The sequence below is a fragment of the Saccostrea cucullata genome, unplaced genomic scaffold (assembly GCF_032062105.1).
Source record: "Saccostrea cucullata isolate Sc308-1 unplaced genomic scaffold, CSIRO_AGI_Scuc_v1 ctg1987, whole genome shotgun sequence".
Taxonomy (NCBI): domain Eukaryota; kingdom Metazoa; phylum Mollusca; class Bivalvia; order Ostreida; family Ostreidae; genus Saccostrea; species Saccostrea cuccullata.
This window is the reverse complement of record NW_026921544.1, coordinates 33,961-102,101: the sequence shown is the minus strand read 5'-3', so window position 1 is coordinate 102,101 and position 68,141 is coordinate 33,961. Positions and strand designations below refer to the sequence as shown.

Sequence of the window (68,141 nt, the reverse complement as noted above, 5' to 3'; positions counted from 1 at the left end):
TGCATTGGCAGCATATGATTTCGACATATATTATCGACCCGGAAGGACTAATAGGGATGCGGATATATTATCTCGTCTACCCAGCAATGACAATTTAGAGGAACACATGGTTAGAATTTCAAAGGACTCGCTACAGGCCATATGTCAAAGTTCAGCCCTTATACAGTCACATGTGGAATCAGTGTGCATGACAGCTGATGTGATCTGTGAAGTTGATGAGGGTACCAAAGTTTCTAATTTCACAATGGAGGATTGGAGAAAGGCACAAGAAGAGGATGAAATCATATCCTTTTGGAAACCACATGTGCAAAAAGGAATCAGGCCTAGGAGGAGGGATGTACCAGATATAAACCACCATTCTGGAATGTTTAGACTGTTCAACCATTTGAAGCTTGATGAAAATGGAATTTTATGTAGAGAAACAACAATAGATGGATACACAACATCACAGATTCTATTACCTTCCAGTCTAAAGAAAAGAGTTCTACAAGGTCTGCATGATGATATCGGACATCCTGGGCGAGACAGAGTTATTTCACTGATCAGAGACAGGTTTTATTGGCCCGGATTTACAAAGGATGTTGAGGACTGGATAAACAACTGCAGAAGATGCATTCTGAGAAAGTCAAGTATGAATATACATGCACCGCTGTGCAATATTACCACATCTCAGGCCATGGAGCTAGTGTGCATGGATTTTCTTAGCGTCGAGACATGCAAAGGAGGATACGAGTACATACTTGTTATAACAGATCACTATACAAGATATGCTCAAGCTTACCCAGCTAAGAATCAGACAGCTCACACCACCGCCGAGATACTTTACAACAAGTTCATAGCAAACTACGGCTTTCCTTCAAGACTACATTCTGATCAAGGTGCCAATTTTACCAGTAAAATCATCAGTGAACTTTGTAGACTCTTCAACATGGACAAGTCCAGAACCACCCCGTACCACCCGATGGGTAACGGGATGAGTGAGCGCTTCAATAGAACATTATTAGATATGCTTGGGACACTAAAGCCAGATGAAAAGAAGGACTGGAAATCTTACATTACTCCTCTGACTTATGCATACAACTGTATTAGACATGAAGCTACAGGCCAAGCCCCATTTCTTTTAATGTTTGGGAGGGAGCCTCATCTACCATTGGATGCAGAGTTACAGCTTCCAAAACACAGTACAAAGTATGTTGAGAATTTGAAGAGGAGAATACAAGAGGCACATGAAATTGCAAATCGTGAAGTAATAAGATCCCAGGAGAAGCAGAAAAGTTACTATGATAGGAGAGCTCACGCCAATAGACTAAAGATTGGAGATAGAGTCTTAGTAAAAATCTTAGCTCATGATGGGAGACACAAAATCAGTGATAACTGGGAGCCTTATGTTTACCTTATTGTATCACAGCCAAATATAGACATTCCAGTATTTGTACTTCAAAGAGAAGATGGTGAGGGAAGAAAAAGAACTCTTCACAGAAACAACTTACTTCCACTAGGAAATAGGATGAAAGAAAAACCACCTCTCCCTCCGAAGCCGAAGATTCAACTTACACCTCCATTTAAGCCACCACCAACTGAATCACCTGAAAGTACTAGACAAGTTGATGAGCACAAGGATGATCAGTCCGAGGATGACTTAATCATCACCGTGGAGCCATACATCAACACTGATGATGGTCAAGATACAGAGGAAGCAGGAAGTGTTTCACAGGTGGAGGGTGACGACTCTAGCCATCCTGATGAAGCACTGGAAGTACAGTCCAGTGGGGACGCCCACCCTCCAGAGGAGAGGAGCGAAGGATTGTCTTCAGAACTACCGGTAGAAGTACAGAATGATACGGACAGTATCTCTGTAAGAAGATCAACCAGAAACAAGAAACCACCCTCATGGTTGAATTCAGGTGAGTTCATTACAAATATGTTAGTAAGTAGCAATAAAGATCAAGACTGGTTATGTAAAGTAAATTATTTGAAACTTCTTGCTGAGTCACCAGTGTTCCACAACCAGAGAGAAGACATTCTTAAGGTAATGTTGGGAATAATCACCAATTCTTGATTCAGCTGTTCCTTATGTTCGCGTTTTATTTTTTTTTTTATTGCTGTGCTTGCGATTTTACATGTAAATGACAGGGACGTCATTTCTCCGCGAGGGGAAATATGTAGTAAGGTCACATTTAATAAAATTTATCAAAATATTAAATGTGTATAGTTATATGATTTAATGTGATTTCAATGTCTACCTAGCCATGTGTTTGTGTTGTGATTTGAGTTGTGTGTAGTGTTTTGTCCAGTTTGTTAGTGTCATGTGATGCATTATTATGGTAATTGAGGCCTTGCCCTTTCCTGCTATTGGTTAGCTCAGTTAGGTCATTGAGTATAGCTCTACAGGTTTGTCAGGTGGTCGATTTCATGCAGTTCATGCTTCTCACTTTCAACTGAGACCTTGGTCCTGATAGCAGCAGGTTAGATTTCTCCTACTAATTTTACTAATTTTGTTAATTAATTCTCTATACTTTTGACTATGACATTTAAAGTAAATATAAAGTTTATCTAAAGTTAAAGATTTGAATGAGTTACTAATTTTGTGTAATTAAAGGTTTTATTGGTTTTAAGTAATCTGACTGTTGAAAACTACATTTAAGTGTGTATGCAGCACCTTGAACTGTTTTATATTATTTTCATAGCAGCAGGTGCTGGTTTCCCATTTTTTTGCATTGTTCAGTCATTTACAAGCCTCCAGACACATTGTCTTTGGTAAGAATATGTACTTGTTATTTTAGATATTTTTATTACTTTGAATTGGTTAATGAAGCTATTGGCTGTAAAGTATGTTTGACAAATATTTTTGATCTACCAAGCTTAATCATCAAAATCTATTTTTTACTTCTATTTTTATGTTTTATCTGTAAAGCCCTATGAATCTGTTCAGTTGGAATTAAGAGTTATTGCCCTTTATTCAGAGTGCAGTATTGTATATATTTATCATGAGGGAAAGCATAATATTGAACATTTTGTCATACCATTATATTTCATGTGATGTATGTTTGTTTATGCTTGTAATTATTTGCTTTGCAGATTTACATGTATTTATATTTATGTTTACAATTTTAGGGCTCGATCATTGATCATCTAAATAAACAGCGAACCCTGACAGCGTCTTGATTCTTAATTAGACCTGTAACAACAATACTACTACTAATCCGGCAATCTAGGCGTACATTATCATGAAGAAAATGGATACCTTGTATAATGAGTTAGAGAAGATAAACAAATAAAAATAAAGCAGATTAACGTGTAGACTTAATTAAACAAACGAAACAAATTTCATAAAAGTGAACAAAAAGAAATTAAACTGCAGGGCACAGACACAACGGTGGTAGATGATCCGTTTTTGTATTGTATTAACAATTCGGCAATAGAATGACCTTTTAGAAATGTACGTACACACAACATGCAGATATCAGCGTCAAAAACTATAAAATGTAAAAGACAAATTTCATCAAAACATCATTTATTCTCAATTACATATATAAAGAAAATTAAATACACCAAACAACCTTTAATATGTATTTCACCTTTTACTGCATACAGTACTGTTGAAGATATTTTTTGCTTGCTAATTTGAACGCGGTAAGCTTTTTACGTCAAATCCTATTGTGACGTCAGCAAACCCGCGATCTACCTTAATTAATCCATTTCGTATATAACATGAATTGCATACGTCACAATGAGTTACGTCAAAAAGGTATTACTCCGGATCCGCTTGACGTTACTTTTAAAATACTGTAATGCTGAATTTGGAGCCTTTTTCTGGAGTAAATATTGTATCATTATCTACACTGAACTTAAAAGTTAAGGAATGAACCTTATTTCAACTTATGTAATCCGATATAACAAAATTTGGGGCAGTTTACACTTTCTTCGCGGTTTATAAAGTGTAAACTGCCCACAGTTATGTTATATCGGATAACATAAGTTGAAATAATCTTCATTCCTTAAATAATATAAGGTTACATATATTTTTTTTTTCAATAATAAGTCACCTGATGCACGAGCAGAAGTCTACACTGATATTTTGTTAAAGAACACGATTCCCTACATTACAAAACAGGTATTTAAGACATAAACAATGTTATGCAGTGACCATGGCATTAAGAATAGCAATTGATCTCCTGGCATATCCCATAATGCGTGCTAGAGGCAAATAATTGTTGTTTATTACTTATATTTGTATTATTTGCCAATCGATTGATCATCGTCATGAATAAAAAAATCAGACAGTTATTCTTTACATTTAGATGCTCTTGATTTTGTAAATTCACAAGCTCTGAATTTGTTTCTATTTATGCCGCCCTGCATGTGATTTTTTAAAACCACAAACTGGTAGGTTTATGTAAAAATAAAGTATTTTTATACGTTCGTCTTAAGACGGGACGTATTATGTTATAGGCTTCGTGTCCGTCCGTCTGTCCAGCTGTTCGTCTGTCTGTTAGCTTTTTCGTTTCCGGCTCATAACTTTAATACTACTAGGCGTAGGATTATCAAACTTTGTCATCTGATGCATTTTGGGTAGAAGATGTGTCGCGCACAAAAAGTAGGACGCTCTGAACTTTAATTAAGAAGTTATAGCCAAATATGGGAAAATCATTTCCGGTGTAACGTTGATTTTTGACCCGGGTGGAAAATTGACCCTGGGTCATTTTTCAACAATGAATAGTGAGACCAAAGGTGTTGAATTTAGACCCTAGTCCGTTGAAAACTGAGCCGGGTCGTGGAATTTTGATCGTGAAAACGGTTCAAAATTCAACAACATAACAACACATATTTATGACTTGGTTTTTACAACTGTGATTTAATCCATAGGCGTCGGGATCAGGGAGGGGGGGGGGGGGGCTAGGGAAGCTTTCCCCCCATTTTTGCAAAGATGGACATAATATAGGCATTGAACAATGTGATATTGGTTTAGCACCCTCCCCTACCCCCCGCTTTCAACAGGCCCGTTACAGTGTAGTCAAAGAAAGAAAAGTAAGTGGTAGTGCTTTTAAAAAAAGGAAATTGAATCCTCAACCCCCCCCCCCCCCGAATAGGATAGTATGGACAATGGACAAATTTTCTCCCTTTTTTGTCAATTTTTTTCAGATTTGATTTTTTTCTCTTTTCATATTATCAACCCCCTCCTGCACTTTCAATTTGCTTCCGACACCAATGTAATCAATGCACACTTAATTCAGTATTTCAGTTATATTCTTAGAATAAAATATTTTTAAAAAATATCTTATATTTCAAAGTTTCATGTAGCTTTAAATCGCAATATTTCGTGTAAATATTTATTTAAAAAGAAGTACATTTGTATATGTAAATCCTGAATATTGTTTAACATAGATACACAATATACAATTTAGTTCAGAAATTTGACTATTTATAATTTTTATGCTAACAAAACTTCATTTATTTTAATTTTAAAATTCATAATATTAGTATTTGGGACAAGGTGAGAGTTTAACGCATGATGCACACATATGCGTTTTGATGTTTACATGTATTTAGTTAGGCACACAATTAATAACTTATAATGTTCAAAATAAAAGGTATATTTAGTTATCTTTTTCGCATAGTTAATCAAACAGTTCAAGAACAGACCTAAAAAAATCAAAATGCTAACGAGATAAATATTTTGTTAAGTACAAGATGTAAAGGGAGGGGGGGGGGTTGATCTCCCCTTTTAGGGATGAGTACATGTACCATATACATTTGAAGAATGTGTGGTATTTTTGTATTTGTGACTGGGCTGTTTCCTTCATTTTTGTATTTTTTTCAATCAAAAAATGTTTGCCTTAGATACACAACCCTGACTTTCAGCGTTTATAACTTTTGTAATAAAGAAGCCAAAATATATCATTGACCCCACAAACCCACACCCTCCCCCCCCTCTCCCCCCCCCCCCCCCAAAAAAAAAATAAAAAAATCGGGAAACACAGGATAGTTTGTGATGAATTTTTGAAGCAGCCCTTCCATCCAATTTGAGAAACATGGTTTTGTTTTCAACATTGGTTATTTTCCTTTTCCCCTTTTTGTTTGCTTGCTTGCTTGTTTCGTTTCGTTTATATATTTTGTTTATTGTTTTTTGTCCATTTTTCAGAGGGTTTTGATACCATACCCCCGCCTCCGAGAAAAAAACTTTAGATCCCCTCTCTCTCTATCTCTGTTAAGAGGAATGTACTTTTTAGTTGTTTAGATCAAAAAAAGTTGCAGGAATGGCGTTTTTTTAAATTGTTGATATCAAAGATGGTGGGAAGTGTAGCTTCTAGTCCATCCCAGACTCTAATTCTATATCTCATTCTTAAGGTTATTTCCCGCAAACAATCAATTTTTAGGCCGAAGCAGGCTACTGACAGGTAAGTTTTGTTACAGGGATTTAAGCAATCTTGTTTAAAGTCAGCATTGCTTATGGTCTCTATACTGTTAATCACTTTTTATTTGCGAGAACTTTATTATCGCTTAATTAGGCGAGACAATGTGCTCGCAAAAATTTAATTCTCGCGTATAATAGATATATAAAATTCCTTAGGATTATATATAGCAGTAACCACAATTTGTGAAAATTTTGTCTCGCTGATCAAAAGTCAATGGCTATCTCGCGAAAATAAGGTGTCACGAAAATTTAGTGATCTACAGTATATTGATCTTTTCACAAATATAAACTATCATTGGATTCATTTTGAGCTATGTGTTTCATTCTAATTTTAAGGCTTTTAATTTTGTTAACTTTTATACTGAATTTGACTAGATGGGATGTTCTGCCCACCTGACCAATATAACATCATATAGGGCTCACTTTCTATACACCAGATTTCCAGGATGTTTGTTTTATACCCTATTCATAGCTTTGTAGTTAATTATGGATGTGCATTTTAGAAAGTATGCTCGAAAAATAATGTTGTCATGCTTGAAGATAATTTAAATATCTTCAATATCCGCGTATATACACGGGATGATAGGTTTATTACTATTATTCTTGAAAAGGAGAAAAAATTGAAACCGAAATATAAATAAAGAGATACTAATAAATCCCGTATAATAACTTCCCAGTTCAACAAGATGTGTTTGTGAAACACTGATGCCCCCGTATGGCAACATTGTGAAGATTGAACTTTTCTTAGTAGGGTCTCCTAACTTGAAATACAAGTGTAAAACATGAAAGCCATATCACCATCTGTTCCCAAGTTGCAAGGCTTAAGTTTTTTCATAAGTACAGAAATCGTCAAGATCAAGGTCGGAAGGTCAAGGTTTTTGGTATCCAATGAAAGGTCTTTCCACAAAGATAACATGTTTGAAGTATGGAGACCCTAGCCCTAACCATTCAAGTTATCGCCAAGGTGAAAAAGATTATATAAGTACGTTATACTACAAGATCAAGGTAAGAAAGTCTTTGGTATTGAATGAAAAGTCTTGTCACAAGAATAACATATATGAAGTATGAAAGCCCTAGCCCTTACTCTTTAAAAGTTATTGCCAAGGTTAATGTTTTTTCATAAGTCAGAAAATATCCAAGGTCAAGATCAAAAGGTCAAGGTTATTGGTATCCAATAAATGCTCTTCCTCCAAAGAATAGATGTGTGAAGTATGGAAACTCTAGTCTTAATCGTGCAAAAATTATGGCGAAGGTTAAGATTTTTAAAAAGTAGGTCAAACTCTAAGGTCAAGATCAAAGTGTCAAGGGTCCTGTTAAAAAAAAAACTTCTTGACACAAGGATTAAATATGTAAAGTATGAAAGCACTAGCTCTTACCCTTTAAAGGATATGATCAAGGTTTATTTTTTAAAACTAGGACAAACTCCAAGGTCAAGGTCAAATGGTCAACCCTCTAAGTAGCCAATAAAGTGTCTTCTTACAAGGATACCATATGTGAAGTATGAAAGCTCTAGCCCTTACCGTTCAAAAGTTATTGCCAAGGTTAAAGTTTTTTCGTTATTACGTAAATCGTCAAGGTCAAAAGGTCAAAGATGGTTTTATCCAGTAAAAGATCTTGCCACAAAGAATGTATATGTAAAGTATAAATGTCCTGGTTTCTACTGTTCTAAAGTTATGGCCAAAGTAAAAATTTGATTTTTTTTGTTAAAAGTGGGTCAAATTACAAGGTCAAGGTCAAAAAGTCAAATTTGGTGGTACCCAAAGAAAGTTCTTGTCACAAGGAATACACACGTGAAATATGAAAGTCACTGCTCTACTAAATCAAAAGTTATGGGCAAGGTTAAAGTTTTTGCGGACAAACAGAGAGACAGAAAGACAGAGAGACTGACAGACAGACAGACGGACACGACAAAAATTATATACCCCCGAAACTTCGTTTACAGGGGCATAAAAATTGATTAAACTTTGAAGTGGGGTAAATATTCAACAGGATCAATTTTCAAATCGTTGAGGTCAGCGGGGATAAGAAAAAAATAAAGCTGTTGAAAAATGACCCCGGGTATAAATTCAACGATTTTTGTTCTCAATTTTCAACGGAGAAAAAAACACCCCTGGTTCAATAATCAACGTTGAAAAATGAACCTCGGGTCAATTTTCAAATGGAGTCAATATTCAACGTTACACCGGCCCATAACTAGAATACTATAAGACTTCCAATCATCAAACTTGGCCAGTTTATGCATCTTAGGTAGAAGGTGTGTCGCGACCTATTTCAAGGTCACTGTGACCTTTAATTTAAGTGAAATGAAAAAAAATGTGTCTTTTTACTATTCATTTACACATCCAAATAAATCAATCCTAAGAAGAAAACTGACAGAACATTGGTGTTATCTATATCCCTTGAATATTGGGCAAATGGGTAAGCCTGTCTGATTAAAATTAGCTCTTGTTGGCTAGCTTAAGTTTTAAAATGAATTTGATGAAAAGTAACAAAAACTAATTTGATATAACATAATAGACTAATCTTATATTATGTAATATTCTTAATTTTAAAACTAATTTTATGGGGTGGGGTTGAATCAGCATGTCCATATGAATTACATATTAAAACCTGTCGGACATTAAATCTCAGCAAAAAAAATATGGCAGATAGTGCAGACCCATTCATCTCTTGGTAGTAATGAGTAAACAAGCATCCAGTTAAAGATTAATTAATGAGTTCAATGTAGGAAGGCTAGCTGTCTCAGTCACTCCGATCAAGCAGTCTTATCTGTACCCTTTGGGGATTAGACAGAAGAACTGTCCAGTATTTTGTAATTCAGAATATGGATGATAAACATGATAAACGTATGATAAAAAGGAAATATATAAAAATTTAATAATATCTATAGTAACTTTTTAAAAATCTGACTGAATTTTACACATTTGTATTTATCAAATAATTATTTCACTCAATTTAACATATAATCGTTTACGACATCTGAATTGAGAGCGTAAGTTCTCACAGTCATCCTTTACCGCGATTTATCATCACATATGAACAGATATTATCATGAACACATTTTTCAAAAGTATATAATCTATCAATTTGAGAACATTAAAAAATCATCGTTAAATTAAAAAAATTCTTCTAAAATGACCCTGTTAATATGTCTCCTCCGAGGCGAAAATTGTGCATTTTTTTGATAAAGTCAATACAATCTTGGTGTCTTGGAAGTAAAATTTAAGCATATTTATTGTAGGTACGGCATCAAATGAGACAATAGATTAAGTAGAGAAATTAATAATTCTCACTGGCAGTATTGAATCTGATGTTGTGTATCCAAAATCCATTAGGTAAGAATACAAAGCAAAGCGATAAATATGTCAATATGTAAAAAATAACTTAATAAGTGATATTATTTATTCAACAAATTTTTTTTTAAAAAGTCACACTTTACAAAATTTAGCCATAATACTGTCACATATTTAGAGAGAGCAAACAGCAAGCCATTGTTTGTTTACATCGAACACCATTTTGCCCCAATGCAATGACGGAGCACTGTTTTGGGAGTTCGTTCAGACTGTTTATCACGATGAAGTACTCCCCTAGTTGATATTTGTACATGTGCGATGGACCGAATTATTTTGCAAACCAAAATGGCAGTATAAACAGACGAAATAATCACCAGAACAAAATATAAAATAAAATGTGTGCAATGGCATTATGTGAATTAAAGAATCAAAGTACCATCATTTTTTGCGGATGATTGATGGGTACCCTTCAAAATTATAGAAAGAATGGCAGAGTTCATGTTTTGTTATGGGGAATCCGAAATATATGTCCATTCAAAAGTAAAATAGGAGGTGCACAATGACACTATTTTACAAAGAATGTGACTGTGAAGTTTCAATAAAATTTAATCAGTGGTGTAAGAGGAGTTGCGGATAAAAGATGGGTTTGCCAAAGCGTAACAGACGGATGGACATCCTGATGCTAGATGTAGCAAAGAAACGGGTCTCAAATTCTAAATAGGCCTATACAGTTAACTTAATACCAGTGGACTAGAAGATCCAACATAAAATTCAAAATTAAATATAAATAAATGAAATTAAATTATTGTTACAACATGGTAAAACGTAAAACATGTGAAAAAAAATGCGACGACGTTTACCGTTCGCAGCGTGGCATCATTATAATGTTACTCCTATGTTCTAAGAAAATCATCATAAGGACCTTTTTTCGTGGTGGTAATCATTTAATGGCTGAAAATTATGTTGACTTATCAGATAAGATACCAATTTGTCCTGACAGATACTTATTGTCTTATGTTGACTTGTCAGTAACTTATGTCGACTTGTCAGTAACTTATAACGACTTGTCAGAAAAATATGTTTCGACTGATGGCCTATTATTTTTTAATGTTCATTTGTGTTGATTACTATAATTGTTTAAAACCTTTTTATTTGTAGTTTAATTATCAATTATGATCTATTTGAACCTTAATGTGTAGGTTGATTATTATAATCGTTTTTAACCTTTACTTCTAGGTTGATTATTTACCTATCATACAGAGATGAGCGAGTTTAAAATCCATCACCATGTCAGTGAGCTCATTAATTTACTTGGGTATGTCAAATATTAACTTGTATTTTAAACTACAATCTTCTTTTCCTATACACTAGATGAACAAATTTGTTTAATTTCAAGTTATATCTCAGAGTAAATATAAATAAATACTGCATGTATACATAATTTGGCGAATTCAAAATTAGTGCAATCAATGGATATGGAGTTTTTTGGAGTGATCATGAATTATAGCTACAAATGTTTGTGCCATATAGTCTATTTATAAACGATTTCTGAGTGGTATTTATGAATTAGCACATTCTTGTCCGTACCAAAGCAACTAAAATATGAAGCCCCCTATTTTAAGTACTACATTTACAGTATATCAGTATACAGCTCTAGATGGTATTAGTGAGTTACATGCTTTGTCTTTAACCATTGGTCCTGTCAGCAAGGCTAGTAGTAAAGATTTTACTGTATTGGTACTTTTAAGAAAAATGTTGGTCCAGAAGACCATTTTGAAAAATTGAGCGTGATGGAATTTGAAATAAGGGCGGTACCTGGATGTGCAGCTGAAGGTCACAAATACATAGAGAATGGCTGCATATGAGGTGTGTTGACAAGGATCAATTTAAATTCTTATAGCAAAGTCACAAAATAAGTCATTTGATTATATTTGAGACTCTTATTAAAGACTCTCTATTCCAATGAAGGAAACTTGTAAGATTGAAGGCTGTTGAAAATACCGTATAAGTGGAAATTTTAGCGAGACGCAAATTTAGCGATTTGTCCTAAAAAACTGGTAATTCATTTTTAGCGAGATGTTATTTTAGCGATTTTAGAATGCACATGAAATAAGGTCATACAAAAAAAATTTAAATAATTTTTAGCGATATTCAATTTTAGCAATCTCGGCGTCCTCGCTTATAATGTCAAAATAAAATCCTCGCTAAAAATTCTACTTATACGGTAAAAAATGAAATCTTGGTGCTGTTATTCATATGAATCTCTCAACGTTAAAATAAGGTACATGTATCTGGTCTGACAAAGCTTTGACTGGTCTGAAAGAACATCTGACGTTGTCAGACCAAACGTCTGAGGAACACTATAGAGTTTTCCTTAGGAACCGGCTACCGGCCAAATTGTCCGCTTCAATTGACAAAAATGCCATTTTGAAATAAAAATTTGTTGTAAAGTCCATAGATTCTGTTCATAAAACTCAGCCCCTAGACGGTTACAACTTTACTTTGAAAAAAGGGAAAACATTGAGGAACACTTCAGGAAAGAGAATTTAGTCCAAAAGCATTAAGATTCTTGATTATTTGATTCTGTGTAACCTAACATACATTTTACATGTATTTCTTTTTATCAGTTATAAGTCAGCTAATGAAGGAGCAGAAGTCTACACTGATATTATGTTAAAGAACACGACTCCCTACATCACAACGCAGATATTTAAGAAGTAAATAATGTTATACAGGGCACATGGTGTTATGAGTGGCAATTACTCTGCAGGCATATTCCATGATGTGTGCTAGTGCCAAATAATCATTGTTTATTACTTATATTTGCATTCTTTGCCAATGGATTGATCATCGTCATGAATCAAGAAAATCAGAAAGCTATTCTTCATATAAAGATGCTCTTGATTTCGTAAATTCAAGAGAAATAAGCTCAGAGCTAATAGCCCTGATTTTGTCTCCATTTGTCCCACCTTTCATCTGTTTTTTAAACCAGAGACCGGTAGATTTATGTAAAAAAAAGTATTTTTACAATTACGAGGGTTGTTCAAAAAGTTCGTGGACAACTGTCATATCTTTTTTATTTGACGTCATATGTTATCCAAATGTGGTAGAAATAATTTAACAATAAATCCAAATGATTTGTATTAATTTCTTTAAAACATTACGATTTATTCAAAACATCCAAATTTTAAAAATGCAAATATCGGATCGCGGAGCAGGTAAAAATTTAGTAAGTTACAGACAATGCTCTCAATGATGTCTGTAGTCATATTCTCTGTAAAATGGAGGAAAACGAAAAACAACCTAGAAATTCAAATTAAGAATTGTTACATCAATTCGTGTACCAAAATATTGTTTTATATTTTGCTTTGTTGAAAAGAAATCAATTTGAGAAGATAAGTAGTCCTTAATGAAAACGACAAAAACGATGTCGTTTTAGAACGTCACGGAGCAGCGAATAACGATTCAGTTTTGTGTTTTACTCAGGAAAAATCCTAAATAAACACTAAAAATGTTGGGGGAATAAAAAAAAATATGTCTCAAACAAGTAATGCATATGTGTCACAATAGTACAGGCAGTATTTGAGTGACAGAGACTCTCTATCGGATGAGGATGATCTGTGAAGAAACGATTTAACTGTAAAAATCTTAACAAAACTTTAAAAAGTTGGAACGTCAAGGAAAGACATAGGCACTTCAGAGATGCTTATCATGTGAAAGCAGAGTTAATTCATAGAAAAAATTAAAACTTTAACAAAGGAAATTATACAAGGAGAGGAATTCTTAAAAAATAAATGTCAAGCATTAGAAAAAAGATTTAATGAATGGGTATTGTATTATACTGTGTGAAATGAATAGGGATAGTATTTTGTAGAAATTTTCGACGCTATGTTTTGACGTTACATTGCCGTTAAGTGTGCTCCGCAGGTTCAAAACATGTTCATTTTAAAATGAAGTAATATGATTTCTATTGAATCGAATGAAATGAAATTTCACACAACAAAAAAAATATTTTTACATATTATACTGTGCCTATTTTAAATTTCTAGTGATTAATATAAAGATGATTAACATCGTCCACGAACTTTTCGAACAACCCTCGTAGTAATTTCATCTCGGACAAAGACATTTGAAATGAAAATAAAAAGTGTTACAAAAAGAACACCACATCATACATCAATAAAGATTTTAAATAAAACACTCCTCCCTATTTTGTTTTGTAATTAGTCTAGAAAAAAACCCTTTTAGAATATTACCACTTATTGATTGGGAGATTTGTTAATTAATTCTGACTTTAACCATTTATTAAATACAATTACTTGTATGTAAGATTATCACTGATTTTAGTGAGTTATTTGAATATGTTGAAATATGAAAAGAGTGTTTTTCGTCATCAGATTTCACATTCATACAGTTCTGATTTATTTTAACATTAATTACATTAAGTTTTTAGCTCCTGTAACAATTCATTAATTTGTTTTTACATTTTAATGCAATTCACAAGTACTTGAATTTTTATTCACAACTTTATTTCACTCAGCCACAGAGATTAACTCAGACACAAACAGTTAATGTATACACGTTGCTTACATGTATTTGATTTTCTTCACTTTACCACTGCTCCACTCAGCCACAAAGAGGTTGTCTCTGGTGTCTACACATAAACCCCATGGAGCCTGTAGATCACAGTTATTAATGTAACGGAGGAACTGTCCGTTCTGATCTACAATGTGGACACAGTGGTTGTCATGGTCTGCTGTCAGGATCTGACTCTTGCTGTCTGTTGTGATGCCATACGGATAGAATGATCCCTTGGTAATAGAGGGATGACCAGTATATCTGAATCTGAGTTGTCCTGCCTGATTAACCACCACAACTGCATGGGCTAAATAGTCAGCTACACAGATATCTAGGTTCCTGTTCTCACTGATGTATATAGTACAGTCAACAGATGAATACAGAGGTTTATTTTCACTGTCAAACTGAATGGTTTGTTTCTCTGTGGAGCCAGAGTAACGGCCAACTTTTGATTGTTTATCATCAATACTGTTCATGATAACCAGGAGGTCACCAGAGGAGGTATTACAGACACCTTTAGGTTTCCACCTCTGTAGTCTGATCACTTCCTGTATCTGGTCATTCTTCACTATGTTTATAGTTCTTCTCTTAGGGTCAGTATAAAGTAGATCTCCATTTCTTGTCACTGCTATGTCACGAGGACTGTTCCCAGACTTGGTTTTTATTGACTTCAGTAGTTTCCCCTGGAGGTTGTAGAGTTTCATGATTTTGTCTTCTCCACATGTCCAGATTCCTTCATCTCTGAGACAGGTAACACTGTATGGACTATCATACACAGTGTCTATGGTGGTGATGAGTTCTGGTTCATCAAGCAATGGTTTGACTTGAGGACAGGATACAGCTTCTGGTGTCTTCATTGTGTAGCCATGTTCTTCCGTTGTAATGAATAATGCTGACAGAGAACCAAACATTTCAAGGAGTTGTTCTGTGTTGATCTGATGAGGAGAGAAACTTGGTAATGAAACATTGACTTTAGGGGGTAATCTTCTGAATTCAGCATTCCTGGATTTGTACACAGAGGTTAGGGCTTCATCATTAGAGTCCAGTATTTTCTTCAGATCAAGTATGCACCGTTTTACATCAGAAGTAATCTGTTTGATTTCATTTTCCTGTTTATTTAGAGCAGCCAGGTGTTCAGTTTTCATCTCATGAATTTCAGATTTTTGTTTGTTGACTATGACGTTAATTTCTTTGTGCCAGTCTTCTCCTTGTTTGGTGACAGCTGTTGTCAGTTTCTCATAATGTTTATCCAAGTTGACTTTTTCAGAGTTTAAATCTGAAGTAATTTCATCCAATGTTGGATAGATTCTTTTCTCTATATCTTCCAAGTCATTTTCTAAATATTTTGTTTTAGAACTTAATTTCTGCAGAGCATCAGATAAATCGTGTCCTTTATGTTTTTCTGAGGAGATGCAGGTAGAACAGACAGGAATGTCACATTTTTCACAATAAAGTTCACAGTGTTTCTGGGCGTGGTTTGGACATTTTGGATAGTTAATGTTAGGATTAGATTTTCTGTGTTTGTATGGTACAACTTTGTGTCTTTTAGAGGAATCAGAGAGGTGCTTTCCAACATAGACTATACAGAGGTTTATATGACAAAGTTCACAATGACTCTGTAATGCAGCTGTTTGACACAGGTCACAGAGGAGGATGTCTTGGGCACAGTAACGGGGGTCCATCACTGGGGTTTGGGTCAAACCAGTACATCCTGTAATGAAAAGACAAGTAAAGTTCAAGGTTTTTTTGGTGAAATTCAAAGACCGTTAACCAGTTTGGAAATGTCAGTAGGGAAATATTTATTAAAGTTGACAGTAAAAAGAAAAATGCTCTGTACACCTTGTTTATTTATGAGGAAGAACAAGATGTTTGCAATTCTTTCTCATTAATAGCATAAGTATCATCACAAGTGACACTTTCATGTGTTTAAATTAATGTCATGAATGACAAAGGCTAGTCAGTAATGTACTTAACAATTTGTTAAATCTTAAATATGATTGTCTGGGAGCCAGTCAAAGCGTTTCCAACTATAACCGTCCCGGTCAAAGCGTTCCCTGATTTTGGTCAAAGCGTACCATGATTTTGGTCAAAATGTCCCCTGTTTTTGGTCAAAGCGCCCCCATACATATTTTATAGAAATATAATACTACGAAACCGCCCCCAAATATTGGTCAAAGCGTCCCCTTATTTTGGTCAAAGCGCCTTCTGGTTTTGGTCAAAGAGCACCCTAACATATTTTTTTTTAGGGAAATGTAGTTTAAAACCATTGGTCAAAGCGTCCCCAACATTTGGTCAAAGCGTCCCCAACTTTTGGTAAAAGCGCTCCTAGTCATATTTTTAGCTCACCTGAGCTGAAGGCTCAAGTGAGCTTTTCTGATCAAAATTTGTCCGTTGTCTGTTGTTGTCGTTGTCGTCGTCGTAAACTTTTCACATTTTCATCTTCTTCTCAAGAACCACTGGACCAATTTTAACCAAACTTGCCACAAAATATCCTTAGGTGAAAGGGATTCAAGTTTGTTCAAATGAAGGGCCACACCCTCTTCCAAGGGGAGATAATTATGAATAAGTTAATTAGGCTGGGGCCACAATGGTCGATCAAAGTTTTGCATAGAGGTATATAGAGAAAATCTATAAAAAATCTACTCAAGAACCACTGAGCCAGAAAAGATGAAACTCACGTGGAATCATCCTCATGTAATGTGATTCAAGTTTGTTCAAATCATGACCCCCGGAAGTAGGGTGGGGCCACAAAGGCCGAAGTTTTACAAAGGGTTATATATATAATTTTGTTCAGATCATAACCCCTGGGGGATAAGGGGGGCCACAAAGTTTTACATAGGAGTATATAGGGAAAATCTTTAAAATTCTCCTTCTCAAGAACTGCTGGGCCAGGAAAGATAAAATTCATGTGGAATCATCTTCATGTAATGTAGATTTAAATTTGTTCAAATCATTACCCCCGGAAGTAGTGTGGGGCCACAATAGCCGATCAAAGTTTTACAAAGGTAAAAATGGGAAAAACTTTAAAAATCTTACCAAGAACCACTTGGCTAGGAAAGATGAAACTCCTGTGCAATCCTCAGGTAGTGTAGATTCAAATTTGTTCAAATCATGTCCCACGGGGAAGGGTGGGGCCAAAATGGCTAATCATTGATCAAAGTTTTATATAGGACTAGATAGGGAAATCTTTTAAAATCGTGTTCTCAAGTACTTCAAAGCCATGATTAATGATATTTTCTATGGAATCATCCTCAGGAAGTGTAGATTTTAGTTTGTTCAAATCATAACCCGTGGGGATTGGGTGCGGCCGCAATTGGAGATCCAAGTTTTACATTAAAACATATTTTAAGAAAATTAAGAATAGCAAAGCCCTGATTAGTGATACTAGTATTTACATATATGGAAGCACTTTCGGGTAGTGTAGAAAAAATTAAGCCAATTAAAGGGGAAAATCCCAAGAACAAAAAAAGTTTTGTTTAGTCATATTGACATGTAAGCATCCTCATATATTGAAGATTTAAATTATTTAAATTATGGCCCTTTGGGGTAGGGACGGAAACAATGGGGAATTAAATTCAAATTATTATGACGTTATATATAGGAAGAAAATGTTTTTAAAAAATCTTTTCATCAAGAAAAGCAAAGCCATATGCTGTATTAATTTGAAGGCATTCTCTCTCAAGTAGTATCATTTAAGTAGTATTACAATCCAAGCCCCCCCCCCCTTTAGTAAAATTTTCAGTTATGATCTGATTTTTGCTTTTTCCTAGCTGATTTGCTCAGGTGAGCGATGTGGCCCATGGGCCTCTTGTTTATGAATCAATGTTATTATATGCTTCCAAATATGAGTCAAAGCACCCCTTGGTTAAGAAAGTCACAAATAATAAAAATGTATATGTAAACATAAACCGTTTAACAGTTTTGATTATAATGAAACATTTATTTTTAAAAAGAGCTATCATCTTTTGACTGGTTGGAAAACTTCGTTTTTCTATAGAAATTGTCAGGGGGCGCTTTAACCAATATTTTGGTTCGGTTCTCTTTAAAAACTATTTTTAAAAAATGGGTAGGGGACACAAAAACACAAGTTGACCAATTCTTTATACTGTAAAACGAGAAAATTTGGCGCATACATATTTTTTTTTGAAACTAAGTTTTTCTATAAAAATATGTCAGGGGGTGCTTTTACCAAAATCAGGGGACATTTTGACCAAAATCATGGTACGCATTGACCAAAATCAGGGAACGCTTTGACCGAGACGGTTTTAATTGGGAACGCATTGACTGGATTAAGATTGTCTCTCCTCTAAATCCAGCATGGCTACCCACAAAATCATAACAGTATAATTTAAATACATATAGTATAATATAAAATGGCTCTTGCATGTATTTTAATTAATGTTTTTAATTACATCTGAGGTAATTAATGACAACAGCTAGGGTAATATCTTTTAACATTAAATTTCCTAAATATAATCTCTTCTTACCTCTAAATCCAACATAACCTCCCTGATAATCTCGAACCTCGTAATCTTCCTTGTCTTCATTCTAAATATTTACCTGGTTACCAGGTCCCGTGATTTAAATACCTGAGATATGTATATCTGCATTATCAGTTGGTGTAGAATAATATTATTGTTTGGGAATCGCAGTTATGAGATGGTAATTTTATCCTTCGCAAATGAAGCTTCGGGGGTTTATTGGATTGTTCTATATGTATCTGTCTGACTAGGTGTATGTAGGCATTTATTGTCTGGACATTATCTTTTAAACTACCAAAAATAATAAGTTCATTTGGAAAAGGTCACAGGGTATTAAACATGTTTAAGTATTGAGTTATTGATGCCTTGTAATAGCCACAGTTTTGAAATTTAAATTAAAATTCAGTTAAAGCAAGGGTTGCATTTTACTGAAAAGTATGTCCCAACTCTACTCAAAGTTATTTTAACAAGATTGAGGTAACATATTTTAGAAATTCAAAAGATCTTGCCATAGTCATTCCTTTAATGTTTATAAAATCAGAAAATTGTACTTAACACAACTGATCCTTCAGACCTGAGGGTATGTAACAAACCTACACTTGTCATTTGCACAGGATCAAGGTCATAGAATATGAGTGAAAAAAAATTCGTAATAATATTTTATCATAAAGTAGCTTCGAAGATCATACATGTATTGTCTTAGGTGGTTTAATTATGATCAAAGGATATTATGACATGACCTAAATCAAAGGTCATTTGAACAAGGTCAAGGTCACAGAGTTCAGAGGAACATCTTTGAAATGTATAATTCTAAATCACAGAACTTTTGTCTAAGGAGTATCAATATGTGTTACATTTAGCTCTATACATCTTTGTTTGGACTTGAAATGGAGCAATCGGCTATTCGAATATTCGGCTATACTAATAAAAGAAGTCTGACATTTACTTTTGATTTAGCGGGATCCACTGTACTTGGAATACAGGTGTTTGTGATTTTCATGAATCTATGTTTTATCCATAGATATTATGATGTGTTTTGTTAATTGTAGGTGTCTGCTCATCAGACAAAGAGAAAGATAGCCGAGTCAACAAAAACTCCTATTGAGATCCTAGTTAAGAATGATGAACTCAAGTCAAAAAAGTAAGGCCTTAAGTAGGATTTTTTTAGCTTTACTGGTCAGAAACCTAAAGTGATAATTCATTATAAAGGTTTCCATGGTCTGCCTAGCTGTCTGTCCATATGTAAACAATTTTCAAAACCCTATACTCTTCTTAAAGTTTTGATCCAATTCAAAATAAGACTTAAAACACAAGTTGACCAATTCTTTATACTGTAAAACGAAAAAATTTGGCGCATACATATTTTAGCGCAAACGCGAGAAGAAATGCATTGGCGCAAATAAATTTTAGCGCTTTCATTTGTCATTGAAAGTTATAAATGTGTTATTTTGTTTTTTTATCCACGTATTTGACTTTTTGGTTAATCAAGCACGGAAACACTATAACACTCCCGTATATAAGTAAACATTTCTCAACTTTACCGTGGTGTTTCAATCACATGAACGTGGCACAATGTTAATATTTATTAAAAAATTATTTTATTCTTATTTTAAATAAAAGAAATTGAATATTTACGCATTTTATCCATGTTAAAACAATGCATGCATCAACAGGTAATAACTCGGATAGACGGTAATCATAATCAGGTATTATCTGCAAGCTAAATTGCCATGCTTGATTGTATTGTTTACCTCGAGGCGATAGATGGTTGACACGCCGAGAAGTCAAACTTTAAAGATGCTAATGACAAAAATCGGGTAACAACTACCGGGTAACAATAGTTTAATTAAATTATAATTTGGCAGAGCTTTCTCGATCGATCTTACGTACCATGTGCATTGCTAATTCATCTAAAAGACACAACCTTGTACTACACAAACACAGAACTTCTACCCCTTACTACCCAAAATGTCCAAACCACACCCAGAAACATAACAGAACCTCTGTTTCTAAATACCCAAAATGTCTAAACCATATGCAGAAACATTGCGAACTTTACTGTGAGAAATGTGACATTCCTGTCTGTTCTACCTGCATCTCCTTTGGTAAACATATAGAACACGATTTATCTGATGCTCTGCCTAGCCTCTGCTTACAAATCCAGGAATAATGAATTCAGAAGTTTACCCCCTAAAATCAATGTTTCATTACCAAGTTTCTCTCCTCATCAGATCAACACAGAACAGCTCCATAAAATGTTTGGTTCTCTATCAGCATTATCCATTACAACAGAAGAACATGGCTACACAATGAAGACTCCAGAAGCTGCATCCTGGTCTCCAGTCAAACCACTGCTAGATAAACCAGAGCTCATCACCACTACAGACACTGCGTATAAATATCTATTAAATGTTACATGTCTCAGTAATGGAGAAATATGGACATGTGGGGATGAGAAAATAATGAAACTATACAAACTCCAGGGCAAACTACTGAAGCAAATACAAACCAAGTCTGAGCTGATAAGTGGCCTCTTGACATAGCAGTGACAAGGACTGGAGACCTAGTTTATACTGATCCTGATACAAGAACTGTAAACATAGTGAAGAATAAACAGAGACAGGAAGTGATCAGACCACAGGGGTGGAGACCTCACTATGTCTGTAGTACCTCCTCTGGTGATCTCCTAGTTACTATGGGCAGTAATGATTATAAACAAACAAAAGTTGTTCGTTACTCTGGCTCCACAGAGAAACAAATATTTCAATTTGATAGTGAAGGTAAACCTCTGTATTCATCTGGTACCTATAGCAAACACATCAATGAGAACAAGAACCTGGATATCTGTGTCGCTGACTATTTAGCCAGTGCTGTAGTGGTGGTTAATCAGGCAAGACAATTCCGATTTAGATACACTGGTCAACCCTCTATTAACAAGGGGCCATTCAATCCACTTGGTATCACAACAGATAGCCAGAGTCAGATCCTGATAGCAGACTTTGACAAAGACCGTGTCCACATCCTAGATCAGGACGGACAGTTCCTCCGTTACATTGATAACTGTGGTCTGAAGTATATATGGGGTTTATGTGTAGACACCAGAGACAACCTTTATGTGGCCGAGTGGAGGAGTGGTAATATAAAGAAAATCAAATACATGTAAACAATATGTTAAATAAACTGTTTGTAACTGAGATAATCTCTGTTGCTGAGTGAAATAAAATTGTGAATTCAAGTACTTGTGAATTGCATTAAAAATGTAAAAAAAAAAAATTAATTTTTACAAAGGAACTAAAAACTTGATGGTGTCATTCATGTTAACAGAAATCAGAACTGTATCATGTGAAATCTGACGATAAAAAATATCTTTTAGTATTTCAGCATATTAAAATAACTCACTATAATCTTATTTATATGTAAACGTATTAAAGAAATGGTTAAAATAAGAATCAACAAACCTCCCTATCAATAGATGGTAATATTTTAATAGGTTATTATTTTTTTAGACTAATTACAAAATAGATTAGGGGAGCGTTTTATTTAAAACATTAATAAATGTAGGATGCTATGTTCTATTTATAACACTATCAATTTACATTTCAAACGTCTTTATCCGAGATAAAATTACAAACTGTAAAATACTATTTTTTTATATAAATCTACCGGTCGGTCCCTGGTTAAAAAAAAACACATGTGGGGCGGGACAAATATAGACAAAATCAGGGCTATTAGCTCTTGAATTTATGAAATCAAGAGCATCTAAATATGAATAATAACTGTCTGATTTTTTTTATTCATGACGATGGCAATGAATGCTAATATAAGTAATAAACAATGATTAGGCCTTCTTTGGTGAACATAGTATTTTGAATAGCAATAGCTCTGCTGGCATATTTACCATGGTGTGCTAGCATGCATCATGGGATATGCCGGCAGAGCAATTGCTTTTCATTTAAATACCTGCATTTTGATGTAGGAAGTCGTGTTCTTTAACAAAATATCAGTGTAGACTTCTGCTCCTGCGTCAGCTGACTTATTACTGAAAAAAAATAAATGGAATATAAAGTATGTTACCTTACATATAATTTAACAATTAAGAATGATTAAGAATTTTGATGCTCTCTGTCTGGGCTTCTTTCCCGAAGTGTTTCTCTGACATTTGGTCTGACAACGTCAAATGTTCTCTCAGACCAGTCAAAGCTTTGTCAGACCAGATACATGTACCTTTTTTTGATGTTGAGAAAGTCATATGAATAACAGCACCGAGATTTCGTTTATTATTTTCAACAGCCTTAAATCTTACAAGTTTCCTTCAATTAGAATAGAGAGTCTTTAATAAGCGACATAATTGTATGACAATTTTTTTTACTTTGCTATAAGAATTTAAATTGACCAGGGCTCTCCATCATTTGAAATGTTACTGTGTTGCAGAGGTAACGCGAAGAACTCAAATTTCGCGGTATTTTCACGATCAAATTCGCAGCTAAGTCACTATTAATGAAAGTTACACAAGAATACATGCACACAATTATTTAAAAATCGCTAATTAGTTACACAAATGGTATGGTCGTACATAATGTTAAAAGTAAAAACACGTTGTGAAAAGCAGAGGAAATTCTGACCGATACAGTCGTACTATTTAACATTTTTGAAAGTAAATTTGCCGTGATTATTTATTAGTTTTCTTGATCGAGTTATCACATTACAAAAAAAAGAAACTTCAGAACAGTAAAATATTTCAAGAGTTCCTAGAATATGTTCAAAATTTTAAGCAGTTTATTTACATCAACTTAATGACTTCGATACGATGTTATATCTGACTATGTGTTAAAATAATTCTAGAGCCGTGGCTCCATAGAAAGACATATTTAAATATTTTTAAAAAATAAAACAATGTATTTTATTGCAACTACCAATTAACCCTTACATGGAAGTGTGAAAACAAATTATTTGTCTTTGTTCCGTCATGCGTAAAGTCCGGTGAGGGTCTAGAAGATAATTGATTACGCAAGGTGAAGCCCTATTGTTTAAGTGCTCTAACTTTAATAATTGAAAGATGATATAATTGTTTAATTAAAGTCTCAGTTAGAGAGAATTTGTGTGTTTAGATTTTCTAATTATCACAGATCTTACTGTGTCGGCAAAATTTTTACTGTGTTGCATGCATAAAATTTGAATCGTTAATGTGTCGGAGAAAATTTAACTGTGTCGGGAGCAACACAGTAAAACGGCTCATGGACAACTCTGATTGACCATCGTCAACACGCCTCGTATGCAGCCATTCTCTCTGTATCAGTGACCTTCAGCTGCATACAAATCCCGACCTTATTTCAAATTTCATCACGCTCAAAATGGTCATCTGGACCAACATTTTTCTTAAACGTACCAACCCTGTAAAATCGTTACCAGCTTTGCCGACAGGACCGATGGTTCAAGACAACGCATGCAACTAATACCTGACCGTCTAGAGCTGTATACTGATATACTGTAAATATAGTACTTTAAATAGCGAGCTTCATATTTTAGCGGCTTTGGCGCAGACGAGGATGTGCTAATTCATTTATACCACTAAGAAATCATTTATAAATTGACTACATGGCACGAACATGTGTAGCTATAAATAATGATTACTCCCAAAACTCCATATCCATTGATTGCGCTAATTTTGAATTCGCCAAATTATGTACACATGCAGTATTCATTTATATTCCCTCTGAAATATTACCTGAAATTACAACAAATTTGTTCATCTAGTGCATACGAAAAGAAGATTGTAGCTTAAAATACAAGTGAAAATTTGACATTCCCAAGTAAATAAATGAGCTCACTGACATGGTGATGGATTTTAATTCACTCATCTCTGTATGATGGGTAAATAATCAACCTAAAAATAAAAAGTTTTTAAAAAATTATAAAAATCAATCTACAAATTAAAGTTAAAAAGGATAATTATCAACCTAAAAAAAAGATTAACAAGATGTGTTTGTCAAACACTATGCGCCCGGCGGCAACAAAGTTACAAAAAACTATTTTAGCATATAGGTCACAGTCAAGGTCACAATTTCAATTATATTAATGTTATATGAAAGAACTTTAGTAGTTGAGTATGAATACCAAATATGAAGTCTTAATCTCCTATGTTTCAAAATTTATGGCAAAAGTTCGAAAATAGCATTAAGGTCACAGTCAAGGTCACAAGGTTAATGACTTTGGTGTCTTTTATATGCGCTGTATTTTTGAAATATGCATACCGAATATGAAGTCTCTATTTCCTATGCTTCAAAAGTTATGGCAAAAGTTTGAAAAAGCTATTTTTAGCATATAGGTCACAGTCAAGTTCACAAGATCATTGACCTTAGTGTCTTTTGAAAGAACTTTATTAGTGGAGTATGCATACCAAATCTGAAGTCTCTATATCTCAAGGTTCAGACGTTATGGCGAAGGTTAAAGTTTTCAGAGGACAGACAAACAGATAAACAGACAAACAGACAAACAGACAGGACAAAAACAATATACGCCTCGGATCTATCGATCTGGGCCATAAAAAGGATCATAATAATCGACCTACAAATATATGTTTTAAAAAATTATAATAATCATCTTACAAACAAAGATCAAAACGATTATAATAATCAGCTCACAAATAAAGGTCAAAAAGATTATAATAATCAACTCAAAAATAAAGGTCAAAAAGATTATAATAATCAACTCACAAATAAAGGTCAAAGAGATTATAATAATCAACTTACAAATAAAGGTCAAAAAGATTATAATAATCAACTTACAAATAAAGGTCAAAAAGATTATAATAATCAACTCACAAATAAAGGTCAAAAAGATTATAATAATCAACTCACAAATGAAGGTTAAAAGATTATAAAAATCAACTCACAAATAAAGGTTAAACGATTATAATAATCAACTCACAAATAAAGGTCAAAAAGATTATAATAATCAACTCACAAATAAAGGTTAAAAAGATTATAATAATCAACTCACAAATAAAGGTTAAAAAGATTATAATAATCAACTTACAAAGAAAGGTTAAAAATATCATAATAATCAACTCACAAATAACTTGTTCGTTTTCCTGGCCACCAAAGGACGGGCTGGTATTGTAGTTTTTAGTTCGTTTGGGATGTTGCACCACACTCGCGGTCGACAAGAGTTTATTAAAATGTATTAGTCCTAGTTGGTTCTACCCAGGGAGTGTCAGGTCTGTTAGCCTCGTCGATCGTCTGACGGCTCTGGTCCGTGTCTCGCCTCTATTCGAGTCCTCTATCCGAAAATCCAGAGGGATTGTGCACTAATTCTCTAATCCTCGTCTGGGGGGGGGGTGACTTAGAGAATTGTCAAAGGCTAATTCCCTTTACATCTGAGTATCGTTTAAATTTGCTAAGTCATCAATATCTTACCATTTCTTGGCGACTTAAAGACGGGAGGGGGGGGGGGGCTAAGGCTTCTGGACCTCCTCTGACAAAACAACCTTGACTGTGTTCTGCATATGTCCAAGAGACCTCTCCCTTCGCAATCATTGAATTAAATGTTAATGCAAAGTTTTTTGCTATATGTCTTTAATATCACTGTCGGTTAAACTCGGTTATATAATTAAGGAATAACTGTCTTATTTTTCGATTTCATGATGTGATCAATCGATTGGATTGCGTGATAATTTGCATAAACGCGAAAGGCGTTTATGCATAAAATTATCACGCAAGCCAATCGATTCATCATCGCCAAGAAATTGAAAAATAAGGTAGTTATTCCTTATGTTTACATGCTTTGATTCTGCCAATCCACGTGCTCTAAGCCCTGCTTCTGACTAGCTGTTTGTCCCGCCCTGCACGTGTTTTTTTATTATTTATTTTTTTTATTTGGAACTGCGCCAATACATTGATGGGGAAACAAAGTACATTTACAATTTGTAATTTTATTTGGGACAAAGACATTGTAAATGTAAATATTCTTAATTAAAGGGAAGATTTATTCATCAAATAAAAATTATGTACTAGGTAAATAAAAGAAACTTGTTATTCTCTAACACAATATGATCATACTACAAGTAACTCAAATTCATGTTTATTTTTTAAACACATTTCTTCATTAAAGATGAGTATTAGGAAAAGTTATTGCCATGAGTAATAAGTATAATAACAGATAAAATAACTAAAACAAACTGTGAAATATTGTCTAAAACCAATCAGATTAAGTGCGTTGTATAGCATATTATAGTGCAGTTTTAAAATAGCAATATAAAAATAATGAGTAAAAAAGACAACAGAAGGTAAAATCTACCCTGTCTATCAAATGGTATAATAAAGAAAGGAAGTAGCTACAATTTCTATAAAATTTTAGTGTCCGATGAGGAATTATATTTCCAAAAAGTAAGACAAGAGTTTTCAAGGCAATTGAACACTCCATTATTTCAATTTGTTCATTAACATGTTCATAAACGTAAATTTGATATTCGTATATTTGAAGATGACTGTACCTCGATCGATATTGAGAAATTCAATGTCTTATAACCTCATGAAAAGATGTACACATTTGACTTTTATATATTTTTTTTACCCCCCCCCCAAAAAAAAACAGTCAAGAAAATCCTGTTTGCATGACTTTTTGCTCTCATTTTTCACACAAATGCATCAATTTAAAGGTAAAATAGCAAGCATATCTTGTATAGTTTTTTTAAATATGCAACAAAGAAATTTACGGTGTCTTTGAATAAAAATGTCCATGCTAAATTGACATAAAAAGGATACTCACCTTCAATTAGCTCTTTCAACCTGTTTTCCCGTAGGTATTATTTATTTTTTTTTATTTTCTTCTTTATAATAACTTCATGGCAGAGATATACAATTATGACTCGCCTATACTGTTTCTCTGACTGTTAGGAATGATTCATATTTCACATGAAAGGGACGCCATACATTTTCAGTAAATATACATAACATAGCGTTAGTCGTTTAATTTTTTTTAAAGTTTCACATTTTGTAAATAGTGCACAAATTAGAAAATTTAGTATATGGAATACTTTATTAGGAAAGTGTCTTAATGCTGGCTTAGCTTGCAAAACCCTGTAAAGTCATTTAATATAATTTAGAATTTAAAGGTTTTAAATCAGCAACAAATAACCTTTAAAATATCTTTCTTTACAACCGTAGTATTTTTACATAATAACAAAAAACAATGGAGAGTTTTGACAATAAAGATCTTATATTAGAGCTGGAAACTTTGTTTACATTAAGGGATAAAATGAATCTAGGTTTAATTTTATTTTATAATCTAACAATAATTTTGATGTAGAATTTGATTTTCGAAATCTTTTTTTAATTTTTTTTTTACTTTATTTAGTCTTAAAAATATTCATGCACTCGACATTGTTGCGTAAAGGGCGCTACTCAGTACGTCCCCAATATATAGACACCGTCATCTTACTCCTACAGTTAACTACTCAGTTCGTCTCTAATATCCGCAATAAAGGTTAAATGATTATAATAATCAACTCACAAATAAAGGTTAAACGATTATAATAATCAACTCACAAATAAAGGTTAAACGATTCTAATAATCAACTCACAAATAAAGGTTAAACGATTATAATAATCAACTCACAAATAAAGGTTAAACGATTCTAATAATCAACTCACAAATAAAGGTTAAACGATTCTAATAATCAACTCACAAATAAAGGTTAAACGATTCTAATAATCAACTCACAAATAAAGGTTAAACGATTCTAATAATCAACTCACAAATAAAGGTTAAACGATTCTAATAATCAACTCACAAATAAAGGTCAAAAAGATTATAAAAATCAACTCACAAATAAAGGTTAAACGATTATAATAATCCAACTCACAAATAAAGGTCAAAAAGATTATGATAATCAACTCACAAAAAAGGTTAAAAAGATTATAATAATCAATTCACAAATAAAGGTTAAAAAGATTATAATAATCAACTTACAAATAAAGGTTAAAAATTTCAAAATATTCAACTCACAAATAAAGGTTAAAAAGAGTATAATAATCAACCTATAAAATATAGGTTAAAAACATAATAATCAACCTATAAATAAAAGCAAAAAAAGATTATAATAATCAACCTATCAATAAAGACTAAAAATTGATTATAATAATCAACCAATTTTAAATTAAAATATGTCATAATAATTAATCTGCAAATAAATTTAAGGTTTTAAACAATTATTATAATAAACACAAATAAACGTTAAAAAAATAATAGGCCATTAGTTGAAAACATATTTTTCTGACAAGTCGACATAAGTTACTGACAAGTTGACATAAGTTACTGACAAGTTGACATAAGTTACTGACAAGTCAACATAAGACGATTAGTATCTGTCAGGACAAATTGATATCTTATCTGATAAGTCAACATAATTTTCAGCCGTTAAACGATTGCCACCACAACAAAAAGTACTGGCAATTTTCCTAGAGCAGAGGAGTACCTGTACCATCATAAAGATGCGACACTGCAGACGGTGAGCGTCATCGCATATTTTTTAGACACTTGTTTTACGTTTTACCAAATTGTAATAATAATTTAATTTCATTTATTTATATGTTATTCGGAATTTTAATTTGGATCTTCTAGTCCTGGTATTATTTTAAATGTATAGGCTTATTTAGAATTTCAGATCCGTTTCTTTGCTACATCTAGCATCAGGATGTCCATCCGTCTGGTACGCTTTGGCATACCCATCTTTTGTCCGGAACTCAACTTATACCACTGATTGATTTTTATTGAAATACACAGATTCTATGTTACATAGTGTCATTGTGCTATTTTACTTTTGAATGGACATAATTTTCGGATTTCCCATAACAAAACATGGACACTGCCATTCTTTCTATAATATTGAAGGGTATCCATCTAGCATTTGCAAAAAAAAGGTTCTTTCACAACTACTTTATTATGCATAATGGCATTGAGCACATTTTATTATTTTTTTGTTCTAACACTCTTTTCATGTCTCTCAAAAATATGGAGTTTGCTATTATGATGACATGGGAGGGTAAATCAAACTGTATAGCTTAATAGAGAGATTAATTGTGCTGGACCCCTTTTGAAAACAAGTAGATAACAGCAAGTGACGTAAAAACATGATCATATCAATTTCTTGGTTGAGATTATTTTATCTCGTAATCTGAAGTCATCACTAATCATCTGACAAGTTGACATATATCTAACAAGTCAACAGAAATAAACAAATGGTGACAGAAAAATGCCACCATACAAGAGGGCTTGATCAATACTACTGTTTGAGTTCCTGCAGATCTGTAGTTCTCCGGAAAAAATATTTTGACACACTGGATCGAGAGCTACAGTGTCACGAATTGTAAAAAAACTGTAAATTTACTGCGCACAAAAAGTGGATTAAAAATTCTTACCTCAATCTTGAAAGAAATAGTTTTATAGAAAAAAATCTTTCTCCTTTAACATTATGAAGTACTCTCTTAGTTGACATCTAAACAAAGTGCCTTGGACCGAATTATTTTGCACACCAAAATGGCAGTATTAACAGACGACGTTTTGATGATCTCAGTTTCGGAGCCAGCCCCAGGACTATTAACAACAATTACACATGTATAAGGGTTTTCCTGTACTATTGTTCAAGGCCCTTCCCATTTAGGATTTATTTTTGTAACTTGTTTAACCTAAACAATGGTCTACGGGGTTTCCTTTAGTATCTTTCAAGACCCTTCCCATTTATAGGTTTTAATTAGATTCTCTCGCAAGAGTTTGTGAGTTTACTTCCAACCAAAATGAATGGTATAGGGGTTTTCCTCTACTATTGTTCAAGGCCCTTCCCATTTAGGATTTATTTTTGTAACGTGCTTAACCTACACAAATGATCAACAGGGTTTCCTTTACTATCCTTCAAGGCCATTTCCATTTGTAGGTTTTTTTTCTCTTAATTTCGTCTCATAAATTTAACTTTAAGAACACTTCATCTCTTATTTTGCAAGTCCATTTTATTTCCTTATAAGCATCAACAATCTTATTATCAGGTAATTTATGAAACATTGCCCATGTAAAAATATCAACAACATAAGAACATTCTAAATACCGTCATCTGAAAATTTTCTTGCAAAACAAAGGTAGGCATTTTGAAAAAAAATGCTATCCTACCTGTACTGTCATTTTTTTTCAAAGTCTTACTCATAGGACTCAACATTAAATTGTCCAATCATTGAATAATTTGTCTTGAAATCGGTACTTGGAATCGAAAGCAGGGGCTTTGGCACACAACTAAAGTCATTATTTAAAAAAAAATATGAAATTGTTCGTTTTCCTGGCCACCAAAGGATGGGCCGGTATTGTAGTTTTTAGTTCGTTTGGGATGTTGCACCACACTTGCGGTTGACAAGAGTTTATTAAAATGTATAAGTCCTAGTTGGTTCTAACCAGGATCGAGTGTCAGGTCCGTTGGATTCGTCGATCGTCTGACGGCTCTGGTCCGTGTCTCGCCTGAATTCGAGTCCTCTGTCCGAAAATCCAGCGGGATTGTGCACTAATCCTCGTCGGGGGGGGGGGGTGACTTAGAGAATTGTCAAAGGCTAATTCCCTTTACATCTGAGTATCGTTTAAATTTGCTAAGTCATCAATATCTTACCATTTCTTTGCGACTTAAAGACGGGAGGGGGGGGGGGCTAAGGCTTCTGGACCTCCTCTGACAAAACAACCTTGACTGTGTTCTGCATATGTCCAAGAGACCTCTCCCTTCGCAATCATTGAATTAAATGTTAATGCAAAGTTTTTTGCTATATGTATTTAATATCACTGTCGGTTAAACTCGTTTATATAATTAAGAAATAACTGTCTTATTTTTCGATTTCATGATGTGATCAATCGATTGGATTGCGTGATAATTTGCACAAACGTAAAAGGCGTTTATGCATAAAATTATCACGCAAGCCAATCGATTCATCATCGCCATGAAATTGAAAAATAAGGTAGTTATTCCTTATATTTACATGCTTTGATTCTGCCAATCCACGTGCTCTAAGCCCTGCTTCTGACTAGCTGTTTGTCCCGCCCTGCACGTGTTTTTTTATTATTTTTTTTTTGAAAATGCGGCAATACATTGATGGGGAAACAAAGTACATTTACAATTTGTAATTTTATTTGGGACAAAGACATTGTTAATGTAAATATTCTTAATTAAAGGGAAGATTTATTCATCAAATAAAAATTATGTACTAGGTAAATTAAAAGCAACCTGTTATTTTCTAACACAATATGATCATACTACAAGTAACTCAAATTCATGTTTATTTTTTTTAACACATTTCTTAATTATAGATGAGTATTAGGAAAAGTTATTGCCATGAGTAATAAGTATCACAGATAAAATAACTAAAACAAACTGTGAAATATTGTCTAGAACCAATCAGATTAAGTGCGTTGTATAGCATATTATAATGCGGTTTTAAGATAGCAATATAAAAATAATGAGTAAAAAAAGACAACAGAAGGTAAAATCTACCCTGTCTATCAAATGGTATAATAAAGAAAGGAAGTAGCTACAATTTCTATAAAATTTTAGTGTCCGATGAGGAATTATATTCCCAAAAAGTAAGACAAGAGTTTCCAAGGCAATTGGACACTCCATTATTTCAGTGTGTTCATTAACATGTTCATAAACGTAAATTTGATATTCGTATATTTGAATATGACTGTACCTCGATCGATATTGAGAAATTCAATGTCTTATAACCTCATGAAAAGATGTACACATTTGACTTTTATATATTTTTTTACCCACCCACCCCCTCCAAAAAAAAAAACAGTCAAGAAAATCCTGTTTGCATGACTTTTCGCTCTCATATTTTACTAGGTATTCATGTGATGCATTCATTAACAGCAAATTTATTTTACAAGAAAACATCTTACTTGGACGTTAACTTACTTGGAAGTGTTATAAATAGAAAACAGAACCCTACATCACCACTCGGGTATAGTCTTATAAATTGACTTTGTGATCCTGCATCACCACTCAGGTGTAGTGTTATAAATAGAACATGACGCCCTAAATCACAACTAAGATAAAGTATAATAAATCAGAAAACAACATTCTATTTCATTTTATTCTTACAACTGTATACCGTATACATGCATCACTTTTTATGTGCAGGTCTACTATAATGGTATACATTTTAAATTCATCACATCACCACTCAGATATAGAGTAAAAAAAAGAACACGACACCTTACATCACCACTCATGTATAGTACTAGTATTATAAATAGAACATAGCACACTACAACAACTCGAAGGCAATGTAAAATTTATCAATAAATTGATGAAACACTCTTCCCTATTATGTTTTGTTATTAGTTTGGCAGAAGAATATCCTTTGAGAATCTCACCAACAACATGAACAGTTACAACAGTGACAGGGAATTTTATGAATTAATTCTTGTTTAATCATATAAAACATATTTTTGTTAGAATACATATATATAAGAGAATTAGTTATTTGAAATATGGAAAGAGTATTTTTCATCATTAGAAAAACATCATATTATCATGTATTTGATTCCTGTTAAATGTTCTTTGAGACATTAATGACACCGTTAAAATTTTAGCTCCTGTATAACAAGATTTTTTTGTAGTATAATGCATTTTAAAAGGATTTAATTTCTTCAAGTTTTTTTCTTCATTCCGCCAAAGAAATATTTTTTTAAATTACGAACAGTGTGTGTGTACAAATTGTTTACATATATTTTATTTTCTTCACTTGACCAATGGGACACTCGGCCACAAAAAGGTTGTCTCTGCTGTCTACACATAAACCACATGGAAAACGTAGACAACAGTTATCAATGTAACGGAGAAACTGTCCATCTTGATCTAGGATGTAGATACAGTCATTGTCAATATCTGATGTCAAGATCAGACTCTGACTGTCTGTTGTGATGCCATATGGATAGAATGATCCCTTCGTAGTAGAGGCATGACCCGTGTATCTAAATCGGAGTTCTCCTGCCTGATTAACCACAACTACTGTCTTGGCTTCACGGTCAGCCACACAGATATCTAGGTTCCTGTTCTCACTGATGTATTTAATTTTGCTAAAGTAGCCAGATGAATACAGAGGTTTACCTTCACTATCAAACTGAATGGTTTGTTTCTCTGTGGAGCCAGAGTAACGGACAACTTTTGATTGTTTTCTATTATCAATGACCATAGTAACCAGGAGGTCACCAGAGGAGGTACTACAGACATTACAGGGTATCCACCCCTGTAGTCGGATCACTTCCTGTATCTGTTTACTCTTCACTATGTGTACAGTTCTTGTTTCAGAGTCAGTATAAACTAGATCTCCAATCCTTGTCACTGCTATGTCACTAAGTTCATTCCCAGACTTGGTTTGGATTGATTTCAGTAGTCTACCTTTCAGGTCGTAAAGTTTTATGATGTCGGCTTTACCAGATGTCCAGATTTCTTCATCACTAAGACAGGAAACACTGTATAGTTTGTCATACCCAGTGTCTATGGTGGTGATGAGCTCTGGTTCATCAAGCAGTGATTTTACTGGAGGAGAAGATACAGCTTCTGGTGTCTTCATTTTGTAGCCGTGTTCTTCTGTTGTAATGGATAATGCTGCCAGAGAACCAAACATTTGATGGAGCTGTTCTGTGTTGATTTGATGAGGTAGGAATTTTGGTAATGAAACACTGATTTTAGGAGGTAAATTTCTGAATTCAGCATTCCTGGATTTGTATGCAGAAGTTAGGGAGACGTCTTTGGAGTCCAGTATTTTCTTTAAATCAACTATACACTGTTTTACATCAGAAGATATCTGTTTCATTTCATTTTCCTGTTTATTCAGAACTGCCAGGTGTTTAGTTTTCATCTCATGAATTTCAGATGTTTGTCTGTTTACAATAATTTTAATTTCTCTATGCCAGTCTTCTCCTTGTTTGGTGACAGCTGTTGTCAAGTTCTCATAATGTTTTTCCAAGTTGACTTTTTCAAACTTTAAATTTGTTGTAATTTCTTCATATGTAGGATGGATTTTTTTCTTAAGTTCATGTAAGTCATTCTGTAAATCATTTGTTTTTGAAGTTTGTTTCTGCAGTGCATCAAATAAATCGTGTCCTTTATGTTTCCCAGAAGAGATGCAGGTAGAACAGACAGGAATTGCACATTTATCACAGTAAAGTTCACAATGTTTCTGCATATGGTTTAGACATTTTGGGTATTTAGAAACAGAGGTTCTGTGTTTGTATGGTACAACTTTGTGTGTTTTAGATGAATCAGAGAGATGTTTTCCAACACAAACTATACAAAGATTTACATGACAAAGTTCACAATGATTCTGTAAGGCAGCTGTTTGACACAGGTCACAGAGGAGGACGTCTTGGGCACTGTAACGGGGGTCCATTACTTATGTTTTGGTCAAATGATCAGAAGACCCTGTAATTGAAAGTAAAAGAAATTTCAGATTACATGATGAAGTAAAGTCAAAGGAATTTAAAGTAATTTTAATCCAAATTAAGAGAAGTTTTTTGTTTTGTGTGTGAACTTCCGCGGAGAAATTCCAAGACATTTATGCAGCTTGGAATTAATCGCAGAGAAATATTGTTTACAGGAAAATGTGATCGGTACAACTGTTAAAATTTTTATTAGGAAGAAGATGACGTTTGCATTCATGTAATTTATATCGTATGTATGGTATAAAGTGAGTCTTTCATGTGTTAACATTTATATAAGTACACTTGAAATTATCAATGAGAGCAGGTAAAGTAATGTCTTGTAACATGCTAAATTGACTAAATATAATGCCTCACCTCGAAATCCAAAATGGCCTCCCTGATAATCCTGTACATCATAATTTACTTCCTTTGTCTTTGTTCTAAATGTTTACCCGTTACCAGGTCGTGTGATTTAAATACCTGATATACATGTTTCTTTGTCTGCTAGTGTAGAGAAGTTTAAATAGATTGAAATTGTGCATTGGGAATGACAATAATTAGACGATTATCTTAATCTGCAAATGAAGCTATATATAGGGGTTATATTATACTCGTTTGACGGTCTGTCTAACCCTTTGTATGCAATTATGCATTTATTGTTCAGAGATTGTCTTTTAACCTTTTAATTAGCTCAGTATAAGTGATTTTATTTTATAGTACTTGTACTTGTGAACCTAGTAGTTTCAGATTGGTTTGTCAAAGTTAAAAAGTTTAGAAAGTTGTGACCTATCAATTATAACTAATAACTTAAACTTTGACCAGATAAGAAGAAGTGAAATTCTGCTCTTGTAAAAACATTTTAACCAATAAAAAGTAGATTGTGACAAAAAAGTGACTTGACCCTGTACCACCAAAAGTTCATTTTGGACAAGGTCACAGGGTATATAAATATTTTTTTATGTCTCTTTTGTACATGTTGTACTCGTCAGAAATTTGAAATAAAAAGAAAATCAATAAATTCAATGGTTGAATTCCATTAAAAAAAATGTGTGCTATTAATCCTTTAACAAAGGTCAAGGTCACAGGTTTTAGAAATTAGAATTAATCTTGTAAAATCAATAAATTCAATGTTTACTTGCTAAAATCAGGATACTGGACTTGATGCAAAGGATACTTGAGACTGAAGGGTATGTAAAAATCCTGGACCATAGCCATTTAATAAGTACTGGGTCAAAGTTACAGGGTAGGTGTGAAAAAAGTTATTCATTTGTGAGGGGTAAACTATGATCATATGATATGACATGACCTACATCAAATGACATTGACAGGACAAGGTCGATGTAACAGTACTGGAGGGTGATAATATAATGTATTTTTTTTTAATTTTAGGATAATTTGATAAATATTTAAGCTAGGATTTTCAACTATCTATATCTTTAGCTGTTTGATTTATCTTAAACATTTGTAAGTATAAACTACATAGTTTTGATTATATCGCATCAGTCCACGACTGTAAGAAAAGCTCGCGTACATTTACATATATTGCTCTTTTAAAAAAATATTTCTTCTATTAACCAAAAATATTATATGGTGAGCACATAAGTCTGTAACGTGTGCCGAATACACAAATCTATTTTTAGCTCCCGATGACACACTTACAACAACACACCAGGCAAAACGAATTAAAACTTTAACAAATTTTAATGGTAAAAACAAATAATCATACTAAATTAACACATACAATTACAGTTACACACACACAAAAAGGTAAACAATAATAGCGGACAGAATTTACTCAGCTGTTAATCGAAAGGGAAGTCCTCCAGCTCCACGGACACCGATCGCTATCTACACGACAATACTTCCACGGTTAGCCAAAAGCCCAAGCCGAATTATGAAGTATGAAAAGTCCATTATTCCCGTGCCAAATGCCTAAAGTCTCTTGAATCCTGTGTCGCAGACGATCGCGTGCTGGTGTTCCTCGGCTGTATTCGCGACATCCGAGAACTTCCGAAAGGGAACGTGACGTCACACAATAAAAATAATAGCTATAGTGACGCATCTATAAATAATTTTAGAGTATCGTAACACCTCCCCCCTTAAAGAAAAGTTTGAGTATAATGAAAACTTTTACAATTACAATGAAACAATATCATAATTTCACAAAATTTACATACATTTCAAAAAACAACATTTTAATTAACCTATACTCTTGACAAAGCATCTGCAATTAAATTTTCTTTTCCCTTAATATGTTTTATGACAATGTTTTTCTCTTGTAATTCCAAACTCCATCTCATAAGCCTTTGATTCTTGTTTTTCATTTTGTGAACGAATGTGAGTGGATTGTGGTCAGTGAAAACAACAACTGGATGTACAGATGAATTCACATACACATCAAAATGTTGCAATGCTAATAACATGGACAAGCACTCTTTTTCTACAGTTGAATAATTTTTTTGACATTTGGAAAACTTTTTGGAAAAATAAGCAACAGGATGACAAACATACTTTTCATCTTCTTGTAACAAAACTGCCCCACAACCCACATCACTAGCATCAATTTGCAAACAAAATTCTTTGTCAAAATCTGGTGATGAAAGAACTGGAGAGACCATGAGAATCGTTTTGATTTGCTGGAAAGCCTGTTGGATTGATTCATCCCAAATAAATTTGCTATTCTTTTTCAAGAGACAGGTCAATGGGTTAGCAATGGTCGAAAAGTTAGGGCAAAATTTTCGATAGTACCCCGCCATTCCCAAGAATCTCATCAGTTCTTTCTTACACTGAGGTGCTGGAAAATTTACAATTGCCTCAACCTTTGCAAACACTGGTCTAACATGGCCGTTACCAACTATATGGCCTAAATATTCAACAACAGCATGGCAAAATTCTGTTTTTGTTAGGCTTACAGTCAAATTTGCCTCTGAAAGTTTAACAAATAATGTCCTGATGTGTGATAAATGCTCCTGAAAAGTGTTACTATACACTATAACATCATCAATGCATGCCTCACTTGCATCTACATCACTAAGTAAATGATTGATCATCCTTTGAAAGGTTGCAGGTACATTTTTTAACCCAAAAGGCATCGCCTTATATTGGTAGAAACCTTTTGGGGTAACGAAGGCTGAAATCTCTTTCGCTTGCTCGGTCAATGGGACCTGCAATTACATATTTGGCATGACCAATTTTATCGATGCAGTCTTCAATTCTGGGAATCGGGTAAGTGTCAGTTTTGGTAATTGTGTTGACATTGCGGAAATCAGTACAGAATCTGAACGACCCATCTGGCTTGGGAACAAGGAGACAAGGGGAGCTCCAAGGGCTGTTACTGTACTTAATGATGTCATGTTCCAACATATATGCCAGTTCTGCATGACAGTATTCTTGTTTTACAGGGTTCATTCTGTAAGGATGCTGTTTTATGGGAGATGCATCCCCAACATCTATATCATGATATACAAGATTGGTCTTTTTAGGAACATCCGGGAATAAATGTGAAAATTCTTGTATAAGAGACATAAGCTCTTCTTTTTCGTTCTCCTGCAAGTGGTTAAGTTTAGACTCTAAGTCTGACAAAACATCAGAGTTTTTCAACTTAGTAGTAGACTGATCATACTCATGTGCAAGTTGGTCTTGTTCTGGGGTAGACTTAAGGTCAGTGCTTGAAGCAGCAACTGATTCTACCTTAGGGTGATCTATGTCAGTCCGGTTATGATACTGTTTGATCATGTTGAGGTGACAGAGCTGTTTGCTCTTGCGTCGACCTGGTGTCTTAATAATGTAATTCAAGTCATTGACCTTTCGTTCAACTTCAAAGGGGCCAAAGTATTTAGCACGTAAAGGCTGACCCGGGATTGGTAGCAAGACAAGGACTTTGTCTCCTGACTGAAATGTTCTAGTTTTTGTACGTTTGTCATACCAGGTTTTCATTTTGTCTTGACTTACCTTTAGATTCTCTCTGGCTAGTGTCCAAGTCTGACTGAGCCTCTCTTTGAACTTAGCTACATAATCTAATAGATTTGTCTCGCTCTCTTCAACCAAACATTTCTCTTTCAACAATTTCAATGGTCCTCTGACAGTGTGACCATATACAAGTTCAAAGGGACTAAAACCTAGTGATTCTTGTTTTGCATCCCTAACAGCAAATAAAAGAAAGGGTATTCCCTGGTCCCACTCTTTCTCATTCGACAAACAATAGGTTCGAATCATAGTTTTCAAGGTTTGATGAAACCTCTCAAGAGCCCCCTGGGACTCTGGATGGTATGCACTGGATGTATGATGCTTAACCCCTAACTCCTGCATTACCTGTTTAAAGACCTTGGATGTGAAATTGGAACCTTGATCAGACTGTACTGACTGGGGCAAACCAGAATTGGTGAAAAACTTGGTCAAAGCATTGACAATGGTTCTAGACTTTATGTTTCGCAGTGGAATTGCTTCAGGGAAGCGTGTCGACGCACACATTATTGTCAACAAGTACTGATTTCCAGCTTTGGTTTTAGGTAAGGGACCCACACAATCTATAATGACCTTGGTAAATGGTTCATCAAAAGCAGGGATAGGCTTTAAAGCAGCAGGAGGGATTTTTTGATTAGGTTTTCCCACTACTTGGCAGACATGACATGACCTAAAATAGTCAACTATATCCCTTCTTATCTTAGGCCAGAAGAAGTGAGTCAATGCTTTATGATAGGTCTTTGTGACCCCCAAATGACCCGACATTGGTGTGTCATGAGCCAGACCTATAACTGTTCTCCGATATGCCCTAGGTACTACAATTTGATGGTGGATTTGCCACTCATCCTCTACTGAAGCATCAGGGCGACGCCATTTTCTCATGAGTACACCCTGATTCTTATAATAACAAACAGGGACCTTCTCTGCCTCCTCTGGAGACAAAGCCTGTTCCATTAGACCTTGTAATTCAACATCTGACTCTTGTTCAGATATCAACTTATCTCTAGTAAGAGGTGTGTTGTCTAACATTTCCTGTAAACCAAATACATCACCTTTAGACTGCTGATCCTATGAGGAAATGTGACTTTCTGAATCTAACATAGCTGACAAAAATGTCTCATCAAGATCTATAGACAAGTCCTTCCCTGTATCTAACTTCTGACTTACTGTCTATTCAGCATGTCCTAGTTTCTTAGTTTCTAAGCTACACATGCAAATTCGTGATTGCACGAGTACGATATCCATTTAGGCATTAAAGTAGATCGCGGGTTTGCTGACATCACAATAGGATGTGATGTAAAAAGCTTACCGCGTTCAGATTAGTAAGCAATATTATCTTCAGCAGCACTCTATGCAGTAAAAAGTGAAATATATATTAAAGGTTGTTTGGTGTATTTAAATATTTTTTGTGTGTAATTGAGATTAAATGATGCTTTGATCAAGGTGGTCTACACTATAAATAAGTAGCTTTTAACGCTGATATCTGTTGTGTGTACGTACCTTTCGAAAATACTACTACCTAATTGTTGAGACAAAAAACAGATCCAATACCGTTGTGTCTGGCGCCTGACCTGCAGTTTAATTTTTTTGGTTCACTTTTTGAATTTTGTTTTGTTTGTTTAATTTAGTATACATACTAAGCTACTTTATTTACATTTCTTTTACAAGGATCACTAATTCATTATACAGGCTATCCATTTTCTTCGTGCCGATGTAAGCCTAGATTGGTAATATTTTCATGCGCAACAATATTGTCTGAATCAAGTTAAAGGTATTAGATTTTTAAAACGAGAAAGAAATGGACAGCATATATGGTACGGCAATATGCTTAATTAACTATCATTTGTACATGCGTTTCTCTTACTGATGATTTTTTTTCTTTTGGGGCGGGGGTGGGTGGGTGGGTGGTAAATTAAATAATTATCAAAAGGAGAGACGTTAATAATTTCGGTACAATCACCAAACAAAATATGTACGTCCTATTAATTGCATCAGTTCTATAACCCAGACCCTTTTATTATTGACAATTATTGGCGATTCGGCTTACAACTTATGTGGAAGCATTCTTGGGTAAGGTAGATATTTCAATTGGTGTTTTGTGTGGGAGTGGGGGAAGTCAAGGCAAGAGTTGCAGGCCCATCGGAAGACATTTTAGTTACGGGCACAGGTACCCGTATGTATTTTGAATTGGGGGTACTATCAACAACCAAAAAATTAACAAGCATAAAAAAGGAGGGGATATCAGGCGTTTTAATTGAGGGGACACGAGGGGACACGAGCATATTGTAGTTAGTGGTTTCTATAGTATTAGTATCTGTTTTCTAAAGTATACATTATGCTTTCTATAGTATTCTAGATATCTGCAAAGTAATGATAAGAAATTGCCTTTTCGACATTTTGAAGGACAAACTGAAGTCTGTTAATTCAGGGATCGACAGAAATAAATTATTCGATGAAGTATAAATGTATACAATGTAGGTCATGAAGCAACTTTAATTCAACTGCAATTTTTCCGATTTAAATTAAAATTAGGTACATTTAATTAATAGATAAAAATGATGCAAATATATATATATATATATATATATATATATATATGTTTGAAATGTTCTCAAATCCGGTAAGATGTTTCTTTTCCCTTACATTAATGAACATTTGATATAATTTTTCTGCACCCCTAGCCTTACGTTTCTTGCGAGAAAAAGAAATAGTGCCACGCTGTTGGTAAAATATAGCAATGATTAATTCACGGATTGCAAGCTTTATTTTAAGTGAATTGTTGATTAATTATTATTTTTTAGAATCATGCAGGAAAACAAAAATAACGACGTCACATCAACTTAATATAGCGTCGTGATGAAAATATAATTCTTTTGATGAAAAATTGTAAAACTTTAAAGTTTTTTTGCAGGAAACTGAACGAGAACACATATTAATTTTCTTTTAATGAATCGATTCTAAATTTACTTCACATTCATTGTATCGAGTAATATAAAATTCGTCTGCTTCCTTTTAATGTTATGATTACAGTTTTAAAATACGTATACCGGCAGAAAAGGGACATTTTACTCTATATTTCACAAAAAAACGTCACCTGTTCTTATCAACAATATCGCATTTGAAATACGATTACAATCTAACCACTCAGACGAATCTCACAAAAATTTCGGGGAAAAAAATTTGAAACGAGAGGAGTTGGCTGACAAATTTTTAGCCTATATTTTCAGGCGAGCAGTAAACCCGCGATCTACCTTAAGGCATTAAGTGTAACATAAAAATAAAATTGTCAATCACAAAAAATTCACAAATCCACTCGAAATCTTTGAATCTGATCGACTTGCTAGCAGAACGCTGGACTTTACAGGAGGTGGCTATGGACGCCAATCAACATCAGCTGGAGCACTTGTTTAACTGTCCATTAGCGGATACAACACACTTAATGTAGGTTGTGATTCAGTGTGCCTTCGATTTCTTCTCAATAATGTATGATCGGTTTCCACTGGGTATGATCGAGTTTTGTATTTTGTACTAGTTGTCCCTATTTGTCCAGTTTTTTTCCTTAATGTCTGTTAAACACATTTAATGTCTGTTTAACATGAACTTGGTCCCCTGTTGCAAGCGGAAGGAGTTTTCAAATCGATTATACTGAACTTGATAATTTCCTTCGTGTGTGGGTTCTTCTCACCTGTTCAACGTCCGGTCACTTGGGTTCCAGTAAAGGTCAAATGGACTGACTCGTATTGGTGAAACAGGGTGATTAATAAAATGCAATCCTGCTGTAAAATACGCTCTGCGGTATTAACAGCTTTCCCAGCCTCGCCGTTTTCTCGTGAGTAGTATTGTATTGTATATTGTTTTAACGTCCCTCTTGAGAATTTTTCACTCATATGGAGACGTCACCGATGCCGGTGAATGGCTTCAAATTTAGACCTATACTCGACACTCAGGGCCATTGAGCAGTGAGGGTTCTTTATCGTGCCAGCGCCAACCGTGACACGGGACCTACGTTTTTAAGATCATATCCGAAAGACCCGTGACTTTCACTTCTGATGCCGAGCGCTTGGCGAAGGAACAGTCGCTACCTATTTTTACGTCTTAGGTTTGACGCGGCGCCGGGAACGAGAATCGAACCCGGGCCTCCCGATCACGAAGCGAACGCTCTACCACTAGGCTACCGTGAACGGTCGTGAGTAGTGAGGACTGGTGGTGCATGAATCCATATAAATGCAAACTTTATGAAAGAGTTTGACGTAAACTAGGTGCAATTTTCGGTTTCCAGTTCCTCTGAAATACCCCCAAGAAACTAATATTTTCTTGCATTTTTCAATTACATTAGCGATAACCAAGACTTAAAATATACTATACAATTTCCAGAAAATCAGAAAAATAGTCTGTTCCTACTAGATAATATTTATCTTTAACCTTTCAAAATTCTGCAAAGACAGTTTTTTTTATTACCATAAAAGGTCCAGAGGACTGTAAATCTTCAGTGGTTCACGTGTCTTTTTTTGCTGACGAACAAGAGAGAATTCGCAGGATGTAACCATTTGCTTTATTTTGGCTGATATTTCTGACCACCATACTTCTCGTGCTAGTTCATATCATTAACTCAGACCTACATATCCTGAATGTACTAGAGAATGTCTTTAAAGGTATCTGGTTTAGAGCCTCTTGAATTACGGTTCGGTCCGTACACATAAGAAAGTGTATTACTCTACTTCAATATCGTCCATGATACATGTAGCATCATTCTGCTTACTAGAAACAATGAAAAACTCGATTATAATGAAGTCAGTGAGACCTGTGAAATCATTTAGCTATATCCGTTATTCGTTTTAATCCTTTTAAGTGATTAATTGAACTTATATATTGGGATCCACGAAAACTTCGCTTTCCCCTTGAACTTGCAATATTCGCGTTAGAACTTCCTGGTAAACAAGCATTACCGTATCTTCCAATACATGTATCTCTGACACACAACGCTAAAAATTTATTTCAGGCGCTGACGTTAAAAATATTCCCACTGAAAGCAATATGATGACTGCTCTCTAGAGATAAGGATATATCTGGTGAAACTTCAAGCCTCGAAAACACTCTAGCTTGCCTTACTTCGGTGCAACGCCGTCCAAGTTGTGCAACATTCAATGTTCATGCTTGACTCACTGTTTCAGTTTCTTGATATATATTAACACACAATCAAACATCCCAATTTTCTTTAATGGTTTCACAATAGGTGCACACCAGTCTGTCGGTTCAGTGACTTTCGCAAAGGTTCCTGCATCCTTCATTCGGTTTAATTCTGCCACAACCTTTAAATTCACCAACAATGGAAATGGAATTATATGTACTGTTGTTATACACTAATGGAGTGGATTTTGGATTTAGCGTTATCTTCACAGGCGGGATTTATGAACTAGAAAATAAACAGTTCTGATTTCTGAAATCTTAATGTCTTTAAAAGCACGTGAAGAATTCTTCAAACTGTTTTGCCAGAAAATGGAAAAGTGTATGATTTCAAGTTGTATGCATACATGTAATAAAGGAGCCCATATAGAATGTGGTTAGAAAATTACGATATATTTGCATTTGTTTAGAAAACGAACGTTTGTCAGTATATTGAACTGATACATGTACTTAAGATCGGTCTTCAGCCAATGAGATATTATGATTGTAAAATTCGTCAAAATATAAGAAAAAACAAGAAACAAAACGTTTATCAATGATGAACATTACTAAATATATTTAGCATAATATACAATAATAAGAATTAATTTGACATTGAATAAAAATCTATACAAAGTAAGAATAATACTGTAAAGGTGCATGTATATAGAGTAATAGTGAACACTGCTGCTTTGAAAACAATCAACACTGATTATCTTATGAGAATTATGAACAATACAATTCTCTAACCTGGACAAAAAAGTGACCCGTGGAGATTCTAGAGAAGATAATAGGTGACAAGATAGAGTAGACATCCTCTATTTCACACTAAAACATAAAATTACTGAATAGAGATTTTTTACATATGAAAATGTGCATGGAGGAATTCTAGTAATTTTATGTATACCACATATAAAAAAGGATATTCAATGTTTTAATAAATACGTTAAAAATGTACGTTAAGAAAGTTTGTAATATATGTAGAATCTTTGAATAAGAAGAAGACATGTACGTCTCTAGTTTCAATACCACTACTGGACGCTCCTGAAAGGAGACTGTTACACATCCGGACGGCCAGTACGCCCAAGAAAGAGATCTTGCTCGTTGTTTCGTATTTGTAATTGGCGGCAATTTCTAATAAAAAAATATTTTCAAGAATATTTACGGTTTATAAAATCTGTAGATCCTAGATTTAAAAAGGGAGTTTGAAAAGATAGACAGTAATTTTTTTTTAATTTGATGAGTTGCCAAGATGTAATACTGCTTCACTGTATGGTTTCGGCATATTAAACACGTCGATAGATATTAATGTTATTCGGTGAACAAATAGTTCAATAAGGAAACAGCTGATAAATTGAAATGTTGAGATTACTCTCAAGCCAAACTATATTGTGTCGAATGTAAAAACTTTCTTAGTTGCCTTGGTAAAACGATAAAGAGCCACTCGGAGGCTAGCTGCAATTGTCTCATTTTTTGCACTGAAGCATTCCGCGTTCAGAAGCATCAACTCTCCACAATATATGATACCAACTGCGTATAAATCGTCCCCGACTCTCGTCAAAACGATAGATCTACTGTCTCCTTTATCGGAATATGGTTCAAAAGCAACATGCGGTAATATAATCATAACTTCGCCATCAAATAATTCAAAGTCGCTAACTTTCTGGACAAATCCCTCCGTTTTTGATGTAGTCGCGCCATACTTAAATACCAGCCTGTCGGTCAGTGTTGAAAAAGGTTGTCCATAAACATGAACCTTTTCGTTCAACCCTTCAATGGTTTTCAGTAAAAACCCAAGTACCGATTTATGTATTGATATAACGGACACATCATGCACGTTATCAAATGATCTTCCCATTTCGTACATATTTTCATTAGGCCAAATGCAGCGGCCAATCGTTTGAAGAACATGGAGATGTTGAACTTTTGCAAGATCCCCTTCTATGAAAAGATGAACAGATGTAATTGCAACAACGTTTGAAAAATTCTTTCATGATTTTTTTGACTTGAAATTTCTCCAAACATTCCTAAACTATTTTGTATCTTTTTTCTTCATTTATAATTTCACCACCAAACACTGATCACACACTGAGGATTTAACGCTTCTTTTATCAACTAAAATTCTATGTTCCCATTAAAGTGCCTTTCTATTGCTTTTTTGAGTTTGTTTTTGAAATTTGGATTCTAATTACTATAAAAAAATGTGTAAAGTTCCATCACAAAGCCTGTATCCGAAAACCCCATATTTTCCTCCACTTAATAAAGAAAAAACCGTGTTTAAATATCCATAATATTTGAAATAATTTAATTTTATTGTTTAACAGATTTAACAATTTCAGAGGCTGTACACAAAGAAAAATATGCTTCATTATTTTCATGCTTGAACGATTACTGAATTTTAAATGATGTCAATACCTACGCTTAAACATTCCTCACACACTCTTGTGTAAGTTTTGAGTGTACACGGGATTTCTTGGCTAAAAGTTTCTCTTTAGGTTCTTCCAAGTGTTCGATCATTTGCAAGATGATGCCTTCGGCATCGGGTGACATAACACTCCAGGGCTTTCCAGTGACCTTGAGGCAAATATTCTGCTATGTCACCTTAGAAGCCATGTGGTATATACTCAACAAAAAAGTTAAGAGGTATGAAAATCTTTAAATATTTCTACATCTAAAAAAGTATATTTTATCAAAATAATTTACATAATTTCCTCTGTAAAGTTCTTACACATTTGAAAAGAAATAATGTTAAATGTTCACTTGAACAGAAGAACAAGATTAACAATTATGAATAAACCCTTTTAATCAGAGTGAATTTTCATATACAGTAATTGCATAGTTTGATTAATTCAAAACTGACAATTATCCAACAACTCTCAATACTTCCTAACCTTGCCTGAATCATAGCCCTGCAACGAGTGAACGGATGTTCTTTGCAGTATCCGATCCCATTCCTCTAACAGAGCAACTTCGAGTTCATTGGTATAGCATGGAGCAGGATCCCGCTGCTGAATTTGTCTCTAAAGAACATCCCAGACATGTCCAGTAGGATTGAGGTCTGCTGACTTCGAATGTCACTTCATTCTCGCGATAGTCCCAGGGCACTGGTTCACGGTGTTGACTCTGTGTGGCCTGGCGTATCATCCATTAAAACGAATTCTGATCCTATTGCCCAGGCAAATGTTCTCACAATTGGCTGAAGGATCTCTTCTCTGTATTTGATACCGGTCAGTGCTCAAAGTTTGATGATGTACAACTCTGTGGACATCTGAATCGAAGTGCCTCCCTATACCATGACATAACTCACACCAAAGCGACCATGTTGAGCCACGCAGCAACCACTAAAACGCTTATTCTTCTGTCCCCACACTTGTCACTTTCTATCATTAAAATCCACACACAATTTGGTTTCATCACATCAATTTATAATAAATTTCAGAATTGAGATTTCCTTAATTTTACTGCAGTATATTATACACAAACCTTAGCTTTTTTACGTTGAGTATATGTATAATGTCAATAATGTCAATTTGTCAATACCTTATATCGACTTGTCAGTAAAAATTCTTATAGCAAGGACCAATAATAAGTCAGCTGATGCAGGAGCAGAAGTCTACACTGATATTTTGTTAAAGAACACGATTTCCTACATCACAACTCAGGTATTCGAGAATAACCTTAAAGTCATCATTTCGTAAGTTCCATGGTCGATACAATGAGCTTGTCAGCAAATGTAACTGATCATTGAGTCAAATGCTAACAGACGTTTTTCATTATGATTGTTAGTACATGTACATTATTCATACACTAAATTGACGACAGACTTTTCCGTTTTTTATGATCATGACAAGGAACACACGACAGGTGTGACTTGTCCGCAGGGGATGCTCACTCCTCTATGACACCTGATCCCACCTCCAATGTTTCGGAGGTTCGTGTTTACTCTACTCCTATTTTGTATTGTTTTATAAAATTAGATACCGAATACTGTTCGTTATCTCCATATCATACATTAAGTTTCTATGGTATTATGAATAGCAATTGTTCTGCTAGCATATTCCATGATGCGCGCTAGCACCAAATAATCGTTATTTATTACTTGTATATTTGCCAATCGATTGATCATCATGAATCCAAAAAAATCAGACAGTTATTCTTTTTACTTAGATGCCCTTGATTTTTTTAAATTCACGAGCTAATAGCCCTGATTTTGTTTCTTTTTAGGCCACCCTGTATGTGAATTTAATAACCACCAACCAGTCGATTTGTGTTAAAATAAAGTTTTTTTTACAATTTGTAATTTAATCTCAGACATAGACATTTTAAATCTTAATATATATTGTTATAAATAGAACACGGCACCCTACATCCATAAAATGTGAAATTTGATATTCCTCCCTATTTTGCTTTGTAATTTGTCTAAAAATTAGAATAACGTTTTAGAATATTACCATATCATAAGGAGATTTGTAAATTTACTCTTATTTAAAATCATTTACTTAATACATTAACATGTATACGCATGTAACACCATGGTTTCATCATAGTCAGTAATTTGAATATGTTGAAACATGTAATAAGTGTTTATCATCATCAGATTTCACAGCATAGAGTTCTGATTTCTGTTAACATTAATGACACCATTAAAATGTTAGCTCCTGTAACAATTAATTTTTTTAACAATTTAAATGCAATTCACAAGAACTTGAATTCATATTCACAATTTTATTTCACTCAGCCACAGAGATTATCTCAGAAACAAACAGTTTTATGTGTATATATTATTTACATGTATTTGATTATCTTCAATTTACCACTGCCCCAGTCACCTACAAAGAAATTGTCTATGGTATCTATGCATAAACTATATGGACGCCATAGGTCACAGTTATCAATGCAACGGAGAAACTGTCCATCCTGATCTAGGATGTGGATACAGTTGTTGAAACAGTCTACTGTTAAGATATGACTCTGGCTGTCTGTTGTGATGCCGCATAGATAAAACGATCTCTTGGTAGTAGTAGGATGACCAGTGTATCTAAATCGGAGTCTTCCTGCCTGATTAACCACCACTACTGCTTCGGCTCCATAGTCAGCCACACAGATATCCAGGTTCCTGTTCTCACTGATGTATTTGAGGTCATCAGATGAATACAGAGGTTTACCTTCACTATCAAACCGAATGGTTTGTTTCTCCGTAGAGCCAGTGTAACGGACAACTTTTGATTGTTTATCATTATCACTGACCATGGTAACTAGGAGGTCACAAGAAGAGGAACTACACACATTGTAAGGTTTCCATACCTGTAGTCTGTTCACTTTCTGTATACGGTCATTCTTCACAATGTTTACAATTCTTGTTTCAGGGTCGCTATAAACCAGATCTCCACTCCTTGTCACTGCTATGCCACGTGGTCTCTTCCCTGACTTGGTTTTGATTTACTTTAGTAGTTTGCCCTAGAGGGTGTAGAGTTTCATGATTTTGTTATCTCCACATGTCCAGATGTTCTGTATACCTTTTTAGCTCACCTGAGCCGAAGGCAAATTTCAACCAAACTTGGCAAAAAGTATTCTGAGGTGAAGGGGATTCAATTTTTTTCAAATGAAGTTAGAAATACTGTAAATCACGTTTTATTCGCGAGAACTTAATTTTTGCTTAATTACTCGAGAAAATGAGCTCGCGAAAATTTCATTCTTGCATTTAAAAGTATTCCTAATGATTATATAGAGGAGAAAACAACAATTCGTGAAAATTATGTCTCGCTAATAAAGAGTAAATGACTATCTCGCGAAAATAAGGTGTCGCGAAAATTAAGTGATCTACAGTAGTGAAAATTTGACGATGTTTTAAAAATTAGGAAAGATGGAACTTATATTGGGGCCACAGTGGTTGATCAAAGTTTTTACATAGAAATATATAGGAAATTCTTAAAAATCTTTCTCTCAAGAATAGCAAAGGCATGAATGATCATATTCATGTGGAAGCATCCTCAGGTAGTGGGGATTCAAGTTTATTAAATCATGACAACTTGGGGTAAGGCGGAGCTTCAATGGCTGATCATAGTTTCGAAATATATAGGGAAGTTCTTTAAAAATCTTTTCTCAAGAATAGCAAAGGCATGATTGATCATATTCAAATGGAATCATTCTCAGGAAGTGAAGATTAAAGTTTTTTCAAATCATGACCCTTGGGTGTAGGGCGGGTCCACAATGTAAGTTGAAATTTAAAAGGGCAATAAATCCACAGGTAGACAAAGAAATATGCAAGCATCCCTAGTAAGTGTAGATTCAAGTTTGTTCAAATAATACCCTCTCCCCTTTAAGGATTGGTTGGGACCACTATTGGATTTAAACTTTCAATGATAATATGATTTTTGCTTTTTTTCTTAGTCACATTGCTCAGGTGAGAAAATGTGGCCCATGGGCCCCTTGTAAATGTATTAGGAAGAATACGAACAATTCTTTTTTCGATGAGTGTAATCTAAAGAATAAAATAAAAAACTATGAATAGAAATTAATGTATTAATCTACACTTGGGGTCATGAATGACAGCAACTAAGGTAATGTCTTGTAACATTTTGAATTATCTAAATATAATTTTCTCTCACATCTAAATCTAACATGGCTTCTCTGATAATCCTGTACATCACAATTTAATTCCTTGTCTTCGTTCTAAATGAGGTTATGTGATTTAAATACCTGAAGCCTTGTATGCATTTATTGTTTGTAGATTTTTTTTAAAAACCAATTAGCCAACAATTTTTTTAAGCTCTTTCGACTTGATTTATACTACCGGGGTATTTGATTTTATGAATCTAATATTTTCAGATTGATTTGTCAAATGTCATAAATTAAAAGAATTATTTCAATGCAAATAACCTGAGCTTTCACTTGTACATCTTTAGGAGGGGTGGAATTCTTTTTTTGTACAAAAATGTGACCAAGAAACTCCATAATTACCTAAAAATAAAAAAGAATATATTGTGACCAGAAATGTTCATTGACCCTATACTTCTGTAAGTTCATTTTGGACAAGGTCATGCATTTAACAAATAATCAACAATTTTAAAAAGTTCTCTTTTAGTTGGTCACGTGATCAATTCTTTGAAGCCCAAAGGGCTTCTCAGTAGATTTGATAACGTAGCAACTTAAAGTTCATTTCCCTCTGAACTTTTTAATATTGTTGTTTATTACTTATATTTCCATTTAAGACGAATACATTTCGTGTAAAACTGCATTTACGAACGGGCCGCCGCATGGTTATGTTGTGACGCGAAATAATCAGTTCGCTCACTCCAACATTTTAATGTTTACATCTATGTTAAGCAGTCTAGTTCAGGAAATAACTATATAATTAAATTGAAAGAACAATAATTGCTCCTGAAAATAATCTAAATATCTAAAAAATTTTTTTTAAATATTTGAAGTCAAAGTGGTGGTATCGCAAGTTTTAGTTTACATAACTCCAAAGGAATTTCGGGTTAAAAAAGTAAGTGCGGTTAGGGGTCAAACATGTTAGAATTCAAAACCTTATTTACATCGAAAAATTTATTGTCATTTTATCATTTTCATCGTTATCAACAAAGAAATATTACAAAACAAGCTACACCGTATAAGAAATATGTTGACAAAATATCACCTTGCTTTGATTCGGTCGCGCTATGACCTCTGACCCCCCAAATGAAATTCACACAGAATTGAACACATTTTCTCTTCAATGGTTCATCTAATAAATACATTTTCAAATGTAAATATAGGGTATTAAAATATTAAGTTATGGCTGTTGTTATAGCCAGAGCCTTGAAAAAAGTCTATAAAGGCAAAGATTGCATTCTTTTTAAAAGATCGCCAAAGGTAAGTTGGACAAGGTCACAGGTTTTAGAAATGAAATTGCAAAAATCAAAATTGAATGTTTATAAAATCTGAAAATTGTACTAATCTTGTGACTCGGGGGTATGTAAAAAACTAGTCATTTGTACGGGGTCATGGTAACATGGTACAATGTAAACCAAATTGTTTTTATTATTATTATTATTATTATTATTATTATTATTATTATAAATAAATATTAAAGTTATATAAATAATAATATACAATTATGGACTCTTTTGGTGTAGAATATGGTTTGTTATTCACCAGAAAAATATTCATATTGACCGAGGCGAAGCCGAGGTCAATATGGATATTTTTCTGGTGAATAACAAACCATATTCAACACCAAAAGAGTCCATAATTGTTTTATTATATAGTCGGGATTTGAATAGATAAGACATTGAAGGCTGTATGACGACACCATTTTTATTTGCGTTCTTCCATTGTTGAAAATAAAAAAATCTCCAAATTACTGGTTGTAACCGCCGTGTTTTCCATTCCGAGTTTTGCTATGTGTAAGACGTCCAGATGTTAAATAATAATCCTGAAAAAGGTTTGAATAATTGTTTTCCTGCTCAGATACTAGCTCGCTGCGGCCGTTGCAACCATTGTTCACAACGTTGTTCGATGTTTTGATTGTGACGTCACAATGCCGTAGCACGCGCATTGACCCTCCGGTGAATACGGCCAAAAATCCGGTGAATATGTAGTGTTATGAACTGTTTGCGTTTGTACAGATTATATAGGGACAATAAATAGACTATATAATAAAATTAATTATTTTGAAAATCTGGAAAATATGAATTCAATGTATATGCAACAAGTATACCACAGAATCAATTTTCTAGATAATATACGGGAAGTATCTAAATAAAATAGTTTAAAAAAATATTGCATCCAAATCAATGGCCATATACATAAGGCAAGGGATTGCTTTCAATGGATTATTCCTATTTTGCTTTGTGGAATTCAGCAATATATAGATAGAAACTATTGATGTAGTCTAGCTCAATTCATCAAAATATTTCTTTTTCTTTTAATGTGTATTATTGTGTGTTTTGTGTAAACCGTTGAACTGTTATAAATTATAAATATTTCCCTGCACGTAGGTTCACTTCCTTATTGTTGACTTAATTGTGCTTTGCATACCATAATTGACCGTTCACGGTAGCCTAGTGGTAGAGCGTTCGCTTCGTGATCGGGAGGTCCGGATTCGATTCTCGTTCCCGGCGCCGCGTCAAACCTAAGACGTAAAAATAGGTAGTGACTGTTCCTTCGCCAAGCGCTCGGCATTAGAAGTGAAAGTCACGGGTCTTTCGGATATGACCTTAAAAACGTAGGTCCCGTGTCACGGTAGGCGCAGGCACGATAAAGAACCCTCACTGCTCAATGGCCCTGAGTGCCGAGTATAGGTCTAAATTTGAAGCCCTTCACCGGCATACGGTGACGTCTCCATATGAGTGAAAAATTCTCGAGAGGGACGTTAAACAATATACAATCAATCAATCAATCATACCATAATTGAACAAATAAATGAAAAAGGCGTCCTTCTTCCTTTACTGTTATACCGAGAAAGTATATTGTTTAGGAAGCTAAGTGATATTATAGTGCATTTAGTTTTTTATCTATATAAAATAACGAGGAAATTGTTTTGGCAATAAAATATGTTCTATAGAAACAAATTAAAAAAAAATGTAAGAAATAAAACAAGTTTAATTCTTCCAAAAAGGGGCATTTTCTATCAATATCTTATTGAAGAGACTAACCTATATTTGACATAGAGGTTCCAGCAATATGATCACAAAGAAGAATAAAGAAGAACTCCATGCTAAATGTAACTTAGGGACAAATGGTATCTTATCAATAAATCCTTGATATTTTCAATTTTTATAAACATATAAAATAAAAATTAACCACTCAAAACTCAACTTCGCATTACTTAGCGAAAACAAAAAGAAAAAAAAATATTTGAAAGACATGATGATTCAATTAAAATATTTTTAGTTGATTTTTTTGAAGAACTTTTCTTTATGTTCAAGTGCTTTTACCATAAGTTATCAATATTTGTATTCTATAATGATATAATTAAATGACTATGAAACTTTTTAAACTGAAATATCGGAAAATAATGCAAAGTGTTTAAGCTCAGAAGATCATACAACAATACAAACTGGACCAGACAAACACAGACCTCTAAAATAAGAAGTGGGATCATGTGCCGAGAAGGAGAATGCGTGTCCTGCTGACCGGTCACATCCTTTGTGTGTTATTTGGCATGATCGGGGAATAAGGGGGAAATACTTCAACGGTATAGTATGTATACGTAAAATCGCCTGAAATTAGTATAAAAGACGTCATTCAGCAATTGATTTCATCTTTGCAACCAAGTCATTGTATCAACTATAGAATGACATGAAATGTTTCCTCAACTTCTTTATCAATGATAGTCTACATTGATTTAGAAGTTGTTCATGCCGGGAGCATACTTATAGGTATTGAATCAACGTCGAGATATAAACCCCGTATGCAAGTGTAAATGGTACAATGTGTATTGCTGTAAAAGTAAAGAAAAGTGACGATTGAAAAGTTAAAGTCCTTATGTTTATCATAAAGCTTTGTTGTAAGATTACGATTATCAATTATTCCAAGTAGAATATTCCATTATAAAACAGATGTATCAGACTCTGTGTGTTGTTTTATCAAACTCACTTCAAATATTTTAATTACATTAGAGATGAAATAACCATTGTTAATTGACAATACATATATGTTAACGATATAATTATTTATTGTTCATTTAATTGATTGATTGATTGTATATTGTTCACTCATACGGAGACGTCACCGTATGTCGGTGAAAGGCTTCCAATTTTGACCTTTACCGGCACTCAGGGCCATTGAGCAGTGAGGGATCTTTATCGTGCCAATGCCTGCCGATGACACGGGGCCTCGGTTTTTAAGGTCTCATCCGAAGGACCTGCAACTTTCACTTCAAAGTTCCGAGCGCATGGCGAAGGAACAGTTGCTACCCATTTTATCGACTGCGTCAGTCGCGGCCGAGATACGAACTCACGACCTCCCGATCACGGAGCGTGCGCTCTACAGACTCATTTGAAAGCAACAGTGAGTGTTTTCTTCTTTCGTGTAAATGATTTTTGAACAAATTCTGCCTCATCTGAATACAAAAATAGGTCTGCTATTAACAGGGCGCAATTGGTCTCCGTGGAAGTTTTAATAGATTGTTTGAAGACTTGGTCTCCAAAAACTGAATAGATATTGTCAATCAGGAACTCAACTTTTTTTTTCACTTTAGCGTTCTTGTGTGTACAATCAGAATGTTTATAAATTAATTCTGCAAATGAACAACGACAGGGAAATAAAATTAACGAGTTCCAATAAAAAAGAATGGGTTTCAATGATGTCAAAAATCCTAGACTTCAGTGAGTTCATATCAGATTTCTGTAAAGCTACCCTACTGAATACTATTAGGACTGATAGCTTAATCCAAAAATTGGAACCAAAACTGGGGGACAATATGCTTTTTTTGGGCTAAACATTTAATATAACTATTTTGAACTAAAATTATATCTTAGTCTTAAATCATATCTTCAAAGTTTTCTCTCCAATTTGTATATCCAGATAAATCAAAATAGAATTTTAAAAGGGGAAGGGAAGCAGGTTCTTCTAATTTGATAAATTGGTAATTGAAAATCTACAATTTCCCTCTTTTTTCACAATTGATTAGTTCTCAAACAAACGCCTGGTGAATATATGCTAATACGACACTTTTCTTACTCCGACGATTGATTCTTTAATAAATAAGAGTAATTTTTTCTATCATAGGATTGTATCCTTTAAGGTACTTGGACACAGATTTGAAGTTATTATTTTCTCTATAATATTACGACTTATATATTTTAATAGCATTTCACACAAAAATTAATTAAAAATCTCATTTCGTTTAAAAGATATTGAAATTTCAAATTTTTCGGCGGGTTTGATTGACATACCCTTGCACTCTCACAAATTTAATTTTATTCTTAATCCCTAGGAAAAGTGGCAATCTCGTTTTGTATAAATGAAAAATATTAATACTATAATCCAGAAAATTCAGAGTAGACACGTTCGAAAGCAAAACAAACACACAATATATTGTCAGTCCGTGCAGTTGTGGAAAGCAGATTGTGACGATTGAACGCACCCGGTGAATTCTAAATATAAACAATAAACTTATTAACTTTAATCTTTAACTTTAAAGAAATACTGTGGAGAAATTTACATAACTTTGTGGATTCAGAGATACTTTTATGAGTATTTTTGATTACTTAACTGCTAATTTTATTAACCTGAGAATCGGACTCCCTTAAACATGCAAGAAATATATGGAGTAAAATATACTCAAAGGAAAAAGAAATGCATGAGAACATAAAAGGAGAAAATATTTTGACGATATGGCCATAAATTATGAAAATTGGTAAGATGTTTATTTTGTTTTTTGGCACTAAAATCGCAGTTCAAAACTACCCAACAATGAAATATATAGTGTCACGAAGGGGAAGAGATAAAAAGTCAAAAACACGTGCATGTTAATGATGATAATTTAGTCATCACAATTTGTAGTCCCAACCGATGCATTAGAGTTATAGCATCGTTTTTGCATATTTGTTGCTGTGCAGTTTGTTTTTTATTTCTGAACCCAATTTTTTTTTGGTTGTCATAGAGGAACTTAAGAAGTTTCCATCCAACCATAACGATAACATTGACGCCTAACAACGTCACATCAAAATGAGGTTTTTCATCAAGTCACCTCTGTTATTGGCAAGGCATAATCACTCATATTCTTAATACTGACAGAAACTCCCTGCTCTTATATTGTTCGCTAGACGGGGAATTTACGTCGATTCTACTCTCACATGCGGAAGTATGCGTCGTATGCCTAAAAGTTTTAGCATGTTCACATTGGGGAAATATAGTGTTTAACGTGACTTTCTTACAAATCAGCAGGATTCTTTGAATTCTATCCAAAATCGATTCAAATATTTGGGATTCACTGGGGGATTTGTTGGCTAGAGGATGTTTAATAGCTATCCTCAGCCATTAAGACTACCGTCGGTAGGGTTAAGTAATTATCCTATGAGAAAGATAACTGGTCTGATTACCTTAATACACAGAAGAATCAAGGCTGTTACTGATGCGCAAGGGAAATAATAAAACTTTTAGTATTAATTTTTTGTGGATCTCGACATATCAGTTTCAAAAACTCATGGATTATCAGTCAAACTCAGGCAAGAATTTGGTAACTTGTTGATTAAATATGTATTTGACTGTTTGATTCAAAAGTTTACTATATGTTTCTTTTTCCTTTCAGTATAATTACAATATTATAATCATGAATTTATAGAGGCTTAAACAAACGTATATCCATGAAAAAATAGTGTTATCATTACCTCAGTAACCAGTATATAACAAGTTGAATTTGGTTGCATAGTGATGGGATCTGGGAATGTTGCCTATAATATGGCGGCTACGGGGAATAATTCCTAGGCAAAATATTTCATAGGAAAAAGGTTTTTTTTTAAATATTATTTAACGAACATTCATAAAAAAATTCAAATATACTCTATTTGAATACAAATATAACTTCAATTTTTTTTTCATTTTACGCTGATTTGAAATTCTTATACAAATTCTCCGTTTTTTAAGGAGAAAACAAGAGAAAATATTTTGGACACACTATACATTTTACACCCAAAGACTTTAAGCATCATTTTCCTTTAAGTAAATAATACAAATACAAAACCATTTTTGTGTCCTTTTATAAAAAAAAAATAGAGTTTGGAAATTGAAATCTGAATGTTAATGAAAACTTTTATCCATTTTTTTAAAAAAATATATTTCCTCAATAATCTGCAAATAATGCAGACGCCATGTTTACCTATTCAAAAAATTGTACTTTGGAAAAATTGAATGAGAACCTAATTTGGTGCAGCTTAACTTGAAAAAAGTAAATCAAACGTCTGTTACATTATTAACAATGCATGCTTATTGTTGTTTGTTTTCATTTTTATCTTCAAATTATTTTTTTTCCTCCATATGATTTAAAAGGATGTCAAATCGGTCCATTTGGCATCATGTTGCAACTTCGCCCTTTGAGTTAATTTTTCTATAGGTTTTGTTGCAGTTGAAATGTTTTAAATTTAAATTTATCAGTTCATGTCTTGCTGTTAACGGGCAATTAGCCTGAAAATTCAAATCAGATAAACCTATATGCACTCAAATTATAAAACGTTACGAAGATAGTGCGTTTCAAAGTTTGCTTTTAAGGATTAGCGATGCTAAACAAAATATTTTGTAAAAAAAAATTATTCCTACAGAAAGGGCTGTTCTTTCGACGCCTCCATATCAAAACTCCAGTAATCCTACTACATGGCTGGGTTACCTTGGGTAGAGTTCATAAGGTCATATGTCGTCATTTGAATTGTAACTACAGTCGTCCGATTGAGACTCAAGTTACTCAAGTAGGTACTATAGTACGAATTGAAGTCGCCCTTTGTTACTTGATTTGTGTAGAATATTTTGTCCATTTAATCTTTGGTTTAAAAGTCTGGGCAGAAGTGAATGAATGGAAGTTCAAAGTAAGGTGCTCCATATTGGCAATTATCTATTTTGACTTCTATTTACTGGTAACAGTTAATCATTATATTGTATTATATTGTTGTATTTCAATTAAATTATATTTCATACGAGGGGTGATCAAAAGTTCGCGAACTAATTGAATAATTTCCATAAAAGAAACAAAATTTGGTTTCAGTGTTGATTATATTTTGAATTACTCCTCTCTCTGTTTTTTATTGCACATTTGCCACCGTTATGCTCATGCGCAAATCACGTGATATAGGCTGTCACGTGACCCCTCTGTAGCGTTCTGTCATAAAAGCTGAAAGATTTTTCTGAGTTTTATATTTCTTTCCCTAATAAGTTAATTTTTAATAACAAGAACAGTTCATTTGTGAGAAATGGTCAAAAATTGGCAACAGAATAGGTGGATAAGATATCATTTCCAAAAATAAGCGTGACAAGCATCAAAACCAAAATCTTCTGTTTCCAGCGAAACGTTTATTAAAGGTGGATAGAGAATGGGTGCATCCTTTTTATCATATTTAATATGTTTAAAATCTAAAGTAAACTACTGTAGAATCACAAATTTTCGTGCGGATAAAATTTCGTTGATTTGTCATCAAAAAATTGTTTCGTGGGCATTTAATTTCGTTGTTTTGAGAGTAAGCCTATTCAATGTATAGTCATATAAAATTTCGTGTTTGATTTAATTTCGTTGATAAATGTTAACAACGAAATAAACGAAATTTAACCCCCTTCGAGTATTTGTGCTTATATTACAGTATATCTTATGTAGTTAATAATTATATTATTGTTAATATATTCAACTATTTTTCAATGTGTAAATTAGACGTCTTTGATAGCAAATTGCCTAATTAAAAACAAATCTCTTTTTAAACTTGCTTTCACTAGGCAACATAACAAGTGTCATTTTAACCATCTGCCTTCCTTTCCAATCATTTTTTAAATTCATAGAAAGTCATTTGTCTTAATGAATTATGTACAAATTATTATAAGCTACTTCAAAGGGATTTCTAAGATATACCGATAATTCTAAACTCGTTCGTTGAACGAGGAGGACTGAGACAACCATTTTTCGTCCCGAGATAACTACATAATGACGTAATTTTCACATTGTGACGTCACAAACAAGGAGCAAAACTTAATTCAGCATATGCTATTTATAGAACTTTTGTATGGCTATATGTGCACAATTTTTTTTAATTGTGGTTTTGTAGATATAGAGATAGTTCGCAAACTTTTTGATCACCCTTCGTACTTAATACTTTATTTGATTAATGTTATGTTGAGTATGAATTGACAAACATCGTGGTATTGCCAAACATAGGTAATGAAACATGTGACTTATAAATATGTAACATCGTTGCGTCAAGGATACTGGTATGACCTGTGCTTGATACATAGACTCATAGACTGAGCTGAGGGGATCATTGTTACAGTGAAAGGTTTCAAGACTAAGGTCCGGAAGACTGCTGTGTGTAGATTCATGTAATTGATGATGTACGGATAACATAAGGCTATCTAAGAAACATTGTGGTAGGTCGACTCATTATACGATATGACAAACCCGATGATTTCATTTCTGCATCGATGTATATGATGATGGTGGTGATGAAGACAAGAATAATCATTGATCTGTGAACATGTATGGCATTAATAATTGAAGTATACATACGGGGTCGATTGGTTGATTGCTTCAACGTTTAAATTACTAATTGGGTAATTGTTGGTTTTCAGTTGTTTATTTCTGTTTGTTAAACTGTTTAGAATTCAGGAAGAGTGTTTGGATCAGAGTGCGATAGTTTGTGTGAATCTTTGCTATTATTATTATTTTTTGTAAATATATATATAGAAAATAGTTGAATTTGTGTGAATTTCGGAGATACAAAGCTTGACCCCGTAACAAAGATGTATAACTAATGAAATTGTTACGTCGTCTTACAATGCTCAAATTTTAACATTTATTTTAACATGTAAAAAATGAGAACAATAAACCAAATGATAAATTGTCTCGTTTACAGATACATGATTTTCACCAAATAAATACACTAACATTAGTCAGAACCCTAATACTTGCGTCAGAGGAGATGTTCAAGCTCTAAAGTCAATGTCAATATACACGTATTTGAAAGAGATGCATTGACTGTAGGAACAAGATCGTCCTATATAGAAAGAGCTAACGAAGTTAAGACCATTTTAAACAGAAGTATTTTCCTGATTTCAATGCAGTTGTTCCCAAGCTCCCCAAACCTATTAATTTTGTTCAATTCTCATTGCTTTAAAAAGTTAGATCTATACTCGAGATGAATCTTATCTGTCAGCACTTGCAAAAATCAAAATAATGGATAGTTGCAAAGACCCGAAACAACATTTTGCAGCTAACGGGCTGTCCAAGGTTTACCAAAGCTTAAAGCAAAGCCAGATAGCAGATTTCCACTTTCCCCATTGATGCTTCAAGAAATTCCTTGCGCTAAATAACACCTAATCAGATGCACTTATTCGAAGCTATTGTCAGTATAACATTTCATGCTTCTCTCACACACTGGAGCACACTTCGAGTGTGACCGGTCAGCAGGGATTGATTACTCCTCCATGGCACCTGATCCCTCCTCTGATGTTTCGGAGGTCCATGTTTGCTCTGCTTCTTATTTGTATTGTCTTTATGGACTTTGAGATTGAATACTGTTCTTTAGCTCAATATCCTTCTCTGGGTAAACCACTACCACTATGAGCAGTCAACATGATGGTTTCCTCGAAAGTTTGAGTTTAATTATAGTCAACTTTAAGCATCATATTGGAAAGCTATCCATAACATTGGAACTATTAGACGACAAAAGAAACAATATACAAAATATTGAAATTGGGAGGTCCACTGTTATGTTTAAAGGTACATCTCCAATATCTAGGCAATATTTCAACAAACAGATATCATCTGATTAACCTTTTTTGCACTATGACACAAAGATCACTAAAGACAGTCTTTGTGGATAAGTGCAACAATTTGGACAAAGTCAAAAGGAGTATCGATATCATATCTGATGTCCAAATTCAACTTTTCGGACAGTGGAAATCTAATGCGCATCTGAAACGATGTTTTATAAAACATTTCTAGAATTCATCAGGACTTTGGTCAAGGACCTCTATTTTCTAAAATTAATTTTAGGTATATGGCTTTTGGTCCCTAATATTGGGTTATTTTATTACGTACTATATAGAGAAAATACTCAGTGTGTTTGTCTTCTGGAATTGGAATGTTGAACTTTGTTGTAAAGGAATGCAATTAAAGCATGCATTAAAAATTAAGGGTCAATACAATTTCCAGACATACAATTGTCAGTAGTTAGGAAGTACAGTGTACTTGTAATTTTGTTGGTACATATGCTTGAAAATTTCTATTGCAAAGCAAGTCATGTAATTGTTTTTAAATTTCCTGTTTTTTCGTTATTGTAATACGTCTTTTACGGTGTACGATTGTGTATCTCTCATTCATTTTTTAGGTGGGGTATAACTCTTCAAGTAATACATGTGATTTTTGCATTATATGTCCCAACCTTTGATTAAAAGAAAATAACACTGAATCAAGTTTAGCTTGGTTTCCGTTATTGTATTACGTTTGTTAATTAACAAATGAACATTCTGCCTTCTTCCTTGTTTAGTTTCCTTCTTTTGGTTAAGCTTTCCTTCTTATTGTTATCATGAGGAAACATTTCATTTTATTCATATATTGATGATAAAGTCGTCATATGTTTAATGCGTGGATTGGTTTATATTAATTTTTAATATAAGCTGTATGCGAAGAAGCAAAATAATTCATATCAAACACCGTCACTTTCCAAATGCATTCATATTTCAAAATTTCCCTTCCTATTTTCTATCTGTCATGTCAAATATATTTTGTATCTTCAGATTCAGTATTAAGAACAAATAATGTGTATATCTACACATATTCAATTTTTTGTCCCAGATACACAGCAAATTCACTTATCCACATAATTAAAAAATGTTTCTATGCCATGTTATCAATAAACAAGCAACATTAATAAAAGAAAACAAATAAATAGCATTTATGTCAACTTTTTTTCTCAATTGCACATGGCGAACCATTTTAATAAAGACTTAGATGCAATATATTCAGCAAGGTTAGAATAAAAAATGTAGTTTTATAAAGAATAACTCAATCTAAAATGTTCCATTTTGTATACATACACTGAAGTGTCTTATGTATGAAACATTTTTCTTTCTATTAAGTCTTGTCTTGTGTTTTCTGAATTTTCTGTTTTTTGATAAATAGTTTCAGCATACACATCTGTAACTTCAGAAAAAGAACGTCATTAACATTTTAAGATTTACAGTATTTAAGGAATACAACGTTTTTAGATTTATTCAAGGAATGAGTTGATGGAGCTCATTGGAGTGTAAATCACACATACTTGTCAAATGGGCATATTTCACATTTAACTTTTCATTTTTTTATATATGAAAAAGGCTGTTCATATGAGATATATGTATGTGTAATATCCCTAAAGATTATCTGAGGTGCAACAAATGAATAACATGAGTCTGTATTCCTATTAGACTTAAAGGAGTGACACCTTTGTATACTGGGCGACCCGCCTGCCAGCATTTCGTTATTCTGTATACTCATGAATGAATAGGTACCTATCCTCGGGGACAGACTGTCCACTAGCAAAGATACATGTTCAGTAGTTAAAATGGAGGCTATTGAGAAAACGAACAATATTCAATACCAAAGTCCATATAACAATACAAATGTGAGCGGAGCAAACACGGACCTTCAAAACATCAGAGGTGCCATTGAGGAGTTAGTATACCCTGCCGACCGGTCACACCCGCCGTGTGCTCCATGTCAATGAATTACAAAAAAACATACATTGATATTTTCAAAGACAGAGAGAGGTTAATATTGGAGTTTTAAAAAAAGGTACTTACTTTTACATTCGACAGCTAACTTTTACATTTTTAGTAATTGGGGTTGGTCTTTGTTTAAATTGTAAAAGTCAGTGGCCGATTGTAAAAGTAAGTATCTTCATCAAGGCCATTAGTAACAGAGGATTAAAAATGAAACAATAAAAAAATGCATCATATATTCGAACAATGAATGTTCTTCAAAGTCCACGAGAAACTTATGTTATGATCGCAAGCAATGTCGTCCAAAGTCTGTATGGGGATGGTAACAAAGGTTAGTGTATTATGCAGGCACCTAAAACGATTTGTTAGTATTAGGATTAATCAAAGATTACTTAATAACTAATCTTTTAATTCCTGATAAACATAATATTTTGTATTTTTGTCCCCCGCTTGAAAAGTGGGGAACATTAATTTGGGTTTGTCCGTCTGTCCGTCCGTTCGTCAGTCTTTCTGTCTGTCTGTAACGCTACCGTTTCCACACGATATCTCAAGAACCCTTTGAGCTTTTGCATTGAAATTTAGCATAGCAACTCCCTATGGACTAAAAATGACCCCTTTTGATTTTGAGGTGAAAAGGACAAAGGTCAAGGTCATAAATAAGCAAATTCTGTCTGTTATAACACTTTCGTTTCCACACGATATCTCAAGAACCATTTGAGCTATTGCAATGAAATTTTATATAACAACTCCCTGTAGCCTAATGAAGACCCCTATTGATTTTGAGGTCAAAAGATCAAAGTTTAAGGTCGTGAATTTATACATTCTGTCTGTGTGTAACACTATCATTTCCGGACGATATTTCAAGAAGATTTTGAGCTTATGCAATGTAATTCTGTATCAGAACTCCCTAGGACCTCTCTCACCCCTCTTAAAGTGCCCCGCCCCGTTTGTTTTATCAGTATTTATAGTATGACATGTCGCTTTTTCTAGCACAGGGACATGAGGAGAGTTATTGCGTATAAAACAGGTTATCGGCGGACGTTATTTGTTCTTATTACATCTATTAGAAATGTTTAATTAAGGCTAAATAAAACAAATACCATGGATTGTGTAAAATTTTGACAATACCGAATATGAATATATACATGTATGTGACTTCATCATTGCATATAATTTGCTTCTTTGTAGAGTGGCCCAGTGGTCCAGTTGTATGTCTCTCGCTTCACATGTAAGAGGTCCCGGGTTCGATTCCCAGACGATTCATTATCTTTTTTTTCCCGAAATACTTTTTTTAAAATTAAATAATAGTATTCAGCATGTGAAATGAAATGAAGTGTGGCCTGTACAAACTCATAAGATCATCATTACAGTGTGTTAGATATTCCATAAAAAAGAGTCTTCTATACACATAATAAAGAATAAGGAATCAAATATTTATATCCATATTGCCATATTTTATTTGCTTCAGTATACATGTATACATTTAATAATTCTACAAATTCAGTCAGGGGGATCCGACTCCCCCCTCCCCCCGAACTCTGCTTTGTTGACTTTTTCCCTAACCGGGGGACACAAATTCTCTGAATTAGCTTGTTTTTTTTGGACCCTTTATATTGAAGTATTTTATTCGTGTGACCGTTCAGACCAATTACTTTCCATACTTTTTTTAAGACCTAGAAACATTCTGATCACAAAAACTCTAATTAAAAATTCCACAACAAATTATCTCTGTAAGTAAATGTATAATATAAAGTTGATTTTCTTTTACGAGAGGGGTTTTAGAAAAATCACAATAATCATAATATTCTTTTAATAAGAAAATGACCAGGAAGGAGTTTAGCCAAATTGAATTTATAAATTTTGGTTTGTGCTATAGCATAATTATAATTTTAACAGAAGTCAAAAGGCCAAAAGATGTCGGCTAAAATGCCAGTAATTTTGAAAGGGAACTCTCATCAGGTTCTAGTCCCAAACTCCAAGCAGGTTTGTTTCTGTAATGAATTGGCCATTCATTCTAGCACGACAAACCTGTCCTCGCCATTTCCGGTAGATATGTATTTTTCTATTTTCCAATTTATAAACAAAAAAGTGTTCGTGTGATATATAAGTTTAGTAATGTATCTAACACTAATCTTATAATATTAGCTAAGGAACTTACCTTAATTCTTCTGTAATCTACTCTGTTGATTTCCATCTGACATGGTGATTTGACAGCGTCTTCTCTGTTGTTATGACGTCATGTTTTACGTTATGACGTAACAGTACTCCGAGGATTTTCAGAGCCCTATTAGAGTCATTATTCATATAGACATAGTATAAAACAGGTTGTTAAATGAAACAAATTAGAGGGAAATTTAGATAACCTTGAATTTCAATATATTAAAGGGGAAGTTGAGAATAATCTTTAATATATAATTTTGATAAAAATTGTGTGAAATAAACAACAAAAGAAAAATTTATAAATAAATAAGGCCGTCTAAGAGTAAGTCATAGGTCTGAGTTACTGTCACACTGAGTAAATTTTGAGATATCAAAACTGTACTGAACTTTAGACTATTAAGCGTAAATTTACTAAACAAACGATATGTTAAAAACTCTTAAGTTTAAAATAAGTTTCTTTTTTTTTTTGAAATTTGAATGTTGAATCTATAAGGTAAAAATCTAAAAACTTTCCTAAAATCTTCAAATTATAAAACCTATTTGGAAATTTGAAGATTTAATTTTTTGAACTAAAATAAAAAATTTCAATATACCAAATCAGTCTGCATTTTTAAACTTAGGAATTTGAACTAATGTATGAACATTCTAAATCTCTAAATCAATTAAGAAATTTGAATTGTTAAGTGTTACACGGATCAATATTATCCTTCATTCGGCTAAGTTTTCTTTCCACCTTCTGTTTTTCCTGAAACTCAGTGGGTTATATCGTATCGTTCTACTGTTCTTGTACATTTTCTAATCTCTCCTGAATTCCATGTTTTCCTCTAATGTCCTTTGTTACTTCGTCAAGATGGCTATACTGTCCGTGTTCTAGACACTTATAACAGAAAACACGTATGATCGGTTTAACGCTCTAATTCTAAACTACATAACTAAATGATTACACAAATCGGCGTGGCTGAAACTGTCAACATCAATTACTGAATTTGTATTTATCATATAACATTCTGCTGGTATAGCAAATTCCTAAACGAGGGAGAACATTAAATCTGAATTACTATTTTAAGATATGAACATTACAATGGCGATCCTGTCCATCAATACTTAATTAAAGGTTTTCTAGAGTATTTTGGATATTAGTTATACATTGAATTCTCTTATATGAAAGTTTTCACATTTACATTCTTTTGAAAGCGCTGGCGTTAATGGTGTTAGTGTCAATATCTTCGAAGCCTTCTGTTTTTAAATTGGGTTACTGGCTAGCAATACTTCACAATGTTACAATGAAACGCGTGAGTGTCGCTCACTGGTGCTCAAATACAAATATGTAAACAAAATTGTTTACCTTCTCATTTTCGCTTCTAGTGCAATTTTTTTGGTTAAAAAACACTTCAAAATCAGCAAAACAAGTTTCAACAAACCAAAAATAATAAATTTCAAGGATTTTTGGTTTTACTTTTGATTCAGATGAAAAACTCACATTCTACATGCTGGGCATGCGTTCTTCTTGTTTCCATTATAACTCTTTGCAAATATCTTTTTATCATTACTTTTCATCAGATTGCACATATAACTGCTGTTAACCATTGGTTGTAAAATTAATGACTTATGCTACTCATGTGTTACAGGAAAAATTATTACTTAACATCTATTCACATTTGTTTATTTCGCGTTACCAGAGAGAGAGAGAGAGAGAGAGAGAGAGAGAGAGAGAGAGAGAGAGAGAGAGAGAGAGAGAGAGAGAGAGAGAGAGAGAGATTTAATTCCAAATTTTCATGTATTTGATTTTCTTTGCTTTAACACTGTTGCGCTCAGCCACAAGGAGGTTGTCCCATGTATCTACGCTTAAACCCCATGGGCGGTGAAGATCACAGTTATCAATGAAACTGAGGAACTGTCCGTCCTGATCTAAGATGTGGATGCAGTTATTGTTATAGTCTGCTGTTAGGATCTGACTCTGGCTGTCTGTTGCGATGCCGACTGGATTAAATGATTCCTTGGTAGAATAGGGATGACCAATGTATCTAAAACGGAGTTTCCCTGCCTGATTGACCACTACTACTGCTTTGGCTTCACAGTCTGCCAGACAGATATCCAGGTTTCTGTTTTCACTGATATATTTACTGTAGTAACCAGATGAAAACAAAGGTTTGCCTTTACTATCAAACTGAATAGTTTGTTTTTCTGTAGAGCCAAAGTAACGAACAACTTTTGAATGTTTATTATCACTGTCCATGGTAACAAGTAGGTCACCAT

At 33.8% G+C, this 68,141-nt stretch overlaps 4 protein-coding genes and 1 pseudogene across 4 annotated transcripts in view; 1 reads left to right on the top strand and 4 right to left on the bottom strand.

Moving 5' to 3' along the window:
* Positions 1-14,182: 14,182 nt before the first annotated feature.
* LOC134260271 (uncharacterized) lies at positions 14,183-18,818 on the bottom strand. The gene is made up of 2 exons (XM_062742842.1): positions 18,774-18,818; positions 14,183-15,997 (listed from the first exon to the last, which is right to left on the bottom strand). The coding sequence occupies exon 2, from the start codon at positions 15,966-15,968 to the stop codon at positions 14,295-14,297; it is 1,674 nt and encodes a 557-aa protein (XP_062598826.1). The 5' UTR covers positions 15,969-15,997; positions 18,774-18,818; the 3' UTR covers positions 14,183-14,294.
* Positions 18,819-20,899: 2,081 nt separating this feature from the next.
* LOC134260266 (tripartite motif-containing protein 2-like) lies at positions 20,900-22,108 on the top strand (annotated as a pseudogene).
* Positions 22,109-32,866: 10,758 nt separating this feature from the next.
* On the bottom strand, positions 32,867-35,216 carry LOC134260272 (E3 ubiquitin-protein ligase TRIM71-like). Its single transcript, XM_062742843.1, has one exon. It carries the CDS (start codon positions 35,186-35,188, stop codon positions 33,515-33,517), a length of 1,674 nt encoding a protein of 557 aa, XP_062598827.1. The 5' UTR covers positions 35,189-35,216; the 3' UTR covers positions 32,867-33,514.
* Positions 35,217-49,130: 13,914 nt separating this feature from the next.
* LOC134260260 (uncharacterized) lies at positions 49,131-51,299 on the bottom strand. Its single transcript, XM_062742831.1, is given in 2 exon segments — positions 49,131-49,853; positions 51,225-51,299. Coding segments are annotated over 2 exon segments (798 nt in total).
* Positions 51,300-66,847: 15,548 nt separating this feature from the next.
* LOC134260274 (tripartite motif-containing protein 3-like) overlaps positions 66,848-68,141 on the bottom strand; it is a 3,140-nt gene continuing 1,846 nt past the window's right edge. Inside the window, exon 2 of the mRNA XM_062742844.1 lies at positions 66,848-68,141. This exon is cut by the window's right edge and continues 760 nt beyond it. Within this exon, the coding sequence (XP_062598828.1) occupies positions 67,645-68,141 (497 nt within the window). The 3' untranslated portion in view covers positions 66,848-67,644.

Bases quoted from the DNA above. Each gene is read 5' to 3' on its own strand.
- LOC134260271 (XM_062742842.1), bottom strand. From the start codon at position 15,968: ATGGACCCCCGTTACTGTGCCCAAGACATCCTCCTCTGTGACCTGTGT.
- LOC134260272 (XM_062742843.1), bottom strand. From the start codon at position 35,188: ATGGACCCCCGTTACAGTGCCCAAGACGTCCTCCTCTGTGACCTGTGT.